Source organism: Uloborus diversus, unplaced genomic scaffold (assembly GCF_026930045.1).
Source record: "Uloborus diversus isolate 005 unplaced genomic scaffold, Udiv.v.3.1 scaffold_472, whole genome shotgun sequence".
Taxonomy (NCBI): domain Eukaryota; kingdom Metazoa; phylum Arthropoda; class Arachnida; order Araneae; family Uloboridae; genus Uloborus; species Uloborus diversus.
In genome coordinates this window covers 1-72,089 of record NW_026558651.1, presented here as the reverse complement: position 1 = coordinate 72,089, position 72,089 = coordinate 1, and the positions used below count along the sequence as shown (strand labels likewise).

Sequence of the window (72,089 nt, the reverse complement as noted above, 5' to 3'; positions counted from 1 at the left end):
CTGTTCAGCTTAATTAGCTAAATTTTTACAGGTTTTGTTTAGCACTGTAGTACTCTCCTAATCAAAAAAAGCCGTTTTTGAAAACTTTAACTTTCAGCTATGAATATTTTTCTAATAACTTGTGTCGGAATCATTTATTTATTTTTTTTTCAATCTAAAGGCATTTTGCTCATTTATTTTTGTCAAGTTTTGAGTTATTTTTCAGCTTTATTAATTATTCCGCAGAGGAAAGAAAAAAGTGCTTCAAAAAAAAAAAAAAAAAAAAATGTCAAATTTGAAGAAGGATAATTTTAAAATTATATGTGTAATATGTTTTGCCTTTTTACTTTTTCTTCTGTTTGTGTTAACAAAATTGAACTAAAAAAAAAAAAAAAAAAACCCCGCAAAAAATGAGTTTAATCTTGTGCTCACTTGACTACGTAATGTGTGATTAAGGTTGATTAGGAGATTAAGGTTGAAGAGAATGAAATATATGGAATGGAAATAGTTGACACAACAATTTTAAAATAGGTAATAGAGAAAAAAGCAACATAGTTTTAAACGTTTTTATAACCGGGGGAAAAAAAAAGAACTTTTTCTATTTTACCCTCAAAGATTTTCAGACGTCGAGGACGGTGGCAGCGACAGATAATGACCCATGGAGGTAGGATAGACGTTTTACGAAATGAAGAATTCTAGAATTCTTCAAATTTAGAAAAACTTTTCCTCTAAACGCAGTGAAGGAATCTTACCCGCTTCAAAATAAATTGAAGAATTCTTTTCAACTCTTTTTCGTTCTTTCTTAATATTTTTCCACTTTTTAAACTCCCGGGAGATCCTAAAAAGTTTTCTTTCTTTAAAGCTCCGAAAATTTTCGAAAATGATAATAATTCGATTTGCACAATTTGTTAGGCAATTCCATGCACGAGATTTCGTCCAATATGAATTACGATTTTCCTTCATTTTTTACCCGACTGCACGTGCGTGGCGCAAAGGAGGGTAGTGTGTTTATGAGTCTTTGTATGTTTGTTCCTATCTCACTGTACCCCACTCCGTCTTTTTCTGCCAAATTAACATTTTAAGGAGGTCGTTTAAAACCTATCCTAAATGTTTTTATAACAATTGGCTATATAGGTTGAATAATGAAAGTGATCAAATGGCTAATTTTAATGCATAAAAAAAATGTTGTAAATCTATGCATGCGAGAGTTAGAAAAAAAAACATTGCTTGCCTGAAATCAAAAAAATAACTAAGTTGATTGCAAACACAGGCAAGAGCTTAATATCCCCAGGGTCAGTTGCTGCAGATTCATGGGTACCTAGCATCATTTCCAGATCATAACTACAAAAACCAAAAAATAGCTTTGTCTCGCGGTACCCGCGTCTCACTGTGCCCCACCCTCCCCTACTGCTTATTTTACAGAACGACAGCATGCTACATTTGTATTCGATCTAATTTCTTTCTTTGAAATTTGAGACCGTTACAAGTTTTAGCTCCATTGTTATTTGCTGAACTAATACAGCCAATATCATATTTGAGACAGAGAAAAGCGAAGGGCTGTAAGTGCACATACATTTTCTTATTTTGAGTAAAACGCGTTTAAAGTTTCGTTCCTGGGTAGACTTTCATTGAAAGATTTTTCTAAATCATGCTCTACAGCAGCACCTACCGAGGCTACTAGTAGAGGAATGTGGGGCAAAGTGAAATGGTTAAGATGACAGAGTTTTTTCAAAATGAACAAATCGGAAACTTATTTTGAAAATTACAGCACATAAAGAAAGAACGTTATATTTTAAATTTAAAACTTGCATTGAAACATTATTTTTTATTTTTGCAGTAAATTTGAGTCTTCAAGAAAAGGTGGAAATTTCACTTCTTTTTTTCGTGGGGCAAAGTGAAAAATAAAATAGTCTTCTAATGAAATATTTTCTGTTCGATTATAATATTTTTGATCAAAAGAAACAGTAAAAAAAGTTGATTGAATAAATAAAACTATAATGAAACAATAAACGGATAATTAAACATATAAATCAGTTAATATATGAAGAAAAATAAACGAGAGAGTAAAAGAGTGAATGAATAAATAAGTTAATTACTAAATAAAGGAATGTAAATGAATTCATTAATAAATGAATTTATTAATTAATGATTTATATTAAATGATTGAGTGAGTAAATGAAACAAACTATTTCACTTTGCCCCATCCACTTTGCCCCGTGTGTACTTGACAAATTGTATAATTTATTTAAAATACAAATAAGCTCAATATTAACTAAATTTTTACCGCATTGAATATTAGTTGGTCTCAATTAATATTTAAAGTGTTAACAACAAGAACTTTAACATTTTATACTAACAAAAATAATTTTTGACCCACAACAAATATTACAATATGAGTATCATTTCTATTTTTTTTTTTGAAAATTGCCTGTATTACCAAATGTTTTAATCTTCGACGGTATTTTTTTCTTGACTGGAATGGACTACATATGGTACTACATAGTTAAAATGATACCAGATAGGTGGAGCTAAAAGCAAAGTAAATAATATTTCACCATTTCACTTTGCCCCGCTATTTCACTTTGCCCCGTGTTCCCCTACTATCTATTGCCCCAAAACAGAGCATAGCCCCCCTAATTGTACTGGCTACCTCCAAATTTTTAATTTTGTCCCTTACATCCCTCTGCTTCCCACTGCCGGAATTGATAAGTCTTATCTCTTCAATGCTGCTGCGAAATTAAAATTACTTTTTTTAGCACCTGTAAAGCAATGAAGTATTTATATTCGCATATTTTACATTGAATCAGTTAGGAAACAAAATAATCGAAATTGAAATCTAAAAATAGTAATATTCTACTGATTCTATTACTTTCGCAAAGTGTTTGTCTACAGACATCTTATAAGTATAAATCCATAGACAGAATAGTAGATTTTTTTTCCTCTTTAAGTGTGTAAATATCTAATATTTTCTCGATTGCTACGCATTCACCGAATGTTTTCTTTTTCTTTGTTTCAGACTGCATTCTTCCTCTCCTTGAGCCGTAAGTTGCGGAAAATGAAATTCCCTCAGGGTGCATTTTGCTTGTTGAATCACTGCTAAATTAACGCTCAGGAAACTCCAGGTTCTACCCAAATTTCTTACAGACATTTTTTTCTACCATATAAAATACCATAGGTAAAATATTTAATAATATTTATTTTACAAATTCTTTTTATCTTTTGCTTTCTCACAAATCCGACTTTCATGTAGATATTTGGCAAACAGCCAAAAACACACTAAAAAGTAAGTGTTTTAAAAACTGGGATAAATACAGAAATCGATTTGCTGCAATGTTAATTTAGTTACTCATTGATCTCTCTCAATTCAAATCTGGAGTGGTTCTTTAATCTAAAAGCGAAAGATATAAGCATTGAATAAAGCAATAAATTAATACCTTTGTGCCGAGGAATAACAGGAAATATCCAACGTTGTTTAGCACAAATCCACAGATTTCAGAATACACGTGTTTCGGGGTTCCAAGGAACTCCTTTTTCAATTCAAAGGTGTGAGCTTCTAGATGTAAAGACACCCAGTAAAAGGGCTTAGGCTTTTACTGGGTGTCTTTACATCTAGAAGCTCACACCTTTGAATGAAAAAGGGGTTCCTTGAAACCCCGAAACACGTGTATTCTGAAATCTGTGGATTTGTGCTAAACAACGTTGGATATTTCCTGTTCAGCATTGAATAATTGAATATATATGTAATATTATTAAGTCATACTTTCTTACTCAAAAACTGCCAAACGATTTTAGCATAATCTCATGTTTTCGGTTATAACTGCATTTTGGTTTTTATTGGCAGTTTACAAATATATGAGGCATTTTCTAAATTATGTTTGGATTTACTCTTAAGGAATCTGTTGCAGCCTTAAACTTTTTTCTCTATTGTGTGTGGGGGGGATGAGGTATTGTGTTTTTTTGATGAACTTTATATCATAGCAATGTGTCGCAAGCAGCTTTCAAAAAAAATTTTTATGTTGGTGAGAAGAGAGATAGGAACAAAATGCCTTTTTTTTAAATATTGGTTTAGGAGATTGTTAATTGAAACACGCAAGCAAGAAGATTAACAAAAAATTATTATACTGTAAAAGACCAAAACCTGGTAAATGTTTACATTCGCTGGTGAGTATCAACATTCATATAGCTAAAGCATCGGCGAAATACGAAAAAATTCCGGTGAATGCTTATATTCTCCAATTTCACAGTAGCGCACATTCGTACACGAAAATTTCAACCAATAAGAAGACTGAAAATGTTCTTCTAGCAGCCAAAAAGGAGATGGAAATCTCGTGTTAGTTTTAAGATATTGACCTTATTTAGAGATATACCCCATGATGCCCGTTAAACCTGATCACTACCGTGAGCATAAAGGGTGGTATCTACAGAAATGAGATTTTGAGATATTTGAATTAAAGTGTCTTGGATTCCATAGTAACAAGATTGAGATGTTGAAATTAGGCGTCTTTTTCGTCCTTTATTATCAGCGGAAACCAAATAAGCAAGCTTGTTAAATTAAGCTTAAGTGCAATCAATGACAAAAACTCAAGTAAATAAATAAAAACAATAATAAGTAAAAAATATTTTTAAAAAATGTAGGTACCGCCCTTAACTTTCACACGGCAAATCGATATTTTAGTGATTAGTCTCTAAAACTATAGTTCTTGCATCGGAATACTGCATACAAGGGGTAGTAATAATTTCAAATATTTGCTCAAGCTAAGTCTATTTTATACTGTTTTTGCTTATTTATAAATTACTTTTCGTTTTTGCAGTTGAAATAAAAAATCTCAGGCTCTAACGAAAACTTAAACCATTTGAAATTTACATTCTATTTGCTATTTACTATATTTATCGGAGTAAGGAAATGTTTAATAGCTCATAAAAAAACAAATCATAGTTTGAGAAAAAGTTTTTTCATCTAAGAAATATACATTTAGATTATTTTATTTATTTATTTTATTCTTGTCTTTTTTATTTTTCATTGTGTCAAAAGAAAAAGAAGAAAGACATGTTTCGAATCTCTCCTGATAGAAATAAAGCATTGAAAGCCGCAGTTTTTATTTTGTATTATTCTTTCAGCTGCAAACATGTTTATAAGCATTATCTTTGCCTTTAGAAATTATTCCCCAAAGTTATAAAAAGAAAATGTTGTGAAAGGAGGTGAAAAAGGGAAACATTTTGCTTCTATATCAAGAGAAAAAAAATCAATGAGCTGTAAGGAAACAAGATAAATTGCTTCGACGTTGGTCAGAATAAAAAGTTTGATTTTTCACGGCATCGTTCATATTGTAGTCCTATGTTTACTTACCGGAACGAAGGATTAAATTTCTCTCACTGTTTTACTTTAAGGGTGTAAAAATTTTTTTCGCCAGGTGAAAAGTTTGAATAAAATGGTTAAAGCTAAGAACTTTACCGTTATTCCGAAATGCAGCATACAGTTAAAAGATTAGGATTTAGTACTTAAACCTTTTTAAAAAATATTTTAATTTTAAAAGATAACGTAAAAAAAGGAGCACACAAGGAGAAAAAATAATTCCAAATAATGCTCTTTTCTAAAACGATTTTAGTTTCTGAAATAGTAACATTTTAAAACCTTTTTCGCGTTTAAAGTTTTCAAAATGTTCTTTTTAATTCAAGAATTTTAATGACTTGGAAACATATGGTTACACAATTACATATTTAAGCAATTTGTGTTAATAAAACAAAGATTCAGCATGCATTCATTATGTTCCTGGTTATCCACTCCAAGATATTTTACAAAAATATCGATTTAGAAAAAATAAAATATGTTTTAAAAGTATTTTTTAGCAACGATTTTAGATTTTCGGTCTGTCGAACTTTTAGCTTCTGATTAAAAGATTTTATTTGAAATTTCTTTCTAATTTTACATTTCATGTTTTGCCGAAACGGAGCACATTTGACACAGGGTGGACAAGGTTTTGGACACTACAGTAAAAACCATGGTAAACACAGTGATTTCTACCGTCCTGTACTGAACCCTTGTGTCCAAAACTGTCCGAAAGTGTCCCAAGTACATTTTATGAGAAATGAAAAAAAAAAAAAAAATGAAAAACAGAACAAAATGTGTCAAATTTAGGTTTTATATTCAATATTTATTCAGTGTGTACAATAAATATATATATAACTTTTTTATACAGCTGATTCTAATTTAGTTACATAGATCTTGAATTATACATTACAAATTTCCATTTGTACGCAATTTGTTCAATTTTTTTTTCTTCATAATAGTAATCAAATTTTTTGACATTTATGCATGTGTGCAAATGAAAGTGATCAAAATATAGTGCAATAATTGGCTTAAATGCAACAACTGACATTTTCTGAACTGAAGGGAAAAAATATAGATTTGAGACTCTTTTACATACTAGTGAAGATTTTCTTCTGTTGACTATGGTGCCATTTCATGATCTAAAGCTGAATTACTACTCAAATACTTTAGTAAAATGCCAATAATTTGTTTCTAAAAACTATAGCAAGATCGTATAGTTTTTGTTTGTGGCAGTTACAGAATGTATTATATTAATATGAATTAAAAGAAGAAAATGCGCAAGTTTTTAAATATAAGGGCATATATTTAATCATCAATTTATTGTTCTTTAAAGTGTGATTTAAAAAAGATTTTTCCTTAAAACGTCATGTCAAACTTATATGCAGAAACAATTTAAAATATTAAGCTCCCCCCCCCCTTCCCCTAAATATTACACATTTAATAGCATTCCTTTGAGCAGTAAGTAACCGCCCCTAACCCAAAGGGCTACGGCAGAATATATGCCAGACAGCCCGGTTATTGGATCCAGAGACTGCATCTGGATGTTAATTAAACCTTCGAATACTGCAGTAAATACTAATTGATTACATTACACCAGTTTAATTTTAGCATACTTTTGGACAGTTTAAAATACTTTTGGACAGTTTAAGACACTTTTGGCAGTTTTGGACTTTAAAACCACCTGTCGTTCCTTTAAAATACGTATCATGCTTTTAAATTTCCTTATTTTCGTGTTAAATAGTAAATTCCTTTATTCATTAAAGTTATACTTCTTACATAGCGATGAACGTCGAACTTCACCAGAAAAGAGAACGTTAATGAAAGCGATTTCTTAAATGTGCGAACATTTGGCGACTATTCTAAATATGGCACTTTAGCAGACCATCAAAGTATTCTCCGAGGATTACGAATTGAAGAAGTGTATCCTCGAAATATTACGATACATAAAGTGATGTTTCGTTTTCTCTGAAAATCTACAATTAGTAGCGCAGGTAAATGAGCTTTTCGGAAAGATTCATTTTTGTAAACATTAAGTATAACCAGTAACTGATTGGATATTTTATAACTTTTTAAAGACAAATATTGAGGCGTACTTTTCGAATTGGTTGAACATAACATTTTTTCTTGTGCTATTTACAAAATTTTAGTATTCCCTGTCTCAGAAAGTTTAAGATACACAAAACTTCATACAGCACTGGTAAAAAAAATTGCATCACCCTCGCATTTTCACAACAATGGGATTATGTGAGAAGTTTTTGTTGACCGATTAACGATGAATGTATGTGAAATTCTGCAAAACTTATGAAATAAACTTTTAACAGCAGGAATCCGATAATTGTTTATGTAGATCGGGGCTGTTTCCGGGCCAAGGCAAACTGCTGACCCCATGCTCATTTTTCCATTTCTAAACCTGCGTGTGAGTTTAGAGGAAAAAAAACTTAACCCCAAGTCAATTTAAGTCTAATGGCAGGATAAAGGTTTTTAAATTGTTACTTACCAGTTTTGCCCTATGGCACGGAGCAGAATCATCCTGGAAAATGACATTTGGAACTGAAGTAAAGTGATCCCGGATAGTAAGAAGCAATTTCTCCTCCAAAATGCCAATGTACACCTGAACGTTTACTGTTCCTTGCACAAAGTGAAGCCCACCAACTCCTTGATCAGAAATACATCCCCAAATCATCTGGGACACGGGATGCTTGACTGTGTGTTAAATGCAGTCGGGATGATATTCCTCTCCTTTGCGGCGCGGGTGATGCATTTTTTTTTTTTTTTTTTACCACCACTGAAATCAATTGTCCCTTTTATATTTTAGTTGTTAGCAACTAATATATTATTTAATACCTAGGCTCTAAATTATCGGTCTTTATTTCTAATTTTCAGAAACATAGTTTCTATTTCAATAAATTATGAGTAAGGGCAGAAAATTTTAAGCAACCCAATTTACTCCCCATTCTGCCTCTTTAATAATTTTAACGAGCATAACAAGGTCTTTCTGTAAAGACTAGTTTCTGCTTCAAGTTTGAGTCGCTCTAAGTAATTGTCACAGAACTAAAATACTGCATTAGCTAATGAAAAGAACGAACTAGTTTAATTAGTTTGTGTTTAAACACGGTAAAAAACGAGTCACACTGTTTTAACAAAACCACAAAATTGTGAGTCTTTACCACAATGCATGAAGCATTCAGATAATTGTTTTACATCGCCCAAGGTTAAGAATTTTTTAAGGAAAAGTTTTCCTTCCCTTCATTAGTTGCAGGAAACAACCTGATGACTGCTCCTGAGTTTTAAGATTATTTATTTGTGTTGATAGAACGTAAGCACTTTTTTCCGCCACACGCTGATTGACTTAGCTAGAATGTAAATTGATTTTACTTCTCAGGATGTCTTTTCTGCTTTACTTTCTAAATTTGTTAATATAATTCATTAAAAGGCTTTTTTCTTCTTGTTGTTTTTTCTCCCTCTTTTTTTTTTTTTTTTTAAGTGTAAATTTATATCAGAGTGCTTTGAATTTCTGATCTCCAAGCTTTTTTTTGTGTGCCGGAAATGACATAGTTGTTTTTTAATTGTTGCCAAAAACTGGTAAATAATAGTACTTATCAAACTAAAATACATAGTTCCGCTTTTCGATTTTTGCTGAAAGCAATGAAAAATAATAGCAATTTTAAAGTTGTTCATAAATTTTAACAAAATAGTTTCAAGCCAGAGCTTAGCAAGTATAATATTTGTCGATTTTTAGCATTTTAAACTTTTCATGTTATGCAGGTTATCGAAGCTATCTTTGATTCCACTAAAGTTATCGGTTTAAAATCCACATTGATAAAGTCCAGCATTGAAAATAGTTTACTTTTTCAACTTCTCTCCCCCTCCCCGAAAAAGTTTAAAAGGTAGAGCCTTAATAGTTTTTGCTTCCCGAATGAAAGTCTTCATTTCCACCATTTTATCTTTTCTCAATCGTATAAACAAAACTAAAAGTGTGTCATTCTGTAGTATTTCACTACATTCAAAAGAGAAAAAAGTAAAATTTCGATTCTAAAGCATCGTTGGAGAATATAAGCACTAAACTCGGAGAGTTCAGTTTCACTTGCTACAGTGAAAATTTTTCTGGAAATGAAATGCACGGTAAGTAATCATTCGCCCTTACTTATACGTGCTTCATACATTTATTTTAGAAAAATTTGACAGTGATAAATAATGGTAGTACTATAATAAAATGACAGAACTAAAAAAATCAGTTGGAGGCAACCTGGCTTAGCGATTCATTCTCATTCACTCAGCATAATCGGAAGGTGAAATAAAAATATTTATTGACAAAATGGTGTGCCCAAAATAAAAACAGGTTTAGCTATACGGTTTTTCTTTTTTTTTTTTTTTTTTTTGCGTATTTCTTCCATTAATTTGAGTTAAGTATTTATTGCTATGAATAATAAGCTTTGTGTATAATTGATGATAACTCCAGTTGCACTAAAAATATTTTAGACCTTACTTCGTAATTTTACTCCACTTATTTTTAGAACTCGACCGATGCATCGGCCTGGCCGATGCATCGGCGCCGATTGTTCAACAATTTATCCATCGGCATCGGCATCGGCAGCCGATGCTAAATTGCAGGAAACATCGGCCCATCGGCCTTAAAAACATCGAAAAGCCGATGGAACTGGCCGATGTTTTTGAAAAAAAACGAGCTGATGTGTGCATCACATGACTTCCTTTTACACCAATTTAATGCTATTTCCCTATTATTGCAATTTTAAAGGGATTCTCTCTCTAACTCTTTAAATATCACTAGCAATGGCCACATTGAAAGCAGATTTAAAAAAAAAAAAAAAAATCGCCAAATTTTTCGCCAAGTTGGCGACAAAACTTGGCAACCAAAAGACTGGCGATATATCGCCAAGTGACCGCCAAATTATAACACCACTTGAGTTTGCATCGAAATTAACAATGATTTCCCCCCAAAAAGGTGCAAAAGACCCCTTTAGAAACACCCGAATGCAACCAAAATAGGAGGTGCACAACTAGTCCCCACTACGAGTCTATGTACCAAATTTCAACTTTCTAGGACATACCATTTTTGAGTTATGCGAGATACATACGCACACACGCACATACGCACATACACACATACACACATACATACAGACGTCACGAGAAAAGTCGTTGTAATTACCTCGGTGATGGTCAAAATGGATATTTCGCGTGTCTATACATTCTTAGGCACTTTTCCGCATGTGGTCGAATCGAAAAAAAAACTCAACATTCATTTGGGGGTGAGCAAAATGGAAATTAAGGGCGATTTTTGAGTGAAAATTTTTTCGCGAATACAATACTTCCTTTTTTGTAAAAGGAAGTAAAAAGGACCTTTGATGTTTTACTTTTTAATACAAAGTAAAGGTTTGTTTTCATATAAAATTGTTTACTAAATTTCAGTATGAATTTCTATTTTAGTCACCCCTGAAAGAGTTTTTAATATTGCATTCAAGTACCAAACAAGTTTATTATTGCGTTGTTCCTTGCTGCTGGATGTACGTATGTACCTCTCATAAGTCATAACTCAAAAATCGTAAGCTGTAGAAGGACAATTTTCGCATGTAGGGTGTGCACTTCCAGTTGTGCACTTCCCTTTTTGTTTTCGATCGGGTGTTCTGAAAAGCCTGTTTACTCATTTTTTGTGGCTATTAATTACTTATTTCAATGCAAAACTAATATAGCGTCTCAGACTGACGATCATTTGGTAATATATTGCCGAATTGGACACCTTGGAAACAAATATGAGATGGCAAAACCGGTTTTTGTGTCATTTTGTTAGATTCCGGTTGAGCCGACGATAATTCTTAATTTTTCGATATCTATATTGTTACAAATTCTGTAAATAGTAATTATTGTAGGAACGTAACCTGTAAATAGTTTCCCGTAATGAATATACAACCCCTTTTTCATTCGGCTAAAGTATACGACCCCTATTTTCTTTCTTTTCGTTGATAACGGTCTACGCATTTCGCGAAGAGGTAAGAATGTTGTGGAAAATTCTTTTCGGTGTATAAAAGCCGTTAGCGATGGATAAACAGTTAGTTTCGACTGAGGATTTCGAACTGAGCGTGTGTATTTGCTCTGTTTATAGCGAGGCATTTCGCTGTGTTGTTTTCGTATTTGGAAGTAAATACGTGTGTAAACGTTGAGTTTACGGTGTTGTGTGATAATTGCTTAATTGCTGATGAATAATTTAGCAGTTGTTGAAGATCTTTCCTGTACATAGTGTAAATAAATTTCCTGTGTTTTTATCAAGAACTGTGTCTTCATTTCAAGAAAGTGGAAGTCGCACCGAATCCGTTACAATATATATAAATGGCTACTTCTGTGGGGATGTCCGGGGTAAACTTCAAAACTACTGGACAGGTTTTAACCATTTTTTCACCATAGATAGCTACATCATCAGGGAGCATTTTAGGCTATAATTTATTCCTTAAAAACTTAGTTTTAAAACGTTATGGTGGAAAACATTAAATTTCATGTAATTTCCCCATGTTATGATTAAATATAAAACCCATTGTTAGGAAAATTCGTTGCCTAACAACAGCAATCCTTATATATTATTTCTGTAGCCTGTTTTTAGTTTCTACGCCAGATTTTCCTCAATTCTTGATCGATTTCTTTGATTTACGCCTTATTTTAAAGCTTATGGTGCTGGCTACTGACGAAAAATAGACCCACGGTCTAAAAATTGTTTTTTTCAGCCAAAAAAACCTGTTTTAAAGAACCAGAATGAGATTTTCGGTTAAACTTATAACTTTAATTTGCGCTATGACCGACAGAGCTGAATAGCTTGATCGGCAGAGCTTTCTCTTCGTAACCAGGAGAATGCGTGTTCGGGCCCACGTCCGGACAATCTGCAACAAAAAATTAGAGAAATATCGCGCATTACATGAACATTTAATTAAGTGAAGAACAACTATGAAGGAATAGAATAAGTAAGAAGGAAACGCTCCTTGCTGATATGAAAACTTGAAGTGACTTTGTGCTAAATTACTTCAGAATTGTACGTTTTTTTTAAAGCTTTGGTTCTGGTAAGAAAATTAAAGCATAATGTAAGCGAAAATATAAGTAACAGGTTTAAGATTTCAGACTACAATAGAATTGTTTTTTGTTCAGAAAAAAATAATAAATCGTATATTGAAATATATATTCTTCTAATGAGTTTTTGACTCTTTGTACAAATAAAAAAATTACTACCTCAATTTGAAGAGTAAAATATATATTTTTTCTAGACCACTCAGCATAATGTAAACATAAAAAAGTATTAGATTTACCTAAAGGTAATCCTTTTTGTGCAGAAAAACATTTTCATTGTATGCTGAAATGTAGATGTTTCTAATAGCAGTGTTCGACCTTTTGTACAAATGAAAAAATACTACGCCAAATTAAAACTACGATTTTCACCCAGTAAACCTTTAATTTTTTATTCGCGCGAATACGATATAAAGCATTAAAATTATTATCAACTTCATTAGCAAGAATTCATTTTCTACTCATCTGCTTTCTGCTGAAAAAAAAAAAAAACATTTTGTCTACGTTCGAAAAATTACACTTAAAAAACGGACTCAGTTCAACTGGTTTTGGTTTTGAATTTTAAGTGTTCGATTTAAAGAAAAACATGTGCAGGCATTTAAGCCGTAACTGTTGAAGCAACCTTCTATGTGAAATAGTTCAATATTCAAAGATAAAAACACTTATTTTCAATCTAATTTATTACTTCTCTAGAATGTTCGTTTCAATCGCTACGTGAGATCTTCGTCATTCTTTAATCAAACTCCATGCTTTTCGAATAATTTTAAATCGTATCATGCTGGTTGATGATAAAACATAGAAGCATGATCTTATTATTATTATTTTTTTTTTTTGCCAAAAAGCTTTTTTGCTGTTTTTTTACTACGCATTCCTTCAATGAATAGCTTTCGAAAAGGAAGGCGCAATTGCTAGGTTTGTTGGGGGTGTCGGGCTGTTAATCAGTATGGCGCCAATTCGAATCCGTGCCAATAAATATCTCTTTAATATTTCTTTTTTTCCCGTCAGATGCTCACATGGGCAGGACTGTATTTGCCACAACCTTTTTTTTACATGCACAATTATTGCTTTTTCACGAGTCACTACTCAGCCACACTTTTAATGATATTTATGTTTGAATTGAAAATATGTACGACCAAAAGGTGAGCGATGATCAAATTATCACAACGTTGTATTTAACGAGGTTTTGTTACTGATGTCTTTAAATTACATGCCTTCTCTTCTGCGCTTACTTTTTTTTCGGTTCTTCTTCATAATGTTCTTCCTTTGAAATTCTTAAAGAGCGAAATACCTTATGAAACGATTCGAAGCACAGTGCGGCGTTCCGCACGGGTCGACTAGTATTAAAAGTAATCACAATGAAAATTTTGAATCAAGGCTTCTCCGGAGCAAGCATGACATTTATTGCTTTCTTAGGAGTTGTATCCTCATCTTTATACATAAACTAGGTGTACCCGACGCGCGTTGCTACGCCAACAAAAAAATACATCATTATACTGATTTTCATGACAATCGGTTGAACGGGGCAGAAGTTGCTACTCTGCAGTGCCACCTGGTGGTGAGTGGCTTCAATGAGCATATTATGCACCTTCTCCGTGGAAAAATACACATATATAGCAATTTTCATAATAATCGGTCCAGGTATCAAGTGAAGCCGTGACTATACTCAAATTTTGTACTCACGCAGTTTGCAAGATCAATCAATCGCTAAAAATATCAAATAGAAAAAGTTTTAAATCCCCCCGTTGCATGAAAAGCCATAAAACAATAAAGAAAGAATTTATTTGTTCAAACTCAAGAAAAATGGCAACAGCTAACTTCTTATCAATGAGATCTTTCACGCGAATTAATTTCTGCAGCCGATAATTTTATTCGTATTTATCCAATGGATTGTGACTTAAATTGGAATGAAAAAGGAACTATCGATCGGATTTTTTTCGAGCTGGTCTATAAACATTCCCAGTACCAAAAATAACAAACGGTGAAAGTTTCAGCCAAATCTGCCGGGTAGTTTTTGAGTTCATGGATGACATACAGACAAACATTCATATATATATATATATATATATATATATATATATATATATATATATATATATATATATATATATATATATATATATATATATGGCTGCTTCTGTGGGGATGTCCGGGGGTAAACTTCAAAAGTACTGGACGGATTTTAATAATTTTTTTCACCATATATAGCTATATTATCCGGGAGCAACTTAGGCTACAATTTATTCCTTATAAACTTAGTTTTAAAAAGTTATGGTGGAAAACAGTAAATCTCATATAATTTCCCCATTAAATGATTAAATTCGCAACTCCAATAAACTATAGGGGGCGCAGCAGCCACTGTCTAATGGCGGATGAAAAAGGTAAAACAAAAAAATACCGTAAAACTTGCTTTGACGCGTAGTGAATGACATTAATTTTTCATCGTGTTTGTGAGAAGCCTTCTTTTCTATTCTTTTGAAATTACATTACACCACAAGCTGCTAGAAGCCTGTAGTTTACCCCAAAGAAAACACGTGGAATGGAATGTTTTACCTTTTTCTTTAGCATTGGTTTTTCACCGCAAGGTAGCGTATTCGAGCTCTGGAGTCGCGAATATAAAACCCATTGTTACAAAAATTCGTTGCCTAACAACAGCAATATTAAAAGTAATCATAATGAAAATTTTGAATCAAGGCTTCTCCGGAGCAAACATGAGTTTAAAGTCATTTAAACTTTTGGAAACTCTACTTTTTGCACCCTTAAAGAAACCTAGTAGAGAGCTTTTTTTTTGTGTGTGTGTGTGTGTACTATTTAATTAAATAAAGCGCACGGTTTTTTTTAGTGATCTTTGTTTTTGTTAGTTCGTATTTTGGAAATTCTTCAAATTTTTATATGCTTAAATTCGTGCTTTCGTTTCTAAATTAATATTCGTTCGTTCTTTATACTTATTGCTATTTTACTTTTATGGGTAAAGAAGAAGCCCGATTTTTAATCACGTCAAAGCGATGTGTTTTGAGTTCTTTCAGTTAAAACAAAAAACGAAAGAAAGTAGGGATTGTTTCTCGCAATTATGACTGACCCAGGCAACGCCGGGTATTTTTGATAATTTGTAATATAAATCACAGTAATGCAGTCTTTTCTGTATCGCTTCGGCGGAGTTACAAGTTTGGGGCCCGTCGAAATACATTTTGGGGCCCTATTTCCCTATCACAGAAGTTCTAAAACATTTATCACAAGCATTTTTCTAACTCCTACGGTGCCACTATGGTTATGGTGCCTCTCGCGCAATTGCAACATTTGCTATATTTTAAATCCGCCACTGCACATCAAAACAAACTCGGGTGCAAGTTTTGAAAGGGTTTTTCTGCTCAATGTTTATGATTATTTTGAACTCTATTTTTTACGACTATTTTTTGAATTTCCAAGAACACTTGCGCGTCCCTCCTCCCACTCCCTCAATTTTTGAAATTAAACTCTAGTTGTACTTTTGAGTTGTTTAAAACTAACACCATTCATAAAATTAGAGATTTTTTTCAAAAACTTTATCTATTGTTTAGAAAGAATTTAGAGCATTAATGTTAGAAATTGATTAAAGACGTTTTGAATGGTGACATTATTCGGAAATCGACGAGACTTTTGAATTTTTTTCTTCGGAAGTGCTGAAATAGATTCAGAAACTCTTCCAATGCGTTGGTTTTAGCGGTTCTGTACTGAAAAAAATTAGGCCGAGGTTGGGGCCGAAGTGTGAGTTACTGCAAAATCAGAGGGTGACCCCCCCCCCCATTTTGTAATGCGCCATCTTTTTTGCGATCGATTTTTTTTTCTGTCGTAAGTAACTATTTTAATGTATTTATATAAAATCAATGAATAACTTATTTTCGTTTCTTATGGAAAAGTTTCAAGGATTTTCTATTATGTAATTTTTTAAATTTCAGAAAATTATTGTTATATTGAACAATTTAATTTGAACATGTTTGTAAAGCTTCATAAAAGATTAAACAATCAAATTGTTTAATATTATGTGTGCAAACAACAGATCAAGTAGTATATGTATTCAGTTATTAACTTGGTGTAAATATTGAGTTTGTTTATTGTAGCTGCGTTTTAAGAACCTCGCTCTTTTCATGGCTTTTTCTTTTTCAGCAAAATTTATGTCACTGTTTTAGTTTTCTGAAAAATGTAAAATTTTCTATTCATAAATTTTAAATAAGTATAAAAATATTCCTATTATGATTTAATATCGTAATTTATCTGTTACCTTTTTTGTTTAATTTGATGACTAAAAAATGTCTACGTGCAATCTTTCCACTTTAATTGCGTAATTTGTTGAAGGTTTCATTGTTTTATTATTATTATTATTATTATTATTATTTTGGGAATGATTAAACAACATAGTTTAATGTTTTTTAACTATGTTTAGTGTTACTAAATCCATACATCATTACAATCTTTTTCTGAAATCTTAGTTATATGTTCAATTTGTATATATATAGGTGACTACTTTGTAGATCGATGTGCTTCGGTAATGTGAACTATTCAGGGTAAGGTTTTATACAACTTGTCCTCTAACTTTTAGATCATAATACGTACATATGCGTTTTCAACTTACTATTTCATAAAGTTTTTGAGTGACGCAAGTTTACGCGCATTAAGACATCACTAGAGAATTTGCGATAATTAACTGAGGAGGCGTTCAAAATTGATATTTCGGTCATCTATATGTTCTTAGGTATATATGCATGTACCGCAGATGTGCCGAAAAAACTTGTGAAGTTTAAATTGGGTGATCGTAAAATAGAAATTTAGGTCAAAATCTGATTTTTTTTTTGTGATTACAATTCCTTATTCGTAGAACGGAAGTACAGTGAAATGAATCAACGATCTTTTAAATCCCTGACAATTTTATCAATTTATTTCTGTTTGATTTTTTTTTTTTTTTGCCATCGGCCAACGGCATCGGCCATCGGCCATCTTTGAACAATCGGCCAGCAATCGGCATCGGCCCATCGGCCAAAAAATGCCATCGGTCGAGCCCTACTTATTTTTCTTCACACACACACACACACACATATATATATTATATATATATATTAATCAATTTCGTTTTGGAAAGTTATTGAACGTTTTCGGAGTTAAAATAAGTGATTGCTGAAAAAATTTTAGTGCACTTTTCGTTTGAGTAATTTTTATGAATTCTACACCTGAAATTCAGATTATTACGAGAGAAATGAGATAATTTTTTAAACCATACACGTTGAGGAACCTTATAAATATGTTTATGAAGTATGTTATGACGAAAATTACCATTTTTCGTCAGAATAATAGGCTAGCAATATTGTGTTTCCATTACCTTACAACTGTACGTAGAACTCCTTTATTTTATGTTGAGACAGAAAATACTGCTAAAAACATTGTGAAACCAGTAACATATATTTTAAGAGCATATCGTCGCCTCAGAGCAACAGTAAGACATCAAATCCCAGGAATAATACTAAGATATCCTACTGTTGCTCTGAGCCGACGATATATATATATATTTAAGGAAATTCATTTAAAGTGCGAATAAGATCAATTGCACTTTTGAAAAAGCCAGAGTTCTGTGATATTTGTATTCAGCTAAGAACTCTTTGATATGCAAATGCATTCTAAAACCACCACGAGGTTCTCTATACAAATTTCCTCTGATTCGAAGGAGAATGAAGGTCAGTACAGCATTTAAATAGGCGTGGGTTCTAATAAAAGTCAATGCTAAATCTAAATAAATCTTAAATTTATCAAAAAAATTGAATGCACATCATCAGGAAAATAAATATCACTTAGTATTTCAGCACATTCAATACTTATGTGATATCTAGGAATTATTTTTTCGTTAAGGATTTCATGTCATTTAACCGTTTCAAATTTAATAACTGACTTTTAATAAAACAACTGCAAAATTTTTATGAATTCAATTTCGAAGATAATTATAATTCAAATCTCTTTGAGTTGCATTCGTAATAAATTTATAGGAGAATTGATAGAAAGTCATTTTAGAGTAAGATTAACACCAAATATCGAATTTCGTTTTGACACTCGAACAGCGTTACAATGTATCGAAAACTATTGAGAATACTACGTCTACCGACTTCATCCGAAGTACTAAATTACGTTTATTAACTCTACAAATTCTGCTGTTTAAGCGAAATTTTCATTATATAAATCTTCAGCGTGTATAGCAAGTTATTTAGATTTCAGCCATGCCTTCATTCAATATCGGGTTGATTATAAGAGTGAGGGTCCTATTTACATAACTTGATATTTACCAATATGAATTTGAGCTTCACTAAACTTCCAAAATAATGAAGAAAGTACAAGTTATTTTTAATTTGCTTTCTTCTTGTATGGAAAATTATTTATCCCACACAAGATAAAACAAAGCTCTTACTGTAAAATAAAGTTGGTGAGGATGTGGCGAAAATGTGGGTGTATTATTTTACCGTTGCCTCAATAATTTTAAATTATATATTAATATAATATACCTATGAAAAATAATTTCGTCATAATAGACGTCTTTATCCTATAACGCCATTTTGCTGATCCCACACTGTAATGATTTTGAGCTTTTACTGAACGTTTTAATTTTGAACAAACTAAAGAGTTCCAAACCCCAAAAATGTCTTTCCTTTCTCTATTTTTGAAATAAAACATAAAAATTTAAATTGAATAAAAACTGTTGCTTTTATTAATTTTTTAAAATTGTCTCGAGGAAGATGCATAGTGTAAATATGGGTAGCATTGGGTCCTTTTACAAAGTTTTACTTTGCTGCTATCTTTATTTCCAAAGTAAAAAATCTTAAGATATCATTAATATGCCAGTTGTTTATTCATCTTACAGTATATGACAACTAAATAACTCAAGTTGTGAATGGCATTTTATATAAATGAATTTTAATTTTTCCGAATCTTACCCCATTGATTGGGGTAACGTTGAGACAGTGCTTTATCCTCATTAAAAACAGTAGAAAACATGACTTTGTAACCGTGTTAACTCCACTATTCTTGTATAGTTGCATTATCCACATTTGAAATAATAAGGGAAATGAGTTTATATCAATCCCAGAATATTGTATTTAGTATGTCAGTAGACAGGTTGGTTTGAGTTTTGGGGCGCAAGAGCCTTAATAGGCTATACTGCGCCAAACGATTGTTAAATAAAGGGAAAAAGAGCCGAAAAAGTGAGTCTTATAGTTAAGGGGCAAAAGACATAAAACTTCTAGTATTTTGAAAAAAAAATCTAAATAAACACATAAACGAAGTTTTAAATTTTGAACGACGAGCCGAAAGGAATAACTGAGAAATAATTTTGATTAATACAAAAAATGTAAACAACAAAACAAAGTCAAGACAGAAACAAGGACAAAAGAACGAACACTATATTAGAGACAAAAAAACGATCTCCTGAAGGAAGGGGAACAATTTATGATGAGGAGTGTCCCCAAGAAATTCCTTCAAAGATAATTACATGTCAGTAGAACAAAAAGTTCTACTTAATAGGTAAAACTCAAAATTACAGATAATTTTTCAAACTGTTGTTTGAAATGTTACTGAAGAAACAGGTAGTGTATCTAATATTATTTAAACACTTCGCAAAGTTTAGTTTTTGCAACTAAAGCCAAAAGATCACTGTAAACTTACAGCACTTTAACTTTGAAAATTTCTCAGTCCCAAAGTTATCCAGTTAAAAGATGAAAAATCACAATGCAGAGGTTCCAAAACATCAAACTTATAACAACAGGATTATTTCTATATTAATCACTTGAAGAGGTATTTATCAATGTGTATGCAGACCTGAATGTAATTTGGTGCGTACTTCTTGCGAAACAGCGTAAGTTTTTGAAACAAAAATTTTGAAAAACAAATGGCGAGAATAACTTTGCTGTGATAACAAGTGGTGTTGACTAGGTTTTTGGTAGAAGCACAATACAGGTCTACACATCAGACGTGATTGCAGACTAAACCAATGCAGTGTGTCCCACAGAGAACCCCATAAATTAAAAATTATCCCCTGTCCCAAAGTTAGCCCACCCAGCGTCTTATGATACTGTAAATGCTGAGTAGAACGAGAAGTTAATAGGATACAATTCATTTTTCGTCAGTTTCATCTTACAAATTATTTTTTCATAACTGATAAAATTGACTCTTAAAATAATTGTCCAAGTTGTCATAATATAATGAAGCTATGTAAATATGTGTATGTATTAGTGGTGCAACATCGATGGAAAAATATCGATGTTCAAAATAAAAACATTGATGGTATCGTAATGGATCCAAAAAGCATCGGTGTTTTAAAACAGCGATGTTCTTAAACATCGAACTTTTTAGTGCATATTTCTGCATACTAAACTAAAAAATGTTTGACTGCTAGAACAAAACTCGCAGTAATAAATTTATTAATTAGAAGATTTTTGAACTCTCAAAGAAAAAACCAAAAATAATAATCGTAACTAATTATTAGTATTCTAAATTAAGTATTGGAAAGGGATCAATAACTTACACACTTAAAATACAAATAAATAAAACATCAGTGCAAACTAATTGGAATAATTTCGTTTTACACTTCCATCTAAGTAATGTAACTAGAATTTTCGTACAAAACTAAACAAGCCTACTCACCCGTATACCAATATTGACTTTCTAGTATGTTATTAATAGTATTCTCAAAATTAGCTACAATGGCATATTATTTCAAACGTAACTTTTTAACACTTTAACCTGATTTCTAAAAATAAAATATGCCTCGTTCATTTAAAGAAATAGATACGTAAAGAAAAATAAATAAATAAAATAAACGAAGGAATAAAGTAGTACACTAAAAACAAAGAAGCTAATGTATTTTTTCCATTTAAAAAAAGCTTCAAACGTGTTCAAAAAGAAAAAAAAAGAATGAAAAATAATAAGTTCATTAAAATAATAACAGAATGCCGAAAAAAAAAAAGTTTGCTTTTCCCCTTTTACGAAAAAGTTTAATGTACTTTCAAAATAAATAAAAAGCAACAAAATGTCAACATAAAGAAATAATTTTCATTATCAAAAAATAAATAAATAAAAATCCTTTGCGCACTATCAGAAACATAAAGGACTCCGCCAAACACTGAAATTAAAACGTTAGCGAGAAAGTAAAGACAAATCATATCAGGGTCATTTCACGTCAAATTGCCTAATGCCATGTGCCGTCATGTCTCAGATTTTTTCCATTATTTTTTTACGAACAGATATCTAAGAGAAAAGCCCAAATTATTTTTTTAAGATTTTTTGAATGAAAATCACGTTTTGGAGATTTTTTTTCAAAAATTCGATTTTTGATCATTTTTCGGAGTCACCGTTTTGACATGAATTGAGAAAATCTCTCTAATTTCTTGATTTTTCACCCAATTCAGCTGACTTTGGTATCAATTTCAAGCTAATATTTTTCTCTTTCAGTGTGAATGACAGAAAGTATTCTATGAACAGTTGGGTGTTGCCTTTCTTTATCTAAAGTCAGTTTTTATGTTTTTTCAATTGGGAGATTAAATAGGTTGTATCTCCGGAGTACCTACTACGATCTGCATCATTTTTTTTTTTGTAGCATATTTAAATTATTCTCTTGCTATGTGGGAAAAATTAGAAGGGTGTTTTTTGTTGTTTTAAAATAAAAAAAATAAAGTTTGTTTTGCAGAAAATACAAGTTTTCAATTACTTTAAATCCCTTTTAAGCATAAAAAAGGCCAAAAACTTTTCAGAACAATTAATACTGGACTCTCAAAGGATTTGTATCAATAATTAATCGCTAAAAAGTTGATTACTTTTGAAAAGAATTGTGCAAAACCTCCGTTTCAGACTTCGCAAAAATAAATAAATAAATAAATACTTTTGATTGAAAGTGTACTAAATATTAAGAATAATAATTTGAAGAATAGTATAAAAAATATTTCTAATGGCATTATTAAGCTTTTTTTTGACAAAAAAAGATGGGGGAAAAAAGAATAATTACTATTGAAAAGTTTTAATAGCCTAAATTTGTTTGGATTACGTAACACCTGGCAATGATCTTCCGCTCTTACAATACTCATGCAATACGCATCATTTTTCTTTAGCTTTGAAAATTAATCGACACATAGCTTTCGTCGAGTATAAAATGTAAAATGAAAGGCATGCTTGTGCGGACGGCATTTTTTTTTTTTTAACTTACTATTTACTTTATATCAGAAGATGAAAAAGTCAGAATTTCTATCAATAAGTTTCAAAGAAGTTTTAAAATGTACTTCAATCGGCAAAAATAATCTTCTTCAAAGAAATCTAGAGTTGTGGAGTACTTACTGTAAGTGTGGAAATTCATTGTCAGGTATAACGTAATCCAAACAATATTATGCTAAGAAAAGTTTTCAACAGTATTTTTTTTTCATCCTTTAATGTCAAAAAAAAAAGCAAAATAATTCATTAAAAATATTTTTTACTACTCTTTAAATTATTATTCTTAATATTTAGTACGCTTTCAATCAAAATTGTTTTTTTTAAATTAATTAATTTATTTTTGCAAAGTCTGAAACGGAGGTTTTTGCACAATTATTTTCAAAAGTAAACAACTTTTTAGCGATTAACTATTGATACAAATCCTTTGAGAGTCCAGTATTAATTGTTCTGAAACGTTTTTGGTCTTTTTTAAGCTTAAAAGAGATTTAAAGTAATAGAAAACTTGTATTTTCTGCAAAACAAACTTTATTTTTTTATTTCAAAACAATAAAAAACACCCTTCTAATTTTTCCCACATAGCAAGAGAATGATTTAAATATGCAAAAAAAAAAAAAAAAAAAAAAAAAAATGATGCAGATTGTAGTAGGTACTCCGGAGATACAATTTATTTAATCTCCCAATTGAAAAAACATAAGAACTGACTTTAGATAAAGAGTGGCAACACCCAACTGTTCATAGAATACTTTCTGTCGTTCACACTGAAAGAAAAAAATATTAGCTTGAAATTGATACCAAATTCAGCTTAATTGGTTGAAAAATAAAGAAATTAGAGAGATTTTCTGAATTCATGCCGAAACGGCGACTCGAAAAATGATCAAAAATCGAATTTTTGAAAAAAATCTTCAAAGCGTAATTTTCATTCAAAAAATCTAAAAAAATTAATTTGGGCTTTTCTTATATATATCTATTCGTAAAAAAATAATGGAAAAAATCGGAGACATGACGGCACGGCCGACTATTTAATTTAGGCGATTTGACGTGGAGTGATTCATCAACAATTAATTCAAAGTAAAAACCTAGGCTGTGGAGTCTGAGTCGGAATCAATCTCATTTTGCGGTAAAACGGTCCGATTCAGAAAATCGAAGGCTTTAATTCAATAACTCGGAATCGGAATCGGTCATTTCCCTCTAAAGTCCGCCACTCTATCAATGTTTACGGACTCAGAGTCGGATTTATTTTGGGATGAAAGAGTCGGATTCGGAGTCAAAGACTTTAAAATTCAAAGAGTCGGAGTCCGTCATTTCCCCTCCGTGCCGTTTTTGCCAAAGCTACGGAGTCAAAGTCGGAGTCCGACTAAGTTTCGGTCACAGAAGTTTTCTTCGGAGCCGACTGCCGTAAAATTTTAGGAGTCGGAGTCAAGTGTTGATGATCAAGAGCTATTTTCAACAAAATTTGTTTGAAGTAAATCCGCCTTTAAGTCTGGGATATATATTGACTTTTAGTTTCGCCGTAGGCGCTAATGTTAAGGGACTGGTTAAGGGGATGTTATGGTTCAATTTTGAACTGTTCAAAATTGAACGAAAAATTATTCAAATAAAAAATTGAAACATAGGAATGAGGTGTCCTTGCCGAGAACTTTCGAACAAAAAAAAAAAAAAAAAAAGTTCGAATCGGACTAGTCACTTAAAAACTCTTTTTTTTTGGGGGGGGGGGGAGCAGACAGACAAACCAACACACAGTTTTCCCCATCTCAATAACCTACTTTAAAAATTTAAATTTTTCGAAAATTTTTAAATTACTAGTGGTACCCACACGGCTTTGTCCGTAATAGAAAAATTAAAAGGTTTTGGTTCGCCTGTATATTTACAAATAATGTATGGTGAATTTTCTCGCCAATTGGCTTGTACCCATGTTACGGTTCCACGTTATGATAATTTCGTATCTCGCCAATTGGCTTGTGCCCATGTTACGGTTCCACGTTATGATAATTTCGTAATTTACTCGTCCATCTTATGATAGTTTTGTTCTTAAAGTTGGAATAGAAAAAGAACCACATCAAATTTTCAAAAAAATCGCTTCGAAGTGCACGCCCGATGCTACAAACTAACTTTGTGCCAAATTTCATGAAAATTGACCGAACGGTCTAGGCGCTATGCGCGTCACAGAGATCCAAACATCCAGACATCCTCCGGACATCCAGACAGAGATACTTTCAGCTTTATTATTAGTAAAGATTTTATTTATACTTGACTTTTTTTTTTTTGTTTTTTGCGATATTTTTAAGATGCATTAAGTCTTTTTTCTTCTTTCTTCTGTCTTTTACTTTGAAAGTAGGCTTAAACTAAAAGTAAGTTATTTAATTATTAATGCGAATTAATTATAGAAATCAAAAACTTTTTAGAGTTGGTAACATGCAGGCACAAAAAAGAAAAAAAAATAGTGAGGAAGAGAAAAGGAACCATAATACATAATAATTTATTGTTCTTGTATACTTTCAACCGAATTCCACAGAAGAATTATAAAAATTGTGTTTAAAACACAAATTGAAAGATTTTAAATATTATAGCGACTTGAAATGCATACTAAGTACTTGTTTAAATTAATTTAATAGTTTCTTAAATCAACTACTTAATGAGATCGAGGTCCGTGTTCGTATATATCTTAGAAAAAAAATTACAATAAAAAACTCATGTTCATATTTGGGGAAAAAGTAAAAAACATTATTTTTAACAGAGCGCTGGAAAAAAGGCTTCTTAACTACTCTGTAATTAAAGTCTTCTTCTATTTATCTATAACTATCAATTGAAAACTTTACAATGTAATAAGTCTCGCAATGACTGATTAACAGTAAAGCTTTCATCATAACTGTAAATTGTTGTATATATATATATATATATATATATATATATATATATATATATATATACGAGGGGGGACCCAAAGGAAAACGGACTAATGGTGCAATGCAAATCCTAGATGTAGTAGAGTGTTCTCCAGCCTGATGGCTCAAGTAGAGACCTTCATAAACCAGCTGTGCAAGTGGCTTCAGTGTAGTTGATAACGTCTGATCGTAGTGTTGGTTTTCTCAGGTGCTGTTGCTTTCCGCCTGCGAACTCATTATGGCAAATTTGAAAGAACAAGCTGTAAGCTTGACATTTTGCCTCTTGCTTGAAAAGTCGGCAATGGAATAGCTTACCAAACGCTTCAAGAAGCTTCCAAGGACAATTCTATGAGCCGTACACAAGTTTGCGAGTGGTTTAGGTGCTTTAAACGAGGCAGCAATAGTGTTGAAGATAATGCTCGTTTTGATCGCCCTTCAACGTCTCCAAATGATTAAAACGTTGAAAAAATTTGCCAAAAAATCAACGAGAGTCGTCGTTTTACGATTGCTGAAACTTTACAAGAAACAAGAGTGAGTTGGAGCTCGCGCGGGCGATCGAAATAATGGTTCCTTCACCATGATAACGCTCCCGTACACTTAGCCTTCACTATTAACCGCTACTTGGCCTCTCAGGGGTGGCCAGTCGTTCCTCGACCCCCGCATTCGCCAGACCTAGTCCCCTGTGATCTTTTTCTGTTCTTGAGGATGAAAAAAATTCTGAAATCGAAGCGTTTTGATGATGTAGAGGCTGTAAAAACTGCTTCGCAACGGGTACTGAACATGGTCAAAGCTAAAGAGCTCCAGGGGAGCTTCTAACAGTGGAAAAAAAAGAATTAACAAGTGTATTTCATCTAAGGGTGAACACTTTGAAGGAGACAAAAGAAATTTTGTGAATAAACTAATATATAAATATTTTAGAACAAAAATCCGGTTACTTTTGGGTACCCCCTCGTATATTATATAATTTACAGCTGGTAGAAACTATGTCAATTCAACAAGGGGTGTAACATGATGGTCTCGGGTTTTTTTGAATTTAACATACGTTAAAACTGATAAAAAAAATTAAGAAATACCTTTTTCGTTGTTTTTCCCAAAAAAAATTCCTGGACCGAGATGCAGGCCGCCAAAGATGGCGGTCCTGTCATGATTTCTCACTTGGGATTTTCGTCAAAATTTTAAAGTTCATTATCGCTGGAACGGTAGAACATATATTATTGCGGTTTATTTTATTTAAAAGGATATTTTTTCTTGTTTAAAAACATATGCAACATTTTGAAATATGTGCTTCAGTTTTTTTCTACAGTCTTTTGAAAAAAAAGTTTAAATTTTTTTTTTTTTTGATTTTTCTCAAAAGTGCCAATTTCAAAAATTTAATTTTTTTACAGTTTATTAGAGAACTACGTTCCCTGAAAAGGAGAGCTTCCACTTTTTTATTTAACGGATTTTAAAGGCATTTGAAAAAATGAGGGTTTTTAAGGAACTCTTGACGTAATGGCAGACCTGAAAATTCAAAAAAAAAAAAGAATTTCGCAACAAGTGGCCAGAGAATACTTTCAACTTAGTCATACAGTGAAACCTGTGTAAGTTGACCACTTGCGCTGCAGTACTTTGATGGTCAACTTAGACAGGTGGTCAACTTATAAAGGGGGTAATGATTTTTTTTTTTTTTTTTTTTTTGCCATTTCTTGCACTATGTATTCATTATTTGACGAATTAACACTTACTAGTTTTGGAAGTTCCATATGTGTCAGCTAATTTTCTCTGGATTTCTCCCTTTTCAATTAATTTTAATACTTCATACTTTTTATCAATCTCAAGTTCATCTAACTTTCTTTTTGAAGCCATTTTGTGTAAAACTGTAAAACAAACAGCAACAAGCTGGACTCTCCTAGTTCAATAAGGCAGTTGAAAATGAAAATGTCCTATTTCTTAATCCCTTGCACCAGAAATACTGCAATGCAAGTAACTTTTACTCTAGCACAATTCCAGTGTCGCCACAAAATATTGCAACTGGAAAAAAATACTTTGTACTTTTCTACTGACAAATGTTTTCATTGAACAGAGAGTACAAATAGTAATCTCAAATACAACAACAAAAGAAAAACCAAGTTTGGAGAATAAAGGGTTTCTTAGTAGTTTTCCAATGTGGTTAAACTTACAAGGAAGTTTAGTTATGCTGCTGTTTTATTTAGTTAGTAAAATGCTGGTCTGGTATCAAAAATATTCTTGGAAAGCTATAAAAAAAAATAATAACAAAATAAAATAATTTGCCAAATTAAGTTTTAAAAAAAAAAGTGGTAAACTTACAAAGGGTTTTTTACGGTACTCCAAACCAAATTTGGGGTACATTAGTTTTAAAGATAAGACAGGTGGTCAAGATAGAAAGGTGGTCATGTTACAGAGGTTTTCCTTCATTATACAAGATAGGACTAATTCCGTTCCTGACAAAAGCCGTCAACATAGACAGGTGGTCAACTTTACAGGTTTTACTGTATAGCAAAACTTTCATTTTCAGTCGTAATTTTATTCAGGATATTGAATTCAGTGAGAAAAAGATGGCATATTGCGCTTAACGATTCTTTCGGCGCTACGCTGAAAGGTTGGGTGGGGAAATGCAGCGAATCGACTGGAAGCCGCGTTCTTGTTTCCATAAAAAATAAAACTTCTGGATAAAGTGGAGACTCAAAATGAAAATTTCGCCATATAACTTAATTGAAAGTATTCTCTGTCCACTTATTGCGATTTTTTTTTTTTTTTTTTGAACTTTCAGGTCTGCCATTACGTAAAGAGTTCCTTAAAAACCCTCATTTTTCAAATGCCTTTAAAATCTGTTAAACGAAAAAGTGGAAGCTCTACTTTTCAGAGAACGTAGTGTTCAGTGGTACTAATAAACTGTAAAAAAATGAAAATTTTAAAAATTATCATTTTTGAGAAAAACCAAAAAAATTATTTTAACCTTTTTTTTTTAAAAGACTGGGAAAAAAAGCAAAGCACATATTTCAAAATGTTGCATATGTTTTTAAACAAGAAAGAATATCCTTTTAAATAAAACAAACCGCAACAACATATGTTCTACCGTTCCTGAGAAAATGAACTTTAAAAATTTTGACGAAAATCCCAAGTGAGAAATCATGACAGACCGCCATCTTTGGCGGTCGGTACCTCGGCCCAGGAATTTTTTTAGGCAAAACAAAAAAAAAGAGGGAATAGCTTAATTTTTATGAATTTTAACATATGTTAAATTCAAAAAAAAAAAAAAATATCTGAGACCATCATGTTACACCCCTTGTTGAATTGACATGGATTCTACCAGCTATATATGCTCTTCACCTTTTTACTGTTTTATATAAACGATTTGCTCCGATACTGTAAAAGTTCAAACTGTGTAATTTAAGGTGTTACTTAGTTCCCTCGAAATTTCAACTAAGAAAAAATCGAAAATGCTTATTTCGCTTTTCAAAACCAAGCTATATATTTTTCTTCATAAAATATTGCATTGATAAACAAAAGATCATAAAGCATTAAGTTGCGCAGCCGCGGGAGCGGTTTGGGATTCTCAAACCGGCCCAGAACTCCAATATCCCCTTCCATCAACACAGGAAAAGCAACAATGTTTATTATTTTTCAAACTTGATAGGTTTTAATAAGATAGCTAACTGCTTACTGAAATTTTTACTCATACGTGAAGGCGCGGGAGGAAGAGGGGGGGGGGGGGCAAATTTCCTCTCGCTTTTCAGAGCTAAAAACTAACAATGGATTGAAAAATATATATATCTATATATATTTTTTCTGTCTGGATTCATTTATTTCCCGAAAATACGAACCAAAAATCCTAACATTTTTTTTCATGTTATTTCATAAGAATGGAACTTTGAATTTTAAGGGGGAGTCTACGGTGGCCCTTCATCCTGTTTTTTAGGCCCTGTTCTGCATTTTTAGAGGTCATTTAATGAGCAATGTTAAAATTCAAAATTATTGTCCAATTTTATTTTAAAAAGAAGAGAAAGAACGTAAGAAAAAACGAAAATTAATCTGCTGAAGGGTCAGAGCCCCCCCCCCCCTCCGACATTCGTTTTTGCCCCATCCCTCCATTTTTTGGTGCATGAACCGCTTATGCTTAGATGTACTAGTAATATTTCGTAATAATCATTTTAGCTACAAAATTACAAAATTTCAGTACTTTTTAGTTTGCGTTGAGAGAAAAATAAAGTCAAATTTTAAAACTTAAATACAGATATTTTTGTACCTCAAAGCCAAGACAACTAAAGTCCCACTATTGCTCCTTTACAGGAAAGAGGAAAAACGTTTTTTGGATGGCGCACGCAGAAGGATGGAATGCACGCTTTAAAAAATTACAAAAGCTTTTTTTTTTTAGAATTACGTTCATATGGCTCAATGCAGAGTAGGATTCTACATACAATGCACAAATAAAGGAAACATTACGCAAGTCTGGCTCTACGGTACAAATTTTTGCCTTCCGTTTTGGCTTTACCTTAACTATGCTTTACGCATCAAATCCGAAACTGCGTTTTTCACCAAATTCGTTTTCCGAACTTGATTTTTGGCTTTTTTTATTTTACCATAATATACAATTGTATTCCGACCTCTTGAAGCTGCTTAAATCAGCTTTTGAAATCAATCTGCCATTATACTTGTGTCAGGTTTTACATAGTTGTATTAATTTCCTGAACGTAAAAAATTTTAGTATTAGACGCAGATGATGATTACTTATTTAATCAAATGTTTTAGCTTTGATTTCATGTGTGCATACAGTAAACAATGATAAAAAAAAACACATCACTTTGCTGATTTTTTCCAGAATTTCTTTCTAAATAGACATAATAATAGAAAGTAACTAAACAACTCGACCCAAGAAGTTTATTCATCTGTAAAAGGAGAGAGAAAAAAGCTTTCAGATAAAACAGTTGGCAAAAAAAAATGCTTGGAGTTCATTCGCGGTGATCATCAATCTTTCGTTTTAGTCAACTTTCAAAGTACTTTTTAATGCTGAAAGTCAAAAGTTTTCCAACCAGTTGAACGGCATGATAGGAAGATAGGAGAAAAGAAGGATTTGCCGTCAGTCTTATTTTATTAATCAGAGAAAGGAAAAATAATTAACCAATGGTTCAATTTTTTTTTTATTTAATTTACTGAAATGTAGATATAACATGCTCAAATAAAACATGCATAAACACGTCTGGAAATTGACTAGTATTTGAGGCTCTTTTATAATCCTATGAGTTGATTATTTCTAAGTTCCTTACTAAATTCTTTTTTATAATCTTAATTTTACTAATCTTGCGTGCAGAGCAAAATGCAGAGCGTATATATGGTAAATTGGCGTTGCTATAAAGGTTGTCTGTTTTGCATCATGTCTTAACTTCAGCGTCAGTGCAACTTATTTTTTTTGAAAAATATCTAGGAAAAAAAAATGATTATTGAAAATGATATTACTTTTCACGCTTCGACGTTTTGAAATTTTTGTATTTCTAAAATTTTTGAAATTCGAACAATTATTTAGTATGGTGGAAAATATGAAAATGTTTTCCGCCATACTAATGGTTATGATTAATGCACTTATAACTAAACACATAAGAAGACAAAAGAAACATCTATTAAGTTATTAGTGACATAAGTTATATTGAGCTATATAATTAATTGATGTATTAACGATTATTTAACACTCAGCTATTGAGATCAAATAAACAGAGAAGGAAAACGACAACGCCATCGACATAATAAACATGGACTAATTAAAGAGAGTCAAATTAATTAACTCTTCATTTGTATCCAGATATTCAGCTACAATGATCCATAAACCTAAACCTTTGTCGAACTCCAGTAATTCCTGAAGCAATGTTAATACCTCCCTCGTGAGGTGAAATAAATGAGGATTTTATGTCTCGAATTCCCTTGAGGATATTCAGAAGAATGATTGCGTCAACGGAATAGATGCAATGGAGTAGAAAATGGCTCTTTTCAGCCTGATTTCTTCGTATCTATATAGTAACCTTATGGGAAAAGAACTTTTGTTTCTGCTACTGATACTTCAAATTTAGTTTATTGGGACATACATTTCAGTGAAAGTTCTGATTTGACAAGTGGTTCCGAACTCGGTGATTTTTCACTTTCAGCTACTTACTTTTGCTTTTAAGCCTTTAAACCCTTACGTTCCTTTAGCGAAAAGAAAAATGATAATCTATATAGAGTTTCTTGACTGTATAACTACAAAACAGGTCTTTATTTCTTTTTTGAAAATGTCAACAATCAATTTGTTTTGAAACGAAAGCAGATGAACCAATGAGAAGAGATAAATGGAGGGAATGAAGACTTTCATTCATGAAACCAAGACTCCAAGTCACGGATAGATTTTAAAGCAAAGCATTGGACGAAATCAGGTTTCTTTCGCTTGTGTCACACAAATCGTGCCAACCATTCGTCGTTGTTGAGTCAAGTGACTTCGGGTCTTTGGGTCAGCTGTTGCTAAACCAATTGCTCCCCTCCGTTTTAATTCCTGCTTAAAGAGAGAAACCTTTTGTTCATCAAAAACTATCTGAGGTTTGTCGATTGCTATTATTTTTACGCAGATATTTATTTTTCAGCAATAAAAAAAGAGGTAAAGAAGTAGAATATATGTTATGTCTTATGAAGAAATTATCATAACCCGGTGAATATACTAAAGCTGTTCCCAATATCTTCATTTCAGAGCAGTTTTAGAGTAAAATAGGCATGCTATTTTCAGAAATGTAGTTTCTTCTAAACACGTTAGTTGTTTTAAATAGGGGAGAACCAAAATGAATAAGACCGCGGGATGAATGGGACAGCTGCATTTATGCCCAAACAAAATCTGGAAAAAAAAAATCTAGCTGGTCCAGTAAATGTATCAGCTTTAGACTCTTCCTTGATTTTTTACAACATCTGCTGGATAAGCTGGACATATTTTTCCCACTTTATCACAAACGACAAAAGGTTTTGATTTATCATGATAAAACTACTTAAAGCTCCAATCAACCCCCTTTTTAAAAATGCATTTTTTGATAGAATTAACTAATTTTATCATTACTTTTATCTAATAAGGGTTTTTTCTCCCTCGAATGTGGACATTAAAATCACCTCATTCACAAAGCACATTACATTTGCGTTGTTTCAACAAATTGGACTCAATTATGATTTACATCCGAACTAATTGTGACCGTTTTAGATTTTCTAAATGCACTGCATTAGCATGCATAGTCAAGTTTGTTTAGTTGATTTTAATGAAGTCGGACGAGAAATGCACTTAAGTACGGTATTATGTTTCTAATAATTTAGTTTCCATCATGTATACCCTGCTTTACTATTCCATATATTCTGATCCTATTTTATATTTCTTAGAAGAAAGTTGAAAATAATAGCGACTAATAATGCTTAATGATAAAACAAAATTTTTCCATCCGAAAATAAATTAAGAAAATGTTTTGTTAAAACAAAGAGAGCAAAAGGAATCCGTAATAAATATTTAAAAGAGTAAATTTCAATCGTAAAATTAATTAAAACTTTCATTGCGATACTTTCAAACAGAGAAACGCTATTTTATCCTCCTATTTTTAAATTTTGTTGGTGTTTCCGGAAAATTTCGTTCTTTGCAGTGCTACAATCTCTTTTACCATACGATCAACGAATATAACTGGGTTATGAAATGACATGATTATTGCTAACTTCTTAAAAAATAAAATCTGGTCAACTAAATTGAATAATTAGCGAAAATAAACAATTCACGGAAAACATGTGATTCAGATAACTTTTCTGGCAACAATTCTCAACACAAGGAAACAGTTTGAATAAATATTAGTATACATTAATTAAAATCTTCGCACTAATAAAAATAAATAAACAAATATATAGATCGGCTAAAAATGTATTAATTGGAAATATACTTAATATTTATTATGAATAAACTTAGATCTTGCTTTCTGTTTGTGTGCTTTACGATATTAAGTAGGGTCTGGTCTGGTAGGGTAAAGTGGTCACAAAATCCTGGTTTTTTCATCTTTGGTGGACAGCAAATACAAGAATTTCTTCGTAAACTTCATTTTCTCTGTTGCTATTTTACATTACATTTATAAAGAAAACGTGGCAATGAACTTCAGGGGAAAAAAAAACCATTGGTTCAAAGAGTATGGTGATATTTTCATATGTGCTTAAGAACTGGGGTGGGGTAAAGGGGTCGTAGCTAAAAAAAGTTAAATCAACAGAAACAACCAAAATTTTTTCAATACTCAACACACCTAGTTTGTCTCAAGAAACTGAATTGATTTAAATAAATTACGAAATTTGTAATTTTGTCAACTATTGTCAATAGTTGGTTCACCGAAAATTTTAATCATATTTGACTTCTTGATTTTTAATACTATTGTGAAGGAAGGTGTGAAATTTTTCAATGTTTCATTTCTTTAGGAACTCATACATATCTGGATAGTATAAGAAATTATTACAAAAAACGAGAGTTCAAGAAAAAAATGTTGCTTAAAAAATATTTAAAAAAATCAAGCTTTATCTAATAATTCAATGTACACAAAGTACTTCTAGTTCTAAACTTCTACTTTTTACTAATATCTGGCGAAAGTGTTTTTGGAGCGTAAATAAGTGTGCTAGAATAAATTGAAAGCTGTGGTCACAGAAAATGTCGGACATTGCAGAAATACAACCTTGCACTAATTCATTCATTATATTGTATTTAAGTTCAGTTGTATTTAATTCTGTTTACCATATAACAGCGCATGTTTAGGAAAATTAACGTTCAACTGATACCTGCCTGATAAGATAACATTAAGTGATAACCATCTTACTTGAGTTGTTTTGAAATAATATGTAAAATAGATAGATCTTAGCTGTTTATGCAAACGTGCTCTTTTGATGAAAATTCTAATAGAAACAGTTTTACAGAAACTTTAAATAAGGTGTTCAGTTTTTTAAATGTTTTACATGCAAACACAACGTCTTTTTTCACTAAATAAAGTATTGTCAGTACTAAATTTTTTAATTCAAAACTTAATTCCAACTTGTTAAAAATCTAAAATAAAAATATCCCCATTTCTTCATTTATTCCAACAATGTGGACATTTATTATATGTACTCAGCACTACACCCCACCAGACCTTACACATGTTTTGGAAAATTTAAATTTCAAAGTGACCCGTAGTAAAATTTTAATTACAATGCATCTTAATTTAAAAATGATAGTCAAACTATTAAAACAAATAAACCACTAAAATCTAAATTCTCGAAAAATGTGGTCTATGACCCATTAACAGTTTCTAAGAAAAAGAGAAATTTTCCATGAGAGATATGGCTTTCCAAATCTTCTCAAGGTACTACGATGGGATTAGACCCATTTACTGTCTAATTTCAAAACAAATACGTTACCACTAATAGCCGTAACTCTTAGAATACATTTAATAGTTTAATGCTGGAAATCAGTTGAATAAAACACACGGAAATTTATATGATGTATTTTTCCTGCTTTTATGGCAACTGCTCTGTGATTTAAGAAAGAACATGAATTTTCATCGTTTGACGAGATTTTTATCGTCTATTTTTGAATCTTAAAATTTTCTAAACTAAATAAACGACAAAACTATAGGCACCATTGAATATTGTTAATCAAATTTCTCCAATGAATAAAAAAGTTTCAAACGCATTGATTATTTCCTAGGTCAGCGCCAAACTAAAGTTGAGAAATCCTGAAAGTAAGCAAAGTAGTAAAATAAGAACTCAAATGTTCGAATAGTTCTCTCTTAACATCGAGAATTTTCTTTTCTACTGTAGCAACTTATTTCCCGAACTATTTTTCTTTTGTCGACTCGTGACTGGTTAACGGTTGTTCGATAAAAGCTATGCTAGCCTTTCTATTCACTGCGACAGGAGGAATCCCCACCGTAAAATACGAAGACGATGTTTTATTATCAATACTTAACTTTGTACTGATCAGTTTTTGTGTCCAATGGGGACTATGGAAATTTTTTCTTTTGTATACTTTCAGGTTAAATTACATATATAAATCAGTCGTATGCGTTCACTTTTTCATAAAAAGATTCATGTTAAGATGAATAAAATATCTATACATATAATAAAATATGTTTGTGTGTGTGTGTGCGTGTGTGTGGCGCGCTTCCCGGGAAAACGGTAAGACCTAGAAAGATGAAATTCGGTATACAGGTACAGTTTTTTGCCGAAGATGTGCACCTCGAGCTTCGATTTTTGATATTTTAATTAGAAAAAAGTTATTTAATGTTTTATGTTTTTTTTTTTGCTCTTTTTACCTCACAGACCCCGAACCAATCGCACCACACAAATATTTTTTGTACTATAGAGTAGAACATTTAATCTTAAATATGATGAAAGAAAACATTTTGAAGATTGAGCAATTTTTGTATTTTTTATGAATTTTTGAAAAAACCTTTAATTTGCGTTTTTTCCTGGGTTTTTTTTTTTTTTCTAATATCATCCTGCGAGAAGTATCAAAGCCTCATTTCTAAAATTTAAGTTGGTAATAGTAAAAACATTTCACCCTCTTCAGAAAAAAAAAGTTCTTAAAAATACGCAATAGTTTTTTTTTACAACTTTTTAAATGCTGAACACATTATGTCTTTTCACGCATCGGTCGAAAAAAGCGTTCTTCAATCTTTTTTGCCTCTGACGTCACTACTTGGATTTCGATTCGATATTTACGATGGAATCTTAACCACAACCAATGTTAATCTTTTTTTTTTTTTTTAGTATATAGCGAACTTCGACATTTTATGACGTGATGACCGCATGTTTTTCCGGCAGCGCTTGCTTTTTTTCTTTCCTTTTTTTTTTTGTTTCATTTAGGGATTGTATTTATTTCTTTTTCCATTTCCCCCTCCCCCCCCCCACCCTCACCCCAAGCTGGACCTTTTGCTGTATCTATATTACGTTACATTTCATAGTTGTGCGCATTTAATTCAATAAAAACAGCGAGATTTTTTTATCTTTGTCAAACGTTACTTTTTGCACACTACGGGGAATTTCGGAGATAACTTTTTTTTGGCTCTGCTTAAATTTTTTTTTAAAAAAAGCGGTTTTTTGAGTGATCTTTGTTTTTATTAGGAAATGGGCGGTTAGGTTAAAATAAATAGAGATGGATAAGAATATTTAGAGATAGAGCGTAGAGGTAAATAGCCGCGGAAGGCGGCAATTTTGGCGTAAAAATGTGAATGGCACAAAAAAAAAAGATAGAGATGGATTGATTAATACTGCTGCCAAATTTATTTAAACAGCCGCCGAAGGCGGCAAACTTGAAGTAAAAAGATAAATGACAAGTTAGCCAAACAGCCGCCGTAGGTGGCTGCTTGCACAGAAAGGTGAATGGCGTAAGAAGGCGAACCAGCTGGTCGCCGCAGGCGGCTAGTTAAAGAATAAAGCTGTTAAATAGTGTGAAGGTTCATGAAATTAGTGGAAAATTACTGTTGTACTGCATGCAACAGTACATGTACAATTCAATAGTAACTTTACATAAAATTCAAGCAAATTTTATTGTGCAGTATATCATCAAAAATTATATTGATGTAACATATCCAGAGACTGTTTTGAACTGCCCTTGTTTTGGGTTCGTTACACTGGAATGGCCATAACAACAGACAAAAAAAAAAAAAAAAAATCGTACCGAACTGTGTATATCTTCACACCAGGGCTGCAGCAAACTTGCGTTTTCGGGAATCAGGAATTCTCAATTCACCTGATGAAATTTCAAATTATTCTCATATATATATAATATAATATAATAGCCGATGATCGAGTAACGCGGGTGTTTCAACAATGAAACTCGCGTCACGGCAGGATAATTTGATAATATATTTTGGTAATGTTCAACATTCAGGGAAAGGCTTTATTGTGACAAGGCTGAATTCGATCCGGTAATTTAACTGTTTTACTGGTAAGACTGTGTCATTTCAGGAGAATGAAGAAACGAAAGAATGGTCCACAATGAACGCTACTTACTGGAGTTAAGGGTTAATCCACTGGAGTTAGGGTTACAATGTCAACTATCAAAATATCACCAACAGGCAATAACTTCGTTCAAATGTAGAAGCAATTGTCATCCATCATACCTCGACGGGCGACTTTATAATATTTAATAATAAAAGAAAAGCATGCACATAAACTATTGAGAAGAGACTAGGCACTATTTTAAAAAAAAATTATAAAGTGCAATATTTAGAAATCCTACACATTTCGCGATCCATCAGACGAAATTGACAAAATAAGGGAAACTATTTGGGCTGTCATTGTTACCTCCATGAGACATATATGCTTCACCCTGGTGGCTTAAAATGTTTTATCACATCAGTGTGAGGCCCGAAAACATAGTACGGCTCCACTACGAAAAAGGAAATTATGAGCTAAGGTTTATAGCTACAAGTCACCATCCCATAACTTTTATTTTCCGTTTTGAAGGTTAATCTAGTGAACTTTAGATGTACTCAAATGTTTTAGCTACCAGTATGAAGATTTATTCAGCTTTTTTATAAGGCTCTTTGCTGTCAGCTATGTTATAGTTATTCCGATTTACTGAGCCCAAAACCTGGGAAAAACAACAGCCTTTGGACTGAGCTGTTTGATACACGCTCGCAAATCCGCCGTAGCTCCGTCTGGTAGCGGCAGCTGATAGCTTTTTGTTTATATTTTGTAAAGACATAGGAAGATTCTTAATATTTAAAGGTACAATTACTGACTTTCATTAAAACTTTTCTGAATTCCTTAGAAAGCTGCCTGATAACACCCAAAACAGCGCCAACCAGGTTCAATTACTAAATTTCATGGAAACTTTTCTAAATTCATTATAAAGCTGCCTGATAACACCCAAAATGGCGCCAGCCAGGTACAATTACTGACTTTCATGGAAACTTTTTTGAATTCCTTAGAAAGCTGCCTCATAACACCCAAAATAGCGTTAACCAGGTTCAATTACTGACTTTCATGGAAACTTTTCTAAATTCTTTATAAAGCTGCCCGATAACACACAAAATAGCGCCAGGTAGGTACAATTACTGACTTTCATTGAAACTTTTCTGAATTCTTTAGAAAGCTGCCTGATAACACCCAAAATAGCGCCAGGTTTTTGCTATAAATTTCTCTTTCTAAAGTACTTGAAAATTTCCTCAATTGTTCCAGAAACGTGACTGGCTTTTTCTAGCAAAGTTTCTAAATTCTTGAGAAAAATTCCCCATTAATTTCGGGAGGACTACTCACATTTAGTGAGAAGGTTTCCTGTGTTATCCAAGAAATGGCATTATACATTAGGCACATTAACTGCCCATTATTTTCCAGAAATACTTCTGAGTGTTTTTACTATGCCCCCCCCCCCCCCAACTATATTAAGACGGATTAACATGCGATTAAACTAGACTATGGGAAAGGAAAGGCAAGATGGATGGTGCAATAAAGATATAATTACGAGGCTACACACAACTCAGAGACATACGGCTACCTTGAATAAGTGGACAAAGGTCATTCCGTTTCCCTCCTACCAGTGAAATGATACAGCGGTTTGATTATTTGCTGGGGAGATGTTAAAAAAACATTAGTAAAACATTAATACAAAATTTGCAAAAGGTATGAAAAATCACTATATTTTAATTTGCCAGTACATAAACACTAGAAACGATTATGTGAGTTGATATTAATAAGGACGCAAAAAGAAAAAAAAAAGTAACATAAGCATTTTAGGATCGCCATGTGTGCAGTTTTAATTTGAGATCAACATAGAATATCATTAGTGAAACATGCACGAAGGAAAAGGGAATGAAAAAGAAAAAAAAAATACCAGAGGAAGGCGAGGAGTCATAGCAACACTTAAAGCAATTATTGAAAGGAATTGTGTTTTGCCCATTTCGCGGAAAATCGTACGTGGAATCACCCAGTGGAGACTGTCTGTCCTGTCTCGGTTAGACACGTGAGCTTTGTGCTGATTCAGATGATTGTTGTATCTTTTGTATTAGTTGTATAGTTTAAAGTTATCTTAAATGTTCCATCTTGCGTGGCCAATTTTCCGTTTTATCCTCGAATAGATGGCAGAATGGAATGTGTCAAGAGTTTTACTTTAATACATTTCCCTTTTTTTTTTTCAAAATATTAATTACTAACGGTACCCGTACGGCTTTGCCCGTAGTAGAAAATTAAAAGATCATTTGGTTAGCTTGTATATTTACAAATAATGGATGATGAATTTTTCGCCAATTTGCTATGTTCATTTGCTCGCCTATGTTCCACGTTATGATAATTTGTTCGGTAAAATGTTCTTAAAGTTGGAATAGAAGAAGAACAAAATCGAATTTTCAAAAATCGCTTCGAGATGCACACCCCCATCCTACAAACTAATTCTGTAGCAAATTTCATGAAAATCGGCCGAACGGTCTAGGCGCTATGAGCGTCACAGAGATCCAGACAGAGATACTTTCAGCTTTATTATTAGTAGAGATTAATTTTCACGGGATTACATAAGTGTTTAGTTTAAAACTTAAGTTTGATTAAATTAAAAGATTTGCGTTTTACAGTTTCACTGTCATTGCAGCCCAGAGTTCAACCTGAAATCCTTCCCTCCCTTCTCCTAATTGCTGTATCTTAGCAAAAGGTTTGGCAAACAAGTTAGTGATTCCTACTCTTTCAAAATTCCATAGCTTAGTAAATGCTAATGTAATAAACTCTTTTTAAGACATGACTTTGAGGTCGAATGAATATGCTATTAGTTTTATTTTAAAATGTAACCATTTCTTTTTGAGCAATCACATTGCTTATTGTTCTCATTTGTCTGTTTTTGGCGTCCTATGATTTTATTTCCCCCCGCATTCCTCTGCAGCACCACCGTCGATCGGCCCCTCCCGATGCTACTCCTCTAGCGAAAACCGTCTCCATGTTGCATCTCTATCCTTAACGCACACGCATACACACACCCACACCCACACACATACACACACATACCCACACACTCATGCTTGCACACAGACACAAACACACATGCTTACATACATACACACACTCGTTATTGCGAAAAACATTGAATTCAAGATGTCAAAATTCAAATTATTTTTTTTTCTTTTATTATTACTTTCGATAAAGCTTTACGATGCGCCAAACACATTGATTCAGATGTAATTGCAAAATCAAAATTTAAAAAATTTAAAAACTTTAAAGTCCATTTAATTAGATTTATTCATTTCTTGCATAACATTGTCTTTCCATTAAGCCTCTTAATCAAAGAAAAAAGCCTTTAATGCTATTAATTGTAAGAAAAATAATTAAAACTACATGTGGATAAAAACATGAGCGTTTAAGAATAGTATTAAGTCGCTAACGGTATTAAGTGAACCCTTAAGAATAATATTAAGTAGTTAACAATATTAACTAAGCCTTTAAAAACGGAATTCAGCCGTTAAAGGTAGTAAGTGTGCCTTTAAGAATGGTGTTAAGTGAAACATTAAGAACGATTATAATGAGCGTTTGCTAGCTCAAGCGTACGTTACGTACCAAAAGGACAAATTTTAAATAATCATTTTCGTGTCCTGTTCCCTCCCCCCTCCGCCCCCGTTTCTTCTTTTTCAAAGTTGGTCGAAAATGAACTCGAACACATCCCTTTTTATTATTATTATTATTATTATTTTTTGTCTAAAATCAACTAAAACTTTAACTTTTTATTTTGACTTTTTGCACACGTCTTAAACATTAACAAGAAGTTCCGTCTAGAACTAGACGAGCCTACTTTCCCGTATACCCATACTACTTTCTAGTACCTGATCAATATTCTCAAAAATAGCTAAAATCGCAAATTTTTTCAAACATATTTTTTTAAATATTTTAAGCTGATTTCTAGGAATAAAATATTCCTTACTTTTCTTCAAAAAAACGAACAAATAAAATAGCAGCACCTTTTAAACAAAGCAGCTAATACACTTCTTTCCATTAAAAAATTTTTTTAACAGCTTTCAAAACGAAAAAATAATAATAAGTTCATTAAAATAAATACATCATGTAAAAAAAAAATCGTTTCTTTTTCCCCTGTTGCCGAAAATAATTTTTTAAACGAATTAATGCACTTACCAAAATAAAAAAAAACAATAAAATGTCAACTTAAAGAAATAATTTTCATTGTCAAAAAAAAAAAAAAAAATCGTCTGCGCATATTTTTCGAGTTTATTCACCGAAAACTAAATACCTAAATTAAAACTTTAGCGTGAAAATAAAAACAAATCATATCAACAATAATTATTTCACAGTTAAAACCACAGTAGCGGAGTCGGAGTCGGAGTCAATCTCATTTTGGGATAAAAGAGTCGGAGTCGAATATCCAAGAATCGGAGTCAGTCATTTGTCCTCCGTGTATAAATGTTTGCCAAAGCTACGAAGTCAGAGTCGAAGTCGGGGAGTCGGAGTCCGATTAATTGTCGGGAACAGGAGTCAGAGTCGGTGTCAGGTCCCCCTAAATTCTCGGAGTCGGAGTCGGGAGTAGGTCGTCAAGAGCTATTTCCAACAAAGTTTGTTTGAAGTAAATCCGCCTTCAAGTACGGAATCTACATTGACTTTCAGTTTCCCCGTAGGCGCTAATGTTAAGGGATTTGAACTGTTCAAAATTGAACGGAAAATTGTTCAAATCAAAAAGATATCTTATATACAAGTTTTTTATCAAAAGCTTTTTCCTACAAAGTTTGTTTGAAGCAAATTCGCCTCAAAGTTCGGAATTGCTTTGAATTTCCCCGTAGGCGCTAATGTTAAGTTTTTTTGAACTGTTCAAAATTGAACAAAAAATAGTTCAAATCAAAAAGTGAAATATGGGAATGAGGTGTCCTCGCCGAGATCTTTCGAACAAAAAAAAGTTTGTTCGAATCGGACTATTCATTCAAAAGTTATTAGGGGGGGACAGACAGACAGACCGACAGACAGACCGACAGACAGACAGACAGACCGACAGACAGACAGACAGACAGACCGACAGACATTTTTCCCCATCTCAATACCCTACTTTCCAATTTTTAATTTTTCAATATTTATTTAATTATTTTATTTATTTTTGACTTTTTTTTTGTTTTTCACGATATTTTTAAGATGCATTAAGCCTTCTTTCATGCTTTTTTCTTCTTTTTCTGACTTTTACTGGGAAAGTAGGCTAAAAAGTAACTCCCCTAGCTAATCTGTATTATTAACAAAAAGCAAGGGAGGAAGAAATTAATTCACTTAACTATTAGAGCATGTCATAAAGTCGAGTTTAATGCACGAGTTTGCCATTGGAAAATTCTTTCCTCATTTCAAGATAAAAATTCGACAAACTTTCCTTAACTGTTCTCAATCGATGAAGAAAGAAAACGTTGAAGACATTTTCATTCTTGGGGTTTTAAAAGTTGGCAAGACTTGGACAGAAAAATTTCCTTACGTGACCGTATTGTTTTCATTCCGCACATGGTGTGCGAAGAATTGAGCGCGGAAACATGACTTTCGTATGAACATTGCTTTTTGCAATGTTTTGCAAGTAATTCCTCTGAAGGAAATATTTATTTTTTGTTTAAACCATGAAAAGAGAAACATCACTTTGCTAACGGAATCAGTACGTGAATTTTAAGCCATCAACGATGGTAAAAATATTAATTACAAGAGAAGATGTGAGTGAAAACAAAAAAATATTGACCTGTGACCCCCACTTCACCCAATCAACTCTAATTCTAATTTGAATTCTGAAATTTTGAATTCAAATTATGTTTTTCGCAATCACGAGTTGCGACAAGACTCTACTCATTAAAGTTATTGTTTCTAGAAACGGCTCCTCTCTCCAAGCATATCCCTCCTCCTGGTTGGTTACGTGTGTAAAGTTGAGTGTGTGTGTGTACGCTTAAGTGTGTGTACGTAAGTGTGTGTATGTGTGTGAAGGCGCCCGCGTGTCTGAGTGTGAATATGTATGAGCATGCGTGTGTAGGACATGGACGTCACCGTCCAGCAGAAGTGGATTCTGGGGGACAGTGCTCAGGACCAGAGGAGCCGTGCCGGTGAGCGGTGGTGCTGCAGGGGCTCCCTGGTCCAAGCTGAAAAAGGAACCACATCAAGGACGGTCAAGTGAGAACAATATGCAATCGTGATTGCTCAAAAATAATGATAATAAAGCAATTGAGAATATTTAAAAATAATGTCACTCTGTTATTGGCATTTTAATTTTTTAATTGGAACTAATATTATTTTATTATTGGGCCGATATGGAACAATAACCGAGCCGAAACGAATTATGTTTTCAAATTGCGTGGTTTTCTGTTTGAGATTTTCACGTTTTCATTAATTAAACATTCTTTGAAGCTCTTCCCATTTACTTCGAAGAGAATACGTAATAAGAAACTGTTGATCGATTAGTTTGAACTACGTATTATGATTTTCTTACTATAAAAATAGCTTAGCAAGCATTTCTGTACACCTTTGTAAACATTTTAAATTATAGACAAGAATGTGAAGAAAGTAAAACATTTGTAAATGATTAAAATCATATTGAAAGTTTGAACTTTGATATTGTTGTTTTTATTAAGTAGGCCTTTTGTGCAATGCATTGATTTGTATTTTCTTCTGAATGATTCATTATCAAAAAGGTTTCTGTTGTGTATAAGTGAATATCACACAGCTTTTTAGTTCGTATGGTTCCCTTCGATTGTGTGCGAAATATGTGCAAATACATTCTCTTTGTAAAAAATTTGATTTTTTACATGAATATTCGAGCATTTTGTACGCAATGCAGTCTCAAACCTGATTGTAGTTAAATTTAAGATACACAATCTTAACCCCCCCCCCCGGGCGATATCATGATCTTTTTGTTGGGACTAGTTAAGAGAAATCATTTTGAGCTGATGAATAAAGAATTATATTCTAAATTTCCGAAGTACAATGTTTATTTTAAGCTAAAATCTTTGATAAATATCACATTTAATGTTTACGTTTGAACAAGAAAATAACAAATACTTTTACCTTCAGGACATTAGTACGTAGGATATTTTTATATATTTGCTTTACTATTTTCGCTCAACATTTATAGGTGTTATAGTAATGTCAATCCGTCTACTGTTTTATTTGTCATCTAATAAGTGTCGTTATATTGTCCAATTTACAGCTAATGCTTTTGTGTTATTGCTTTGACATTAACGAAAAAGTGTTTTTTCCCATTAGCTTGAAAATGTGTGTGGGCTTAGGACTCAATAAAAGCATTTAGAGTTATCTGACACAGGTTCTGAACCACTGCCTGGGTAATTCCAGAACACGGGTCTTTTTTACATTAAAAAATGTCAACAAAATAAAAAAACAAATCTGAAATACTTTTGGCGTCATTTTCTTAATTGTTGAGTGTACTTTTTATTTATTTTAGAAAAAAAATTTTTTTTTTCAGCTGTTTAATTTTAGTAAATTAGGATTAACCTCAATTATCTTTAAGTTTCCTCGGTGATTTTTATTGATAAAGTTATTGAAAGGAAACTTCTTATGCAAGGGCTTTAAAATTCTGATCCGCAACCTTTTTGTGTGACGAAAAGACTTACATGCGCTCTTCTCGCTTTCTTTCTCGTTGTCCGTGGTTGTGTGTACTGCACTGAGCACAGCTGTTGGTTATCAACAGAGTATCCGTTGAAACACGTATGAATAACCAACGCCTTTCCAGTACATTGTTTAGTTTCTGTTTGTTTATAATCCATTTTCTTCATTAAAATGTACAATTTTGTTTCGAATGCGCCTGAAACGTCTTGGCCAGAACTCGATCTGGTGTCCGATGTCTGCCGATTGAGCTACTGTGGTTGTTATAGTCTGACCGCGAACAAATGACCGTTGTCAATCATTTGAGAAAACGAGTCCATTCCTTAAAATAGGTAGAGAAAGAAGAAGGTATGTGTGCCATGGTTTGGAGTTTAGCAACATTTTTGGCGATATGAAAAAAAAACATGTACTCCCAGTATATTTTCGTTATGTGATTATTTAGACCTGAAAGGTTTAAGTAGCAGCAATAACTGCATTGAGTTGGCGAATAAGTAAAAATGACAAGCTTTGCATTCTTTATTGCAACCCTACTCTCGTCAATTTTCAATTGAAATTAATTTAAGGAGGCGTTGTTATCTCTGACCAATCGCTGAGGAATGAAGTAAAACCAAGACTCACACACTTACGTAGGATGTGACCTGCCCAATGAGACATCTGCCTTGACCACACAGAATTAAAACGTGTCACTCTTCGCCTAATTTCTTAAATTCTAAGGCACCGTTATTCAAGCTCTAGCACTTGCAATTTCTCTTCGAACTTTCCTCTTTATATCGCTGCTTCACGAAAATAAACAATTCTGAATCAAGGTGGAGTCAAGGGTCAACTCTTCGCATTTAGACTTTAGTCAGATTGCGCTGGCAACATTTTTCATAAGTACGAAAACGATAATTTATCGAAAAAGTGAAGAAAATGACGCACAGTGACATACTTAAAATTTCTTCAAGAATGTAGACGCAGAAAAGTTATTCCGAATTTTATTTCTTTGAAATGTAACTTACCACGTTCTGTAAAAATTGATAAAGTTATTTTTCGGTCGAAATTGGCTCTACTTAGAACTTCGATCCAAGAAACTAGGAAACGCCTCTCGTTTATTGAACGTGAGCTCTATGATTTGCATCTCTCTATTACAAATTCTATATCTGACTTTGATTATGTTCATAGAACTTCTTGGTCTAGAACCCTTCGTTCTTCGGAGAATCATCAAGTTGTTTTGAAAAAGAAATTAGCTAAACTTTGTAGAAATTCGAAAGTTGTTCCTTCGGAAAATTTACCAGTGGTAAATAAAAATGTTGTCGTTAATATTTCAAGTGTTCCTTTAAACAGTTCTCAAATTAATGCTCTAAAATTCAATGATAACTTTGCTCTGGCCAGCAAACCTTCTTTTTCTAAGCTTATTGCTCCTATTGAGAAAGCTTTTAAATTTAGTGCCTTATCATCCAATCAAAAAGATTGCGTTAGGCATCTTATTGCTTCTAATGTGAACTTTAATTCTAGAATTTCCAATCCCGTCTTTACTAATACTGTTAGTCGTACTGTAAAGAATTTAATTTCTAATTCAGATATTGTTGTTACCAAAGCTGACAAGGGTGGTCAAATTGTTGTTCTTGACAAATCATCTTATGTTGACAAAACTAATGATTTGATTTCTTCTGGTCCATACTTAGAGATTTCAAAGGATCCTAGTGAAAATGAGTTAAAGGCTATTTCTTCTGATGTCAAGTCTGTTCAGTCTATTCCATTAAATGTTAAACGCTCTGTTATTCCTTCTATTGCTAATTGCACTAGATTTTATGCTTTACCTAAGGTACATAAAGCTGGCATTCCTTTCAGGCCGATTGTTTCCAATATTGGTACGGCTTCTTATAAACTTGCAAAATATTTAGTCTCTGTGTTTTCTCCTCTTATGAGTCATAATGTATTCACTGTAAAAAACTCTATCGATTTTGTCAAAAAAATTCAGAATTGCGTTCCAAATAATTCTTTTATGGCTTCTTTTGATGTGAACTCATTATTTACGAACGTTCCGGTCGAGGATTCATTGTTATGCCTTCAGAGTAGACTGTCTGAATTTCATTTAACCTCTAAGGAAATTGAGGATTTAGTTTTCCTTACTCATACTTGTCTAAAGCAATGTTCCTTTGTTTTTAATGGTAAATTTTATACAATGTCGGATGGTTTGGCTATGGGGAAACCCACTTAGCCTCATCCTTAGTGATATTTACATGCATTACTTTGAGCTCAAATTGTTTCAAAAACTACAGTTTCAATTCTATGTTCGCTATGTTGATGACTGTTTTGTTCTTATGAATAACGATCAACTAAGCATTGATGATGCTTTATCTATTTTAAATTCCATTGATCCTCATATTCAATTCTCTTGTGAAAAAGAACAGAATAATTGCCTTCCATTTCTGGATGTTCTCGTTTCTCGAACTGAGTCCGGTTTTGAAACTACATTTTATCGCAAACCTTTTGCTGTTTCATTACCCCCACATAGATTATCGTCTCACCCTCCTAATCAAAAATATTCAGCTTTCAACACATTTGTTTATCGTGCAATGAATATTTGTTCTTCACCTGAGCTTCTTAATGCGGAACTTAACTATTTAAGAGCTGTGGCTGTTGATAGAGACTATCCGCCCACCTTAGTTGATTCCATTTATAAAAAACTTTGCAAAAAATCTCAAAATATTGTTCTTAATAGAACTTTTAACACTAAGAATTTAGTTGTTCTGCCTTTCTTCCCTGGTATTAGTTTTCAGGTTGCTAAGATTCTGAAGCGATTCCAATTCCAAGTGGTATTTTCTCCTATTAATAAACTTTCTTTCTCTTCTCTTAAAGATTCTATTCATCCTCTTAATTGTTGTGGGATCTATAAAATTGTTTGCAATTGCGGACTCGGATACATCGGACAGACCCGCCGTTCTTTGAAATTTCGGTTAAAAGAACATCAAAGCTATGTGAGGAAACAACAGCTGAATAAATCCAGTATTGCCGAGCACTGTTGGGAATCGAATCACTCTTGATTTTAACTCTTATCAAATTATCCAAAAGTGCCCCAATTTGCTGGATCTTGATTTTTGGGAATCTTTCCACATCCTGAGGAACCGTTCTAAATTAGTTAATGATCTTACTGCAATTCCCTATTTTTCTTCTGTGTGGACTCCTTTGTTAAATTTGGTTTAGGTGGACTCCTTTGTTAAATTTGGTTTAGTTTTTCTATTATTTTTATGTAAACGTCGTACGTTTCTTACTTTTATTTTTTTCATTTTTTGCTTTCTTATTTCGTTTTGTGAGTAACTAACTCCAATATGTTTATCCTTCACTTTGTTTTTTCCTGCATTTCTCCATTTTATACATTGCTTCCATACATAGTTTTTCCCGCTGGTAAATTTATTGCTAATTTATTCAGAGTGGTTTCATTTTTGGACTTTTTGCATTGTTTATGGGTTTTCTTGGAAAATTTATTACTTAACGGTTTTTTCCTGATGGAATTATATAATAAATTTTGCCTCCTAGGTGTCATTTTATCTTTTTTGTTTTGTTTAATTTCTATTTTTTGATATTTATACTATCTCCTGTTCTACCGTGTTGCTTTTCTCGGATGACTTTTCATCCAGAAGCTCACACTTCTTTGCATTGAAAAAGGTGTTCCTTGTAACACCAAAACACGTGTCTGCAATTGTTTGCAATTTTTGTGATTTATTGACGTTGGATTACTGATTTTTTGAATATATGTACTTAGTTTTATGTAAATAAATGAATGATAAACACAATATATGTTTTTGTTATTGTGTGCAAGATGTGTACAATTATGTATAATATTTATGCTGATCATTCAAATTTTCCCCTTCGTAAATCATTAGTATGTTATTTTTAAATCTAAGTTAATGATTTAAAATAGACAAGGATAATTTTAGAGCATAATGAACAATTGTATTTTTTACTTCTGGTTTTTACACTGGAACATTAGGAGAGTTTTTTTTTAGTTTGAATTAGTTTTGGGAATATTTTATGCTTTTACGTCGCAGAGGAGTCGTTAGTAGTCCAGAGACCGCAGTCTCTGGATGTCATAACTGGGCTGTCGGTATATTGTATGTAGTTTTGCCTCAGTCCAGGCTCAAGGGCGGTAACGTGCTGCTTAATTCAGTAAATGAGTTTTTTTTTTCATGTTTTTGGTGATTTATTTCAAAAGAAAACGAATAATATTTAGTTTTCATCGGTTATTTGTGCAACCATTTTTGATATACATCCTGATCTTTCACTAAGATTGGAACTGTTGAAATTCATATATGGTTGAGGAAAACCTAACCCGGCAGTATTGCGAAGACTTCTCTGATCCTAACCACAGCATTACGACGCTGCCATGTTAGGTTTGCCTCAGCTGTAGAAGAAAAAGCATTCCACGACTTTGCTGTGCATTTGATGCTGAACAAATATTTCGGAATAATTTCTTTTTTTAATGTCGCTACTAAAACGTCGCCGCTAGAAAAACGTAAGCTTACGTATATATGTTACAAGCTGCTAAATTTACAATATTTACACTGTTACTGTGAGGACAAATATAGTATTAATTCCAATCTATCATTAACTCGAGAGAGATAGCGCATCTTAACAGTGACAAAAGAGATCGCGCGGGGAGACTGAGTTACCCCAATCAGTTTCATCTTTAGTTTTCTATAAATCATCGTTTTCTATCTTTTCATAATCTGCAAGTTTACGTTTGCACGCCAGTATTCAGAGCGCAAAGCAATATAACTGCAAAAAGAGAGCTATAGAACGCAAAACTACGCTGCTTAGAATTAGACATTTCGAAGCAGTAACAGTCGCGTGGGGGGAGTGAGTTACACCATTAACACGTGAATTCCAAGAAATTATTGCTTCACGCGCAGAAAAAAAGAGAAACAAAATTAGCACTTCACCTACCAAGGGGACTGTTAGGTAGGAGGATGTGTTGTGAGGCTCTGAGAAGTTGAGCTCCGAATCTGAAAATTTTACCTCTGTTTCAGTAAATAGGGAGAGGTAATTGGCGCTAAGTTGAGTTTAGAAACTTTCTTAGTAGCTTTTCATGTACAGATGGGAGACAAAATAATATGAACACCTATGAAAAAGTATGCCGTATTTCACACCTATAGTACAGCCACGCCACCTGCAACAGAAGTCTGCCACCTGGTGAGCGTGAAGAGGAACCTATCAGTGTCTCAACAGTAGTCACAAATGTTGCGTGCTTGGTTCTAAATTTCTGTAATAAGTTGAGATGTCAGACCTTACAGAGTTCCAAAGAGGAATGATTGTTGGGGCGCGTTTAAGTCGAGCATCGGTTACGGAAACAGCAAAGCTTTTGGGGTGTGTAAGAGGTACAGTGTGAGAGGTTATGACAGCATACACGAAAGAAGGTAAGACGACGTCTTCAAAGCACCACAGTGGCCGAAAGTCAAAGTTTGCTGATAGGGATAGAAGAGCTTTGAAGCGCATAGTAGCCCGAAAGCGCAAGCAATCCTTATCCGAAATAACATCTGAAATGAACAGCTCTCTCCAGGACCCCGTTTCAACAAAAACTGTCAAAAGGGAACTTCATGCTGCTAACATTTATGGCAGAGTGGCAATTCGAAAACCCTTGGTGACAGCAACTAATGCTTTCAAGCGACGCCAATGGTGCAGAGACCACAAAGTTTGGTCCCCACAGATGTGGCAACAGGTAATATGGTCAGATGAATCATCATTTACCCTATTTCAGACTACCGGGCGCGTTTATGTCTGGCGAACGCCCTCAGAAGCCTTTAATCCTGAATGCCTCTTGCCGACTGTGAAGCATGGGGGTGGAACAATTATGGTATGGGGTGCGATATCTTGGCGTGGTCTTGGGTCACCTGTTATTCTGCATGAGCGTGTCAAATCTAATCACTATCTGAGCATTCTAGAGGATCATGTCCATCCGTTTGTCCAGACTGTTCCCTGGAGAGTGACCGCTCTTTTAAGACGACAACGCCCCCGTACACACTGCCAGATGTGTCCAAGAATGGTTCGAAGAGCATGACAGTGAAGTTGAACATCTCGCCTGGCCCCCTCAGTCTCCGGACTTAAATATTATTGAACATTTATGGGGATATTTAGAGTTCAAACTTCGTTCCCGATTTCCACCTCCATCCGGACTTTCGGAATTAGAGACCATTCTGCAGGAGGAATGACTTAATATTCCTTTAAATGTTGTCCATGACCTTTATGCATTTATCCCCCGTCGCATTCAATCTGTTCTTCAATCAAAGGGTGGTCCAACCCCCTATTAATAAAGATTTTTCCTTATTTCACAGGTGTTCATATTGTTTTGTCCCCCACCTGTACATTCCAACTAAAATCCGAGCCAATAACGCGTCTATTTTTCACACTAAACTCCCCTAAAACAGGTAAACATTGTCAAGGTCACAGCTCAACTAACCAGAGCTGCGCTATACTGAAAGGGTGATTGACTACAGATAAATATTTATCCTGCGACAGGTGTTTGGGAGAGAATGGGGTGACTGTGTGCCCCGCTCGACCTCTCTCGGGTTAAGATAATTAACTCAAAAGGACCATCATAAGGACACCACCAAAAGGAGTCATATTGCAAAACGAGGAGAATTTTTTCAACTAATATTTTTGCGCGAGTTGTAATCTTAAGACTTCAAGCTTAGAGCTAAGGAGTATGCGTTTCTGTTGTTCTGAATAGACTGGTATTCATCAGTATTAAAATCAACCGTTTCCTTTTCTGCTTTAGGCCTTGTGATGCAAGCTTTTGACTTCTTCAGCAACACTTCTCACTTGCCCTTGGAAATCCTAGACATGGCTTACGACCCGACAGAAGACATTACCCTACCCAATGACACAGGCAACAACTCTTCCCCGTGCACCAATGACTATTGTGTTTCAGATGAGGACTATCTGGCAATGATCGAGGACTACATATTCCCCACCCCTTATGAGTGGATACTTATAACAATGCACTTGACGGTCTTCTTGGTGGGCCTGGTTGGAAATGCGTTGGTTTGTGTCTCTGTATATCGCAACCATAGTATGAGAACCGTCACCAATTATTTCATCGTTAACCTGGCTTTTGCTGATTTCTTGGTCATCCTTGTATGCTTACCACCGACGGTGCTTTGGGATGTGACAGAAACGTGGTTTTTTGGTAGCGTAACCTGTAAGCTTGTTCTATATTTACAAGTAAGCTTTGTTTTTTTCAACATTATTTTTCTTTAAAATATGTTTTCAAATGTAGTTATGATGATTACATATGATATTTTATAGTGTTATATTATTAACTAGTGGTACCGCACGGCTTTGCCCGTAATAGAAAATTAAAAGGTCATTTGATTCGCCTGGATATTTATAATTAATGGATGATGAATTTCTCGCCAATATCCTATGTTCACTTGCTCGTCTATGTTATGGTGATTTGCTCGTCCATGTAATGGTAATTTACTTGTCCATGTTATGATAATTTCCTCGGTGCAGAGGAATTTAAATCCACCAATGGCGTTAAAAATAAAATGATAGAAAAAGAACAAAATCGAATTCTCAAAAAATCGCTCTGAGGCGCACACCACCATTCTACAAACTAATTTTGTGAAAAAGTTCATGAAAATTGGTCGAACGGTCTGGGAGCTATGCGCGTCACAGAGATCCAGACATCTAGACAGAGGTCCAGACTTTCAGTTTTATTGTTATCAAAGATGATATGAGCCATCATAACAACTGGAAGAACTATGTAAGTATCGATGAAGAAGTTGTGCTTATTCTACAGCACGAAATTTAGTTTGAACAGAAGTGATTTTTAGATTAAGTTGAATGTTAATAAACTTTATATGGGGGAAAAGTGCACAGTTGATCACGGAAACTGTAAGCATTGCCTGTTAACTTTGCGTTACATTAAATATATTTTAGTATATTCAATTTTTTTTTAAAAACCTGCTAGAAGACTCAGTGCTGCCCTTTCCTTGAAATACATTTTCTACTCTTTATTTATTTAAAAAAAAAAAAAAAAAAAAAAACGTTGGCAACATTGTACACTGCTAATTGTATCAATCAGTAATTCTGAAGCAATGTTGGAAAGCTATTTTTTAAAGTGGATGAAAAATGATTTAGCTACATTTTTATATTTTATAAAACATTATAAATAATAGGCAAATGAAATGAAACAAAAAATTCCAGATTCCCAAATATATATTAACCTTTAAAAAGATGTATGCAAACAATTGTTAAAAAATCATTTCGTTTAATCAAAAACAGAGGCTGAATCTTTCAGTCAAGATGGAACTTATGCATGATGCGTGTTCAGACACATTACACACAAGAAAGCAACGAGTTTTAACTGTTCTATAAAAATGGCTATTAAACATTTTTTATGATTGAAATTATTACACATGGAGCAATTTAGGACCAACTTCTTTAAGTACAGCAAACTAATTTTATGATCAGTGAAAGTCATAATTTTTAATCGAAGTATGACATTTTTAGCAATAAAACCAGAATAACGTTAGCTTTTATTTTAGTCTTGATTACATCTTTATCATAGGCCCGCATTTATTTATCTTATATTGAAAATAAAGTTATATATAATTTACAACATCAAACTCATGTGTTTCTGTATTATGCCTACTACTTCAAGGGTGTCAAAATGTCTTTCAAACGATTTTTTTCTTCTCGTTTTGATGACTTATCGAACAAATAATTATTCGATACATTCTAAAATTTATTGGTATAAAAAAAAACAACATTTTAACATTTAAAAAAAGTAACACCACACACACACACAGATTATATATATATATATATATCTTCTTCAGTCTTAATTAATGCTAAAATCATTAATAGAGGGTTCTTTCTTTTATTCAAAAACCAAGTGGTTTAATAAAAATGAATACTTATTAGGTTAAAAAGAAGAATAAAATTGAAAAACATAAATGACTTTAAAATATTTTTTAGAAAGTTTGCATGCTCAATAAAAAAAGAAAAAAAAACATTAAAATAAATGAGCCAACAAAATTTTTTGAATTTTGTCATTCTAATCTCAAACAAGTCCCCCCAGCGGTGTGCCCAGTAAAATACTTTGTTTAACGGTTTTTTGTTCATAAATGAAATTTTATTTTAGTTTGTCTTTTAAATAGTAATTTATCTTTAGACAGTTTTTAAATTTTTTCTACAGTACCGTTATAGTTACGAAGTGACTTGTATTTAAATTTGTGTTTATTACTCTCATAGATTTCCCTTTCCTCGTACTACTGTATATCTTCTATTTGTTGTTGCGCTTGGAAGTAACATTTCTCCCGAGAGTGCAATTCCCTCTTCTCTCGCTAAGAATCTCTGATTTATGATTTTATTCAGCACGGAGCATTAGGGGATATTTAAGTTCGACATAATAAAGTATCAACAGTTTAAATATGTAACAGTAATACTATTTGTTTAGTTTCTTTAATTCGTGAAGTTATTTGCTGCTTCAAGAATACTCGGCTTCAAATCTGTTGAATTGCCCATCCAAAAGTAGAAGATTTTTTAAGTGCCTGAAGTGACTCAGGACCCGCTTGAGTTCCCACAGGTTAAAAAAAGAATATTTTCATGCATTACGGTTCTTTAAAAGGTTATCGTTTTAAAATTATGCAGCACAAAGTAAATTGTTTGCTATATGTAAATGGAAAATAAAAAGATTCTTCTTTAAGTGTTTTTCCTACTATGACTTAGATGAAAAAAAAGTTGATTATTTTATTGCAACACTAGTTGCGTTTCCCGGCGTTTAACGGTTTACCTAAAAGTTCGGTTTGTCAAGCATGTTCAACAATCATACTTCTAGAAAAGACAAAAAACAAGTGTAAAATGTCCCGTCCACGTGTAGAAAATAGCAGTTTCAAGACTCAAAATTTCCATTTCGACCACTTTGGATTTTTACCCCCTCTCCCGTCATGTGAACCCCTGAGTATCGAATTATTTCTGGGCCGAATTCGGCAAAGATCCGACGTTAACTGTGGATTTATAAAAGAAACATACACACCCACCCACATACACCCATTTTTATATAGATCGGTCGATAAGACCTGATTATTGAATAGGCCATCTAGATCGTGGCCTATGGCCCCCAAGTATCAAAAAAGGTTTTAGCCAATGACCAAAGTTCTAAAGGGTTGGCTGCAAAGAACACCTAAAAAAGCGTTTTGTCTAAGGCATCCTTTTTATATGATAATCGGGCCATGAACATAGCTACTGAGAATGAGTTTTTATTCATAAAAAAAAATTAATAATATTTTTGCTAGTAACCATAGGCGGTAATGTTGTTGCTGTGACTAATGAAAAGGGTAGCTGCAAAGCAGTAATCTAGTTGTTGACTCAACGGTGGTTGAATTATTTCGTTGATTGGTATACCCCCAGTTTCGCCCGCACAAAGTCCCCCCCCCCCCCGTTTTTTCATTTTCAATCATACCTTCAGATGTATTGAAGGGTTGAGGAACTTTTAAATGTCATCGAAACTGGGGGGTAAACTTGTTGATTACCTATACGCAGTACTAGCTCACATTTCAAATGTTAACCATAGACACTCAAGAGGTTTCCAACCAATGATTTTTTTTATCATAATAGGGCAGACTAACTAGTAAATTAACACTTAAAACCGAAATTTCCTTTCCAACATTTCATAGAACAAAGACATCTATATCGTTTGGCATAAGACAGCAGAAAATTTTTTAGTTGTGTATGTGTACGTTTATGAACGTTTAGTTATGTATGTATTTTTTTTTTTTTTTTTCAAAAAGGGAACTTTTATGGTTCTGCATCAGGTGTTTTTTTTTCATACGTACATACGGACGTCACGAGAAAAGTCGTTGTAATTAACTCGGGGAATATCAAAATGGATTCTTCGGGTTTTTATACGTTCTTAGGCACTTTTCCGCGTGTGGTCGGGTTGGAAAAAAACTCAATATTAATTCGGGGGTGAGCAAAATGGAAGTTAAGGGCGAATTTTGAGTGAACATTTTTTCACGAATACAGAACTTCCTTTTTTGTAAAAGGAAGTAAAAACGTGTTCGCTACAATCGTTCGCCAAGTAAGACAACTTTTTGTCTTGACTTCTGTGTTATCAAACGAAATTCGTTTCGTAGAGGAGAATGCATTTTAGCGTGACATTTCTCTTTTCAAAAGAAAATTTTGAACTTATATAAAATTGAATTTCTCATTCCTTCTGATGGGCTTGTGGATTCGAAAAAAAATTATTTAAGAAAGAAAAGAGTACACAAAATGCGATTTCCGGTTTCAGTTCAAAGATCTATTTTAGGAGAGTTGATGGTTTCGAAAAAAGACAGAGAAGCTGAAGGAATGATTACTTTTCACAGATAAACAAAACTCAATTTTAAAGAAATTCGCACAAGAAAACATTCTCTGGAAAGAGTCACAGCAAGTTCTTTTATTTAACGACAAAGCCAAACAATGATCAATACTTCTTCATTCTCATTTTATTTCACATTTTCTTTCGTTTTACATTTGTAAACATAAAAGTGAGAAAGGAAATTTGTGTAGGTGGATCGATACATAAGAAAACTTTTGACACAGTTCCAAGAATTTAAAAGAAAAGTTTCTTTATAAGAAATGCATTAGAAAGGACTCAATTGAAAAAATAAATAAATATAGAGGTGAAGTTTAATGCGTTAGTAAATAGAAATTGTTAAATGAAAAAAAAAAAACTTCAACTTCGCCGTTAAAGACCAAAATATTTATTTTTGCTTTGAAAGTAGTTCTTTTGTAGAGAAATTCTCTCTGCGTCCCCCAAAAAGGGAACTATTTACCAGATAGGAGAAAATAAAGCTTGAATAATGAAAAAAGATTTTTTTTAAACTTTGAGTTATGGTTTCACAAAACATTTTTTTAAAAATATAATTCAGATGTAATCGATTTTATATGTCATAGGAACAGATATTGATACCTGTAAATCCATTAATTTCAAAATAAATATTCTTAAAATCGTTTAATTATTTTTTTTTTGGGTGGGGTGTGTTTTTTGATAAAATTTAAGTTGTAATAAAATTGCAATGTTTGTACAAAGAAACGATTCGGTAACGAATATGTTTAATCACGGGGCTTTGGTAGTTTCATTCGTAATTCGCAACTCCAATAAACTATAGGGGGCGCTGCAGCCACTGTCTAATGGCGAATGAAAAATATAAAACAAACAAATGCCGTAACTTATAACTTGCTTTGACGCTTAGTGAATGACAGTAATTTTTCATCGTGTTTGTGGGAAGATTTCTTGGCTATTCTTCTGAAATTACATCACAACGCAAACAGTCTGAAGCCTGTAATTTGCCCCAAAGAAAACACGGGGACTGGAATGTTTTACCTTTTTCTTTAGTATTGTTGTTAATCACTGCAAGGTAGCGTATTCGAGCTCTGGAATTGCGAATTAGCTTCATTTGTTTGTTTCGGTAAATGCAGTACTGTCTGACCACGGATTGTATGGAAAGACAAACATCCGTTTTACAGCCGGAAATGGACAAATCTATTTTTTTTTTTTTTAAGTGTCAGCATTTGCAGAAGCAGAGTCTCATTCAAATGAGCGGAATACGCTCATCAACTTTTCCCCCTTATTCACATAGATTCGTCTTATCTGGACGTTTGAAAAATCCATGCAATCCGTGGTTGGACAGTATTAATTTGTAGAATTTTGAGACTATTAAATTCAAGGCTGAACTCAAGCCAGGTAAGAATTGGCAATTTTAACCAACATGCCAGTTCAGAATAAAGATGTTTAAGTCAAATAATACCAAAGATATGCCTTAACTTAGTTATTTATGACAATAATTAATCAGGAAAAAACGAGGCCATTTATTGCATTCAATTTATCAAAGAAACTTTTCTTCTATATTCTGTCAGAAAGTCAAGATTCTTCTCAAAAATCTTTACCTCCAGAATAAATAATCTATAATAATTTTTTTAGTACAGTTGACTTCCATTACTACGCTGCGCAATGTCTCCAGCTATTGTTTTTTCTTGCTTTCGTTAGATAAAAAATAAATAAATAAAAAGATAAAGCAATAATAAGTTCAAATATCTTCATTGAAGTGTCCCATAAAAAGATCGCGCATAATGGCATTACGATCCAATTAATAAAAATATGTTTGGAAAGAATTGATATCGAAACCAAGAATTGATTGTTAAGAGGAAAATTGATGTGATTTTCATTTACTTTCTCCTAAATTAAATGGAAGCGAAAATAATGTAATTCGGCATTCACACCAGCAGGTGCTAAATTGGTTTCCAAATTAAATTTCTTCCCGTCTTACGATGCTGAATTTTTCGTTAAAACCAATACTTTGCTAATGTGAGATCGCTAATTTCGGAGCCTGATTAGTAATGCCGAGAATAAGTTTGAAGCTTGGGGGTAAGTGGAAAAGAATGCGTTAATAGGATTCTGGGAAAAATAGAATGAGATATGTGTGGAGACAAACTTTGTTCAAAATAATTTACAATAAACTCTCTATTTGTGTGTGTATTAGAATCTTCATTTTTGTGACGTCGCGTCGTTTTGAAAATATATCGTAAACTTAAAACTAATGTTATACAATGTTGCTTTTTAATTCTTTTATCTTGCTCTTAATACTGCGAGCACTGGAAGAGCATGCCCAGTCGTACGCATGCTCATACTTATTTTATTCAATCCTTTACGATTCTTAACCACCGATTACAGTTGGTCAAAGATGGCAAAAAATAAGTCTTGAATATTTCCAATCTTTTTGTTGTGTATAGTGGGGAAACTGTTGCATCGATCTGTAAGCCATATCAAGTCAGGGTCAAATTTAGTTGCATGAGTCCAAAAGGCTGACCGGAAATCTGATACACCCTTTCTCCTCAGAAACTAAAGCAAATATTCCTTGAGTTTGAAAACCAATTTTAAGTTTTCATAAACAGTGTTCTTAAAATTAAAAAATCAAGCGGATAAAGAAGTTGACTTTTGATATTATTTCATTTACTTTTACATTTACTTATTGATGATGAGGTATTCAAGTATTCAGTTTAAAATTAAATACAGACGTTTCTTTTATGAAATGGATGAAAACATATATTACTTAAGAAAGTAATATTTGTTTTAATATATTTTATATTTTTGAAAAAGGAAAAGATATCATAGCGAAAAAGAATCTGCTAAATTGCTTTCAAAGGTATTAATGTTCCTATAATATAATATACCAAGCAGCTCGGTTATCACATCCAGAGACTGCAGTTTCTTTCTAATTAGAACTCATCAGTCTGGATTAGTGAATAACAGAGCTGGAGACCGATTTCATCTCTTTGAAGCTGAGAGTGTCAACAAACTGGTTGGTGAAGTAAATTTATCTAACCAGCAAATTCCCGCAGCATGGTGCAGTGCGACTAGTGAATTGAAGGCGAAGCTTGGGTATTTAGCAGTAAATTACCACTCCTAAGCCAGGACTAAGGCAGAACTTCACGCAATATACCAGACAGCCCGGTTATAACATCCAAGACTGCAGTTTTGTCCTTATTATGCTATGCAGTATTGGATGTGACAAGCGGGCTGTCTGCTACATTGCATGCTTTTAGCCCCTGCCTTAAACCTGGCTTAAGCGCAGTAACTTAAAATACCCAAGCTTTGCTTTCGATTTACGAGTCGAACCGTATCATTCTGCGGACACTCGCTGGTGAGGTAAAATTACTTTATCCACCAGTTTGTTGGCACGCTCAGCTTCAATGAGTAGACACCTGCCTGCGACTCGGTTATCCATCAAACCAGACCGATAAGTTAAGGCTGTCTGGTTTATTGCATGCAGTTGTGCCTTAGCCCCGGCTTAGGAGCTTTAACTTACTGCTAAAAACAAATAATGTGTTAAAGCAAAATTTTCACTCACCTAGAGCTTAGTTGTTGCATGCAGCTGCCTACTTGGTACTCCCGGCTAAGCAGCACATGTGTATAGTGTATACTTCGGTGTATAGTGTTCGAAAAATAAACCTGTGTAAGTCATGGTAAGAATAAGGCCCGTGTAATAAGCAATTACGCCACGATGTGATGCCACAAGAGGTCACTGTGATGCCCCAAAAAATTTTTTATTCGTCAAGTTTTGTGAACAATTCGAAATATTTGAATTCAATACGAGGGCAAATCAAAAAGTCTTTGCGCCTATTTTTTACCTGCCAAAAAAAGATACCTACAGGTATTTACAAATATACGCAGTAAACTATGTCACTAACACTATTTCTCCACATAGTCACCACACCGGTTCAGACATTTGTCCCATCGCGGGACTAAGTTAGAGATCCCCCTGTGGCAGAACTCTTCCGGCTGCCTGTGGAACCATGCACCTTTGGACCGCGTTCATAGCTTCTTCGTCACATTTGAATCTCTGTTCTGCCAGAAACTTCTTCAGTGGAGGGAATGTCACTAGGACAAGGTCTGAACTGTAGGTGCATTTCCCTGTGAATTGCTATGGGCTTTTGTCCCTTGCTCCGTACAAAATGAATAACACTTCGCTGCTCATAAGCAGTGGACGTCTGAAGAACAACCGTCATCTTAAATGACTGATAGCAGCTCCGCTCTTCCGAGCAAAAAGCAGATACGGCTGGTACGGTTCAAGGAACAGTCACTGTTGAGATGTATATGTTTGCTTTGTATTCACAGACGTATTTTGGCTTTAAAAAATTGGCGCAAAGACTTTTTGATTTGCCCTCGTATTTTAATTCTTCTTTAAAAAAATAGAATTATTTTATAGTAACACTTGATATTCCTTCGCATTAGTGCCTGAACATACAAGATATGTGTGCATCCTTGTATTTTATCATTCGATAAAATTCGAAATTTCAATCGGTAAATTGAGAATTTCTTCCCTTCCAAAAATTTTATTTCAAGGTACCTATGGAAATAGGAATTGATGCTTTCATTTCTCTTTCAGGAAGTTTTTAGATATTTCTTAGTATTTAAAGGAGCACATGTGCTTATCTACATTTTCAAATTGGATTAGTTACTTAAACATGTTATTAAAAGCAATACCGAACTGCGACTCAAATCAGTCATCGCATAGTAGTTTCAGTCTTTTATTCTCGATTCAAAAGCAATAAATAACTCAATCGAAAGACGATGAGAAGTAATCTTTCGAAGTTCCCAAGTAGTGCTTGAACAATACTATCTCTAGAATGGGCTTTGTATTAAAACGATTCAATTCCCTGGTTCGATTTTATTCCTATTTTCGTTTACTGGAAATTGGAAAACTCCCTTTCAATGTAGAGGATTGTCTTGGGCAAATGATCTGTTTTAGTTCCAATAATCAGTGACATTTATTATCAGTTTATACATTGTCAATTCTAGCCAATCCTCGCTAACTCAAACTATTTTGATATCTTTAACATTCAACAGAGATTTTCAAAATTTAGCTTACTTGCTCAATTACTTAACTATCTGAGAGAAAATATTAGTTCATTTAAAATAACTCTCACTCCTAAAATGTAGAAAATAGGCACATGACAATATTTTTTGGAGGTAGTGCGGTAGTGTATTTTTAAACGAGCTGATGTGTGCATCCCATGACTTCCTTTTACTCCAATTTAATGTCATTTTCCCATTATTGGCAATTTTAATATGATTCAATAGTTTACTCTCTAAATATCACCAACAATGACCTAATTAAAACCAGATTAAAAAAAAAAAATTGCCAAATTTGTCGCCAAGATGTCGACAAAACTTGGCGACCAAAAGACTGGCGATATATCGCCAAGTGTCCACCAAATTATAACACCACTTGAGTATCGAAATTATCAATGATTTCCCCCCAAAAAGGTGCAAAAGACCCCTTTAGAAACACCGGAATGCAACCAAAAGGGGAGATGCACATCTAGACCCCACTAGGAGTCTACGTACCAAATTTCAACATTATTGGACATACCGTTCTTGAGTTATGCGACATACAAACGCACATACATACGTACAAGTAGAAAACTCGTTGTAATTAGCTCGGGAATCGTCAAAATGGATCGCGTGTCTATACGTTCTTAGGCACTTATCCACATGTGGTCGAGTCGAAAAAACAACTCAACATTTTTCCGGAGGTGAACAAAATGGAAATTAAAGTCGGTTTTTGAGTGACATTTTTTTCGCGAATACGATACTTCTTTTTTTGTAAACGGAAGTAAAAAGTATTGACTCTCTCTCGTTTACGATTTTGTTTTTTCATCGTATCGAAAACACAACAGTCGTAATTAATCTCAAAGTAAAATATTCTGTTTTTGAAGAAATTCTGCATTTCTATATATAGGTATGCACTGTAAACAATTAAACTTAGTGAAATGTTTCTTTATTCGTTTCCGCTTTGTTACCGCGTAAGATGATTCGATGAGGGAACTGAAACATCCCTTTTCCATTTGATTGTAATTTCTCCTGAAACCTCGTTGTTCCAAGTTTTCTCCCTTAGCGGTTTTGTTTTTGGTATAAAAAATTTGTCTTCCAAACCATTCATGTATGCATTTTATAACGATTGTTTTAGAAAATCAAGTGTTCAGAAATGATCGTAATGTACAAAAATGTTCACGTTCCAAGATTTCTTTAAAAAATTCTTTTATTTATTCATAAGTAAGCAAACTATTCTTTCAAAGGCAAATAATTAAGGCAAGAAACGAATATCTTGTAAATGTTTAAAAAAGCCATAATGTCTTGATTTATAGATGAAAATCCATTTTAGAAATAGTAATGCATAATACGGTTTCATATAATGGCTACTTTTTCTTTTTTTCTCACCTTGTTCTGCTGGAAACATTTTAACATGGCCCGGCATTTTAAAATGTTTCCAGCAGGAAGGTACGTATCTGCAGAATGAATAGTAGGAAAACAACGAAAAACGCGGATAAATTTTTGTAAATACTACATAGCTTTTTCAAAGCTATCGGGATACAATTGCCCCCATGTGGCCCCCGTATATTATCGGTTTATTACTTTTTTCCCTTAAAAGTTCGAATCATTCTTGCATTTATAAAATATATCTTCTATTGGATGTTCTAAAAATAACGATCCATTTTCATGATCGGCTTGTTTAATGAAAAATTCGTGCATAGAAATAAAAACGAAAATACATAGGAATTTAATAAAGTTCAGCCTGTCAATCCTACATTTCAACGCACAAAGACCAACGTTCCGGCATTGAACGAAGCACATCCTGTAGTTATTCTGCTGACTTCTTCCTCAATCCCTGCACGCAGCTGATGTAGATTTGTGACTTCAACCTTGCACACAAAGGATTGTATGTAACCAAAAGAAAAAAAGTCAAGAAGTGTTAGATTAAGTGGGCTCGTTAGAGTGGAGGCTGTTTTCTGTACTTTCGCTCTGCTACAGTGGAATCATCTCTTCAAATGTTTTACCGCACAGTTTACAGGGAAATTAAGGCTACTGTTTTTACTAAGAAGAGCATTTTTTCAATCACTTGTGAAAAAAAATCAATGCAGTATTGTTTTCACTGAAATGGATCGATATCTTTGGAACATCTTATGTTTTATTTGAAAATGGAATTTCCGAGTTCATTTATCTTATTAGCATTATTTTTTTACTTGCGTTTCTCAATAACATCTGTAAGATGCTTCATTGTCCTTATTTGTTCCATAAAAGATTCTCGGCAGCCGATTCATCGATAGAATCATCTTTATAGTTTTCATCCATTTAAGGCAATCTTGATCTTTGTTAAGCTGTGGGATTTTTGTTCGGGTCCATTAGCAGATGCCGACAAAAGAAACAGCTATGTGTTATAACAGCATGCTTGGAGAGCTTAGGGGGGAAATTCTTTGTTTGTTTCTTTGGAGGATTTCCGATTTTTTCGCACTTACGGACAAATATTTTTTGGAAACAATAAACGCAAAGCCTTTATGTCAGAAAGAAATATTTTTATCTACTAAGTTTCATAGCATGCATGTTCTCTGTCCAGTCTTGCAAAAGTAAGAAGACGAGCTGCAACGTATATTGTTTGTTTATACGCTTGGATTATATCTGTACTAAGTTTTAAAAAATCCAGCAAAAATGGTAGCATATCTCAAAAAAGGATATTGGAGAAAATCTAGGTTTTGCGCAGTATTCTTTATATATTAACTAGGAGTACCCTCACGGCTCTGCTCGTGCTATAAAACTAAATAAAAAAACTCTTAGAGCAAGTGTAAATTTCTCTTTCCACTCCGAAATAAAAAGAAAGATCCTGTTTCGTTAGTTAAAATGTGCACATATAATTTTGTCTGAGCTCCAAACATAGTCCATAAAGTAATTTTAAGAAAAATCCTGATATAAAGATTACACCTGTCCGTCAAAATTCTCTCGAAAGAATTTTTTTTTCATTAATTTATTGGAATGATTTTGTAAACTATATCACTCACTACGCCTCATTCATTATGCGTTGGGGGCCTTCGTGGCTTTGTCGTAGAAACTTCGCTTCCAATGCCGGTAAACGTGGGTCCGATAACCTCGGATGCTCTGAGTGGTGTATTTCCTTTCTTTACGCTGAAAATCTTTTTCATGTCTATGTGTGAATAAATAAAAAAGTCCAAAATCTCGAGGCAATGGCCCTCGATCCTTCCATGGTTTTTAACCATGGATACGTAAACAACAACAGTAATGTCATATAAACTAAAGGCAACAATTTTTAATTTAATTAAAAATATCGTCTTCTTTATAGCAATGAATGGACTTTAAAAGCCACTCCACCGCAGTTATTCCGTCAAAACGCATAAACTTGAATTTTGTCAACCTAGTGCATGAAAAATTATTTAAATTACAGTTTTTTATTGTTACTTCTCTATCACGAAAGTATTCGTCAGTTAAAAGATTTAATTAAAATACACAATGTCACAAAAATATCCAAAACGTCCAAAAACTTGGTTCAGAAAAGTGTCATTTCATCACGGAGCAGAAAATAGCACAAACATTGAGGAAAAAAGAATAGAATTTTTTTTCTCTGTCTCGTTTTTCATATTTTAACAGTGAAGTGCAGAGAAAAAAGAAGACAGCTGAAATGAAAATAATTTCACTGTAATCGCTTAAACCTTTAAAAAAAAAAAAAAACTGTCTTTCCGTTACACATGAAATTGCTCTGAACTAAACGGCATTATTTTATCTATTGTAATTAAAATAGCAGGGTGTGGACATTTCCGTACGCTATGGATCGCTGTAAAAAAAAAATCCCAGCAAAACATAAATGTGAAAAGGAGCCAAGTTTGATCAAAGTGAGACCCTGGGTAGACGGTGTCACCGATAAAATAATTCAGATCTAAACGGGTACCAAGTCCCATAGCTGTTCCTCAGAAGTTGGATTGTAACGTGTTTTCCAATTCATTCAGAAAACAATTTTTTTTATTTTCTTTGATTCCGGATTTTAAACTTGCGGCAAGTTTTGGTCGTCAAAAAACAATTTTCAAAACATGTGCCCACTCCAATTATACAGTAACTTGCCAAGTTTAAATCCGGGATGAAAGAAAGTAAAAAAACGTTTTCAAAATAAATTGAAAGAACACCGGACAGTCCAATTTCCATGAGGAACTGCTATGGAACTTGTTATCCGTTGAGATCTGAATCTTGTCGGTTACACCGTCTACCTAGAACCTCATTTCGATCGAACTTGGCTACTTTTCACATTGATATTTAATTTGGATATCATTAAGTTTTGAAAGCTAAATCATAGTAATGTTCTTCTTTACAATTAAATGTAAAAGCGCGTACAAATACAACTTCCATCACCTCCTGCTGGCACTGGTTTCTTTTCATTAGTAATTTCGAAAATATTTCGATAACTGGGGGTTTGGCGCTGTCGTCAATTATGGGCTATAATCGTTTGCTTCTGTCACTATAAGCAAGGCCATGGCCGAAATACATTAGCTCTTGGTCTTTGGCGTCCACAAATTCGGCGATAATTGGGAAAATTGCTAAGTCTCCTAGTTTTCAAACTCTTCCCACAATTTCTACATTGTCCGGGGGAATTATCTCAACGTAGATCGTAAAATATGCAGAATTGGCGATAACATTTCCCCACTGCTTAATAATTCCGTGGCGCCAAGTTTGTGGACCTTTAAGAAATTAAAATGAAGCGAAGCTAAAAAACGTAACCATGGGAATGCAAAACATCAGCAATTTTAATGGAGATTGGATTTATTCGAACTTTATTTTTAACGGCTTGTAACTTTTTTTCCTTTGGAGATAGAAGGTTATTTTTTCGACCATAGGTAGAGATATTTCTGGAGTAAAAATGTCGCATTTTCCAACGGTGTCAAAAAGAAAACTGTGGGACGATTCCTTCACTTTTTATTGATAAATTTAATGAAGAAAGTATTGCCAAAATTTCAGCTAAGCCTAAAAACGTTCGAGCTAAAAACGCAAATTACTCCCATCATAATGAAGTTAGAGCATTGAAACAAATTGCTTAGAACGCAAAAAAATCTACCCTTTTCAACGATATAAAATATTAATACGTGCAAGTAATTTTTCATCCCTTTTAATAGCCAATAATAGGCAATTTACGTGAAATTTGGGCCTAAATTGAAATAAAAAAAGAACTATTTATCGGATTTTTTTGAACTATAGCCTATGTTACTCAGTAAGAAAGCACCTTTCATATTGTGAAAGAATTTTTCAAATAGGTGCAGGGGTTCCGAAGATTACCTCGAACATATAAACACACAAAAATCCGCCCTCTCTCTTTATAATATTAGTAAAGATAATAGCCAATAATAGGCAATTTACGTGAAATTTGGGCCTAAATTGAAATAAAAAAAGTATTTATCGGATTTTTTTTGAACTATAGCCTATGTTACTCAGTAAGAAAGCACCTTTCATATTGTGAAAGAATTTTTCAAATAGGTGCAGGGGTCCCGAAGATTACCTCGAACATATAAACACACAAAAATCCGCCCTCTCTCTTTATAATATTAGTAAAGATAGGTAAGCCGTTTTCTTTCGGTACCGATTTCTCCTCTGTTTGTGAACTGATTTCCTTCATTCTTTTTTTGTTCGGTAGCTATTGCCGAGTTTTAGTGTCTTCAATAAAAATTTTTGAAATCGAACGCTAATTAAAGGAGTTATTAATGAAAAACTCATTTTCGTCCTAAATGGCCCTTTCTACGCGAACGGATGGTGCAATTTCTTCGAATTTGATATGGTTGGAAAGGTCTTTAAAAAACACTCCTTACGAAAAAATTGTCAGGGCGCCCGAGGTTCAATAACCTAAATCCACTAGAAAAAAAGCTATAAGCGTTTTTTAGTCAGCGAAACTCAAAAATTTTAATTTTATCTCTTTTCCATTGTTGAAATTCATTGTTGGAAGCGTAAAACATTAAGTTTCAATTCATTTTTTAAACCGCTTTTTCTACACGAAAAATGCATTTTAATGCTTCGAGCTTGGTATGGTTGGAAAGCTCTTGAAAAATACTTCAAAAAACGTTTACCCCCCGTTTTACGGCTAAAAAACAGAAAACTGCTACGATGACTAAAACATGAGCTAGAAGCAATTAAAAGTTAGTGAAAATCCATTTTTATTTGCTTTTTCACGCGACATTCTCAGCGTGAAGAAATTGCTGGATAATATTGTGGTGTTGCCATTCCTCGCTTGAGCATAAAGAAATGAAATTCTTGCATTTCTTTTTGTTATTGAGGCTTTTTGGGTAACTACGGGCATTTAAAATATTTTCATTTTGATTATTTTTTCGCGATTTTAATATTTAAATAAATTATTTTCCGGAGTGAGGGACGACTTTCAGTTCCAACTCTCAATAATACCTACATTTGCTATCACCACAAACAGAGCTCAAGGTGAAACTTATGATTAAATTGGCGCATTATTACGACGTCCAGCTCTTTTGCATGGACAATTATATGTTGCCGTGAGTAGAGTTCGTTCCTTTGACTCTGTTGGAAATTTTATATTTAACGGCAAAGATCGTGCCTACTTTTACAAAGAATATTGTTTGTGCAGAAGTTTTATGTATTATGGGATTTTTGCTGCATCATTTCATTCAGAAAGACTTCCATTATTGTGAAATTGGCGAACTTTCAAGGGTGCCCATATAGGGGCAAAGAGGGGGGCTCAAGCCCCCCTCCCCTAGAGATTAGAACTTCCTTGCTTTTAGGACTTTTTTCTTAGGAAAAATGTAAAAACATTTCTTCTCCAGCCATTAACGAATAAGTTATTACATATGTCAAATTTTAATAACTCTAATATCTACTGAAATCGGTTTCTATAGGGAGAATATCCCGCTAAACCATCGGGAAAATATCTGAGCACCCCCTTAAAATTTTCATATGGCCGCCCATGTGAACTTTATCTATTTTGGTACCAATGCCGGGGTGAGAAATATTTTTCTTTTGGATTCGTAAAAAATAAGTAGAGAATGTCTATTTGCAAGAAACTGACTACGAATGAAGTCCCTCTTAAAGGTGGGGTTCATTAAATTGCAACCGTTCGTGACAGGGGGGGTGGAAAAGGAAATGAATGACAAGAGGGACATATACAATGGGGAGAATGGGACATCAAGATTTGTTTTGATAAGAACGTTTATGGGAAAAAAAGTGTGACATGTGACAAAGGGAAGAAGGCGTATGGTGAAGTGTGAAACTCTGCGACGAAGGGATGAGAGATAAAAAAATTTTGAAAAGTGCATTTGTCAGTTTTTGTAAGCCGTAACCGAACCGTAAACAAATCACAAAGACGATTTTTTTTAAATAAAATTGCACTGTTATTGCGACGTTCAGTGTTTTTGAATGGATAATTTTTAATGTAGCAAGTAGGATTCGTCCATTTGACTGTTTAAATTTTTATAATTCTTAAGTCAGAGGTCAAGGCAACTTACTTAATGATGTTAAACTTATTAAAAGAAGTGGTGTTCATGCAGAAGTTTTACATAAAATCCTAGTTTTTCAGGATCATTTCATCCGGGAAGATTTCGATAGTTGGGTAATTGGCGCTCTTTATCTACTGGCATCAAATTTTTGGCACCAATTGAAGCGCGAGAAATGTTTTTTATTTGCATATATAAACAAAGAGTAGGGAAATATGTATTCGATTACCACATACGGTTACCACAAAACAGGGCCTGTCCACGAATGAAGTCCCGCTTTAAGGTGGGGTTCACAAAATAGTAGGGGTTTGTTACAAGGGAGAGGAAATACATGACAAGAGGAGCATACAATGGGGAGAATGTGGCTTAACAAGCCTTTTTTTTAATAGGAACGTTTATGAAAAACAGCGTGACATGTGACAAAGGGAAGAGGAGGTATGGTGAAGTGTGACTCTTTGTGACAAAGGGGGGAGAGGATCGAAAATGTTGAAAAGTGTGACATGAGTTATGCACCGCCCTTAACCATAAACAAATCACAAAGACGACCCTTTTTAAAAATTGTTCTATTATTGCGACGCTTAGTGTTTTTGAATGGACAGTTATATGTTGCCACGAGTAGAGTTCGCTCATTTGATAGTTGGAAATTTATATTTCTAATGACGAAGAAGCAACTTACTCAATAATAGTAGACGTTTCATAAGTAATATTGTTCGCACAGAAGTTTTAAGTTTTACTTATAAACTGAGTTTTGATGCTTCATTTCATGCAGGAAGATTTCGAAAATTAGATAATTGGCGATTTTTATCTATTGGCGTCAAATTTTTTGTTTCCAATGCCAGCGCGAAAAATGATTTTCCTTTGTATATGTAAACAAAGAGTAGGGAAATATTTATTTGGATAGGGCACAAAGCAACATGGTATCTTACATATAATAAAATAAAATGTTTGATCAAAATAAAATTATTCAACTCCTACAATTTGACGACCACACCAATTGCTCAATGGAGTTGTTTCCTTCAGTCAAAAGTACTACTTTTAGTCACTGAAATAGATAGAATAAGCAAATAATAATAACAATAATAATAATAATAATAATAATAATGTTGAGACAGAAAAAAATTTATTTTCCCAACAGTTATTTTTTTTAAAACCTTTTTGAATGTCCGATTTTGGAAATAAATGCACTGTGCGCTAATGGTATCAGTGAGTCATTTCATCACTTTTGATGCCATGTGTAGAAGCGTAAAAAATGAATTTCAATCTGCGCACCAATTAAAATAGCTGTTAAAAAATATTATTTTTTTTTTCAAATTATTTAAAAAATGGTTAAAACTTTTGTTTTTAAGCATGCTTTTTCAAAAAAAAAAAAAACTTAAATTTCGGAAACGACCCCATTCCTGAAATATCCTCTTTCATCCATTTATTTTGAGATTAACAGATAAAAAGCAAAATTGGAATAAATTATTACTGTTTGGTATTGTATGTACGTATAAAAATTGTATGTTTCCAGTTATGCAGTAAACATGAGCAAGAGTAGAAATACAAATGTTGGAAATAGTTAAATTCATACAAGTTTTCTCAAATATTCATTTATGAATATGGTCGAATTTCGACTACTGGGCGAACACTAGTTACTTTTAATTGACTTATTTACAAATACTACAATATGCGTAAAACATTTTTGAGGCTTAGTTCACTGGTATATTTTGTAGTCGAAATTAATATTGTGTGGGTAAAATTTGATTTTTTTCTCTAAAGGGAGTGTTTCTCCTTCCACTACTGTTAGTCACTGAAATTGATTGAATAAGCAAATAATTTTATTTTCCAAATATTTCATTTTTAATTATTTTTTTAAAAATATCAGATTTTTAAACCAAGATGTTTCATCGTGTGACGTCACAAGTGAAGACAATCATCTTGGATCGGAGGGTGTTGTCTTTACTGGCAAAATATCGCCTTTTGGTGATTCTTCACTGCAAGCAACTATTAGCGGAATAAGAATTGTTTGTTAAATAAAATATTTATATTGGCGAAATTTAGCAATGTCCTGAAACTTTGTTCTGGTAACGCTAGGAACTTGTTCATTTGTGACGTCAGCAGCGAAAATGAAAAAGCGACTGAAAGTCTTTTCAGATTATTTTTTAATAGAGAAAATAAGTCAAAATTAAGAAAAAAAAAAAAAAAAAAACTATGTTGACACCAAATAGTTTGGAGTATTTGATGGTTTTAAAAACAGCTGAAGAGGGAAATGGGAACCTTATCATCTATGTAATCGTTTTGGAGTTGCAATGATTTGTTAAATTTGAATAAGCACCTAAGTAGGTAAATTTGATTTTATGATTCCATAAAAAAAAATGCTAGAAGTTGAATTATTGAATAAATATGGTATGATTCTTACATTGCCTCTAAATTTTCCCAGAGTGTCTCCGTCAGCGTATCTGTCTTGACTCTCACGTTCATATCTGTCGACCGTTGGTACGCCATCTGCCATCCTCTCAGCTTCAAGAGTACCGCAGCCAGAGCGAAAACATCCATCCTCATCATCTGGTTACTGTCCACCATCGTCGTTCTACCGGAGGTGGTTGTACTGGACACCAAGAAGCACACTTTACCACTGGAAACAGCCTACTTGACAGACTGTACGTACACCTGGAGCGAGAACAGCACTCGGATATACCAACTGTTCCTCGTCCTCTTCCTGTATGTGTTTCCTTTCCTGCTGATGGCTGTTGCTTACTATCAGATTGCGCGTGTTTTGTGGAATAAGAACATACCAGGATCTTCAGAAACAAATCACCACCCAGCTCGAACAGGTTAATAATTTTTTTTAATTGCTGTAAAATATTTAAAATATGATTAATGCATTTTTGAAACTAAATATAAAAATATATAAGCTAAACCGGAATTAAATTTAAAAAATATATATATTTGTTTTAATATAAAGACTATTTCTAAAAGTTTGGTTTTGTGCTAAAAAGTATGCAATAAAAAAAGTATATGACTTCCTGATTACCTATAAGGTAGACCGATGCACGTTTATGCAGTGCCCTTTTTTCAAAACGAATTATAACTGGAAAGTCAGCAGTCATAACATATTAATGCTGCTCCCTAGCAAATATCCTCACTAGATTTGAGCAACAGTCGAGTTTCTGTCTTACATGCAGGAAGAATAATCTGTTTTCTGCCAAGTCGAGTACATTTTGAGTTGAACGTTTTGAAGCTTATTGTGAATGAAAAAATACTTAGTTAAGAAAGAACAAATATATGAAAATTAG

At 33.2% G+C, this 72,089-nt stretch overlaps 1 protein-coding gene across 1 annotated transcript; it reads left to right on the top strand.

The window, feature by feature from the left end:
- Window positions 1-51,819: 51,819 nt before the first annotated feature.
- Window positions 51,820-71,632, top strand: LOC129233504 (orexin receptor type 2-like). Its single transcript, XM_054867521.1, has 2 exons — window positions 51,820-52,206; window positions 71,234-71,632. The coding sequence occupies exons 1-2, from the start codon at window positions 51,826-51,828 to the stop codon at window positions 71,630-71,632; spliced, it is 780 nt and encodes a 259-aa protein (XP_054723496.1). The 5' UTR covers window positions 51,820-51,825.
- Window positions 71,633-72,089: the final 457 nt, after the last annotated feature.

Excerpts from the sequence above, each read along its gene's own strand:
- LOC129233504 (XM_054867521.1), top strand. The coding sequence starts at position 51,826 with ATGGCTTACGACCCGACAGAAGACATTACCCTACCCAATGACACAGGC. Across the intron at positions 52,207-71,233 it reads AGCTTGTTCTATATTTACAA|AGTGTCTCCGTCAGCGTATC; the intron begins GTAAGCTTTGTT and ends AAATTTTCCCAG.